At 36.8% G+C, this 72,089-nt stretch overlaps 4 protein-coding genes across 7 annotated transcripts in view; 3 read left to right on the forward strand and 1 right to left on the reverse strand.

Moving 5' to 3' along the window:
• Positions 1-282: 282 nt before the first annotated feature.
• Positions 283-15,046, reverse strand: LOC139977920 (upstream stimulatory factor-like). Of its 3 annotated transcripts, none has more exons than XM_071987645.1 (8): positions 14,889-15,046; positions 11,824-11,882; positions 11,177-11,238; positions 10,097-10,237; positions 7,668-7,827; positions 7,193-7,280; positions 5,538-5,691; positions 283-4,327 (listed from the first exon to the last, which is right to left on the reverse strand). In XM_071987645.1, the coding sequence occupies exons 1-8, from the start codon at positions 14,918-14,920 to the stop codon at positions 4,112-4,114; spliced, it is 912 nt and encodes a 303-aa protein (XP_071843746.1). In that variant the 5' UTR covers positions 14,921-15,046; the 3' UTR covers positions 283-4,111. The 3 variants fall into 3 exon arrangements, with proteins under 3 accessions (XP_071843746.1, XP_071843745.1, XP_071843747.1); XM_071987644.1 differs by having other exon boundaries at positions 283-4,354; XM_071987646.1 differs by lacking the exon at positions 14,889-15,046 and adding an exon at positions 14,694-14,882 and having other exon boundaries at positions 283-4,354.
• Positions 15,047-20,080: 5,034 nt separating this feature from the next.
• On the forward strand, positions 20,081-38,170 carry LOC139977125 (galactosylceramide sulfotransferase-like). 2 transcript variants are annotated; one of them, XM_071986226.1, is made up of 5 exons: positions 20,081-20,223; positions 29,996-30,942; positions 34,611-34,738; positions 34,861-35,330; positions 37,091-38,170. In XM_071986226.1, the coding sequence occupies exons 2-5, from the start codon at positions 30,853-30,855 to the stop codon at positions 37,861-37,863; spliced, it is 1,461 nt and encodes a 486-aa protein (XP_071842327.1). In that variant the 5' UTR covers positions 20,081-20,223; positions 29,996-30,852; the 3' UTR covers positions 37,864-38,170. The 2 variants fall into 2 exon arrangements, with proteins under 2 accessions (XP_071842327.1, XP_071842326.1); XM_071986225.1 differs by lacking the exons at positions 20,081-20,223; positions 29,996-30,942 and adding an exon at positions 23,427-23,975.
• Positions 38,171-44,742: 6,572 nt separating this feature from the next.
• LOC139977126 (galactosylceramide sulfotransferase-like) lies at positions 44,743-52,670 on the forward strand. The gene is made up of 4 exons (XM_071986227.1): positions 44,743-45,016; positions 47,036-47,166; positions 49,060-49,514; positions 50,873-52,670. The coding sequence occupies exons 2-4, from the start codon at positions 47,036-47,038 to the stop codon at positions 51,619-51,621; spliced, it is 1,335 nt and encodes a 444-aa protein (XP_071842328.1). The 5' UTR covers positions 44,743-45,016; the 3' UTR covers positions 51,622-52,670.
• A 16,534-nt stretch (positions 52,671-69,204) lies between these two features.
• LOC139977475 (solute carrier family 35 member G1-like) overlaps positions 69,205-72,089 on the forward strand; it is a 2,969-nt gene continuing 84 nt past the window's right edge. The window contains exons 1-2 of the mRNA XM_071986825.1: positions 69,205-69,248; positions 69,605-72,089. The exon at positions 69,605-72,089 is cut by the window's right edge and continues 84 nt beyond it. Coding sequence (XP_071842926.1) covers positions 69,617-70,768 — 1,152 coding nt within the window. The 5' untranslated portion in view covers positions 69,205-69,248; positions 69,605-69,616 and the 3' untranslated portion in view covers positions 70,769-72,089. The remainder of the gene's footprint in view (positions 69,249-69,604) is intronic.

Raw genomic sequence — 72,089 nt, forward strand, 5'->3', positions numbered from 1 at the left:
ATCTAATAACATGGTAAGGAATAGAAGTATACAAATTCCAGTATTTTAGACTTGATCAAGCCTCCAAGAGTATTTGAAGGATGAAGAAACTTCTCCAGTACTTTTGCTGAGTGGGTTGTAATGTTGGTCATTACAAATATCTCCATCCCAAAGTCTATTTATGATGCTTCATATTTTTAGGATGAGTGAAAAAAAAGCCCATCTCATTGAAAATAAATCGTTAGGTAATGCTTGAGATACGTCAACAGACACAGAAAAGATAGACACATAGACTGCTTCAAGTCTTAAAAACAATACAAATTTATTACAAAGATCTTTGCAAATCTTGCAGAATGGTTATAAAAATTGATATTTTTTGTGTGAATTGTTCCCCAAGGTCCACTAAGACAGATTACAGTAGCCACAGATAATGATCAAAACTATAACTGTAGAAACCAAAGAAATGACCCAACATGTTTGAAGTCCTAGATATCTCTATAAGCTGACTGACAGATATAAACAACAATTGTATTATGAACCCAATGGTGTCAATACTAGGCAGTGGCAGTGCCCCAAACACATGTTACAAGGTAACAGATACCTCGTAACTGTGTGGATGGGATGGTGATAGGGAGGGGGAAGAGGGGGGGAGAGGGGGGGGGGGAGAGGTTGCGGTTAACTCCAAGCAAGTCTGTCATAAGTGCATCTCTACTATTTAGCTTGGTCAAGTAATACTTAAACATGCATGAATGTCCAAGAAAATAATACAAGCTTGTTAAGAGGAAGGTCACAGGCCAACAAAAGATTTGAATCCAGAATAACAAAAGATAAGTTGGCTCAAAATCATGCACTCGTGAAATGAACAAAGGCCTTAGGCTTCGGCATCCTACTGGACAACCTTGAATGTGTTTGTGAAATCATACATTTATTTCATCTCCTCACACCAAAGTTTCTCTCTCCTACAATTTCAATTTGTGCATAACTGGCCCCTATTGGAGTATTAATGATACGGCTTTTGTAAAATAAAATTGTTAACTGAAAACATGCTTGCTGGTCCCCTCTTTCACAGTGCAATGAAAAGCAGCTTACAGCACCTACAAGTTAGACTTTAGGAGATATTAACCCTTGACTGGTATAGATCAAAACTACCATACTCAAGTATTGCTCCTTACTAATTTTCACTCAAAGGGAATTTCTCTTCCCAATCCCCCCACCCCCACCCCCCTCACACCATTTCCTCCAATTATTCTCATCTTCAGTCTCTCTTATTACTAGGAAATCAATAACAAACAAACAAACACAAGGCCAAATAATGAAAATACCCATAAAGTTTATCAGTTTACTGTCATTCAGGTCTTAGAACAGACCACTTGAAATGAAAATTGATGAGGATAAAATCAAAAACCCAAAATATAAACATCGCAATAATACAGTACACACTTTTCAAAGGATGCAACCATCACTTTACACGTACAGCTGTGTGCTATAAAGTTACACAACCATAAAGCACTTTACCCCTTTACCGAGCACACAGAGCCTTGTTCTGTATAACCAGGACAGGATATTCTGTCTCGCCAAAATGACAGTTAACAAGAACTGTAAGGCTTTCATCAATGATTCTTGTACAGTTATGACGTTTAAGGCCTAGCTACAAATCCGTATAAAAGCACCTTAAATGTAGACCAGGAAGTTGTAGTATGTACTTGGTAATTAATGTAAGAATGGTATATTTTGTTTGTTAGTATATTTCATTGCAAAACACAAAAAAAAGCCTGCATTACATTACATAACATTTATACAAACACCAACCCTGCCATTTGAAAGATTTGTTACTATGATCAAGTCAAACTTAGAAATTTTTTTGAGCGAACACTGGGTTAATTTTGAATGATATTAAACAGAACATGTCAATATTTATGTATTTTCACTGATTTGTAACAAGAAAAGTTTAGAAAAATCAAACTGCTTATCCTGAAAAAAAAAAATTGGAATCAAGAAAATCACAAAAGGTTGCATCAAACATGTACATGTACAATGAGTCTCGCTGGTAGGGTCCGTTCTCTGTAAGTATGGATCCAGTATGCATTTTTCTCAATCTTACAACACATGTTATTAAAAGTACCAAAACGATAGTGAATTTCAGACCTTTATAATTTGGTTACATTAATCATATCTTACAACAATAACACACCCAACCTTGTCATATTCACATTAGCAGTGAGTGTAAAAGCAGCACATATTTTCCAAGGAAACCTCACATATTAAAATAATCGTATTGAGGACAAGCCAAACCATACGGGCACAATGTAAGACGTGTTGGTCCAAGCAAGTACAAGGTCACACTCTCAATGCTATAGAGCCCATTTACTGAATGTGGATCCAAGAGGTGCAGTTTCTCAAATGGTTTTAACGACTTTCCTAAAATTATGTATCGGTTGCAACAGAGGTATTTCTTTAGCATTTTCTTCAGTGTTGAGAACAGTCCATTTTCCCTTTACTCAAACTTTGCCCCCCTCACCCCCAAGTAACAAGGGTTGGAGGAGCATGTACCTTGCAACAAACACCGTAAACAAGTGTTATACCTCCGTATCCGAATATATCTACTGCCTCAACATCAAGTGTGTTGCTCCATATTACAGCCTGCCAACCCCTACAAACATTGACATTTGAGTCAGCCATGCTTTCAACTCAATCACCCTAATCAGCTTCTCTGTTGCTTGGATGGGAAAGTGTGTTGTGAGTTTGGGGTGGGGTGGGGGGGGGTGGTGAGGGTGTCACTTGTAGTTCTGAAAGACAATTATTTCATTTCTAATATTCTAATGCCTACCCTATCTGACCGAGGCTTAATCCAATAACGTACACTAACATTACATTATATACACCTTATTGTACTGTATATATACACTGTTACGCCTCCTCGCAACTCACAGCCTACACACTGCAGTGACACCACTTCTTCTCATAAATTTACACTCTTTCCAAGGATTACAAAAAAACAAAAAAAAGTTCAAACAAGAACAAAACCATTTCTTTCTTCAAAAGGCCCATTTTTGAGAGAGAATTTTGTACAACCTGTGACTTCACCTTTCCCATTCGTTAGTGACAATTCCACAAAGTTAGGAAGTCAGCAGAGACCCTTCACAGAAGCTCTACAAGTCTTTACAATGTGATATTCCTGGGCAGTCAGGGTACATTTTATCGCTCAGATTTTAACAGCTCTAAACCCTCTCTTATAAAATACTGTGGTTCCTGTGTACAAAATGTGCTATACATATTTGCGTTTTTATCTGCAATTGCCGATTTTGCATAGCAGTTTACTATGCGATACCGGGTTGGTTATTCCCTGGCATTTGCTGATGTGCTACTTAACTAGGCAATGAAGTTTAATTTACATGGAGAACCCTATTGCAGATTCTTTTTTTCTTTTCTTTTTTGAGGGGGAGGGAGGGGGGAGGCCAGCTGCAAATCTTTTCTGGAGAAAGTTTAGAGTTACTGTATATACAACACACCTTTAGTTGTACTGTATGTAATATACAACACATGTTAAGCGTTACTGCATAGACAACACATGTTTAGTGGTAGTGTATAGACAACACATGTTTAGTGGTACTGTATACACAACACATGTTTAGTGGTACTGTATACAAAATAAACATTTAGTATCATCATTCTAGAAAGTATAGCAGCATGGCCTCCCAAGACCCTTATATATATCTACATTTCACAGATTTCCAACTTGCACATCACTGAATTTCATCCCAGGAATTAAATAGTTCGTCGACCAACGAATCATGATAGATCTGCTGGACTAATGAGTCTATCAAAGCAACCCTGTATGAAACAATCAACACATGTATATGGTAGATCACACTAATACTCAAAGTACCACCAAAAATGGACTGAAAGGTTGTCCGTCTTCAAAGTTAAATCCTCCAAATAATTCTCATAGATTTTAACGAGCATACATTCAAGACTGCAAGAACTTGTCTTCCATTTGAATGGTTCCAGAGAAACATGCCCACCGAGTGGCTTTCAACTCATCCTGGAAGCCTATGGTATACACAAATGTCATCCAATAAATACCCCCCTCCCTCCCTCCCTCCCTACCCCAACCCCCCCAACCCCTCCATGACTAACTGTTCACACTCTGCACAGGTTCCACACCGTGTTGCTGCAGCTGCGCTCTCAGGAGTGCATTCTCGTTTTTTAGTTCCTCCACCTGCTGCCGATGGATCTCCAACTCTACCGATAGTCGCTCCGTTTCTTTCAAGCTCTCTGCCATCTTGCTGTTGGCATTCTTCAGATCGTCGATGTACTCGCAGGTCTTCATGAGAATCCCACCTTTGCTCTGCAAAAAGTCCAAAGAATACTCACCCTGTAATGTCAAAGGTCATTTGATATCAATTAGCTCACCCAGTAGACACACAGCACAGTCTGATCGTGCAAAAAATAAAGCTTTGAGATTCTTATCAAAATTGGCTCTCTGACAATTTAAGAGTTACAAACAAGAAGAAAATGTTTGTCTTCACCTACATAAGTGATTTCTACATTATTTTCTCTTAATATTTTTATGATTTATCAGATGTTTAGTCCACATGCAGTGTTAACAACACTCAAGCTTGCCTAGTTATCTGTACAGCTGCTCTCAGCCTCTCATTGACAATTTCGATTCCTGCTTGACTCTGAAAAAGGCCTATCACTACCGGTAAGAAAAATTATAATTATAGGACAATTCAGGCCACTAGGATGTGTGTTAAAAGGCATCAAAGCCAGTTAAATTGTGTTTCATTTAGTTCTTCACTGGTATAAGAACCATGCTCATTCAGATAGAACCTAAAAATAAAGAAACCTTCTTAGCATTTTGTGTTTCCAGAAATCTGAGTACATTATGACTTACACGCAGTTAATATTGCTGGAAATTATGTCATCCCTACTTCATCATATGGGAACTATTTTAGGTTGCCCAACTTTACTTTACCTTTCAACGAGGGCATAAATATCCTCTCAAATTATGAAGAAAACAAACATTTTGATAAACTAAACTTGGACAAAAGATTTATTTAGTTATCGTGTTCACAAAGTTTTCTGACTGTGACCTCTGTTGGCCCCAAATGACCATTGAACTTCACAGAAAACAATAGATTTCTTGTACTCAATATGAGGGATCCACATTCCAAGTATGAAGTTAATACACCATTAATTATTGAGTTACCATGTTAACAAGTAAGTGTCACAAACATACACAGGCCATCACCATTGCTAAGAATCCTTTTGCCTCTGGCAAGGAATCACAAAAGAATATTGCAAACTAAAAACTTGGACAAAGATACTATTATTAATGACAGAGTCTGACAAATGACCTGGCCTTGTTTTGATTGGTCCAAAGAACAATCAGGAACCAGCTTGGACAATTTTACTATCCAATTATTTATTTTGTCTCTCCATCACATAGATTTCTTTCCCCCACCCCCCCCCCCCGGCAAGGAATCCAAAAACATTTTGAAAACCTAAACTTGGACAAAAGAAACTATTGTTAATGACAAAGTCTGACAAATTACCTGGCCTTGTTTTGATTGGTCCATAGAACAATCAGGAACCAGCTTGGACAATTTTACAATCCAATTATTTATTTTGTCTCTCCGCCTCCTCTCAACCTCATTGTGTGTCGCCCTCCTTCTATCATCCCTGGCTGTTCGTACTGTGTCGAGTTTCCTGAAGAAAAAAAATCAATAAGAAAATAAATCAGATGGCAATAATTGTGGTGGACCGATATGTCTCTTTAAGACAGAGGTGCTCACGAAATGTAAACCAATATGTCTCTACAGGACAGAGGTGCTCACGAAATGTGGACCTATATCTCTTTAGGATAGGGGTGCTGGACCTATATATGTCTCTTTAACGCAGAGGTGCTCACAAAATGGAACTTACTAGCCACAGTGAGTTTAGTATCCAATCCAAATGCTGCAACATCGAAGAATGTAATTACCCATGAAATCGGGATATTACAGTTTATCATCCTATAAAGTGACAGGTTTTCAAAGTAGGGGTCACTACCCTTACTAGGGCCCCCCCCCCCCAAAGAAAAAAAAAATTTGATGGGCAAAAATTTGGATGAAAAAAAATAATTCCTGATATTTTGTGGCAAACCAGAATGCAAAAATGCATTGAGGTTTCGATGATGTAACATGAGCAGTTTTCTTCATGAATCTGACAAAATGTAAAGTGAGGGTGAAAAATAATTCCTGATATTTTGTGGAAAAAGAGTGGAAATAACTTGCCAAAAGTTGCAATCTACACAACACTATTTTGCCTCTAAGCACCCTTAATCATATAAAAAAATTAACGTGTGAAAGACAAATCCACCTTGTAGACCCCATCCCCCGGCCACAACGTCCACCACTGGGGGGAGTCACTAGGATGTAGGAGATGAAAGTTGGGGTCGTCAAGCAAAAAGGTTTGAATGAGAAGGACGTAAGAAATCACAGCATGAGCAGTGTCCATCAGTAATGTTGCAACATCCTGTTGGAGGTACGCACTAGGCCTCTACACACAAACTCCTCAACGTATATGTGTATCACTACCACAAAGTTCTGCATGCTGCATTATCATAAAGGTTTTGAAAACCTTTCCAGAGGGCCGCACTCTGTCCACATGTGTTCTAAACCAATGGTGATTTATGATGTAAGTAAACAAATAATACAAAATGTGCTAATAAATTTAAAAAAAAACAGAGAAAAAAGAGCAACTAATTTACATAGATAATAATACTCTCATACACACACACACTAGTAATTACACTGTAAAGAATAATCATGTGAATAAATGAATAAATTATCATAGGGGCCAATACTAACGGTACCCTGATAGAAGAAGAAGGTCAGTGTAACGCTTTCACAATTCATGATCAATAAATAGTTTAAGACTAACTTTTGGGTTTACTTTTTTTTTTTGTATTAAAAAAGAAAAGCAAAACAGTGGTTGAAGAATTCAGGGGACTGTTAAGGGGACAGGCCCCCGCCCCCACTCTCCCCGAAATACCACTGTGAACAATGCTTTAGCTCTACAGGAAATATGGAATAGTTATTGGTACAATTGGCCTTTGTGATCTTTGGCCTTGAGCAATATCTTGGGGTGACAACATAAGAAAAGTAAATGGGGAAGGGCTTTAGGTAGGCCTTTAATACCACTATCAGGAACACCGCTACAAACTTACGGGGAAAACTGATGAGTTCTTGGTGCGATTGTCCTCTGCGAAACACCCTGTAGGACATCTTGAGGTGACATCATGACATAAAATTGTCCTGGAAAAAGAAAATACACAAATTGATAACCTTGTCCCCTCGTACAAGCTAGCCTCAGAGTCAATGCAATCTGGGCATCGATTCTGGTGGGTCAGGGTGGGGTTCTGGTTGGTCCTGGCTCGGTCCTCAGAAAGCTACTTTAATAGTGATGGGCCATTAAGTTTGCAGACCCTTGATTTAGTGTACCTTTAACCTTCAAGCTGTGTCCTGTACCCTCCTATCTGAACTATTCAGACCACTTTTTTTCTTTATGAAACCAGGGCACACATCCCAGTTGCGTTTAAAATAACAGGATGAGCATTTCAAAAGAAATTGTTGTCCTTAAATAGCTCAAGTTGGTGCATTTGGTACCGATAACGCGATAACAAGTAAAATTTTTGTTCTTACCACCAGCATTTGTGGCTGACTGGAGTGTTTGATTCTCTGCTCCTGTTGAAGCGCCATTAGTCTCTGACATTGCAGATGCTGGAAAGTATGTGAAACGAGTTTCTCCGCTTTGCCCGTCACCCGAGGAATTCTCCTCCGAGTTGAACGGGGCCTGAATTACCTACAGTATGGTACAAAAAAGGAAAACCATATATAACAGGCCTGAATTACCTACAGTATGGTACAAGAAAGGAAACCATATATAACGGGGCCTGAATTACCTACAGTATGGTACAAAAAAGGAAAACCATATATAACGGGGCCTGAATTACCTACAGTATGGTACAAGAAAGGAAACCATATATAACGGGGCCTGAATTACCTACAGTATGGTACAAAAAAGGAAAACCATATATAACAGGCCTGAATTACCTACAGTATGGTACAAGAAAGGAAACCATATATAACAGGCCTGAATTACCTACAGTATGGTACAAGAAAGGAAAACCATATATAACAGGCCTGAATTACCTACAGTATGGTACAAGAAAGGAAAACCATATATAACGGGGCCTGAATTACCTACAGTATGGTACAAGAAAGGAAACCATATATAACGGGGCCTGAATTACCTACAGTATGGTACAAGAAAGGAAAACCATACATAACGGGGCCTGAATTACCTACAGTATGGTACAAGAAAGGAAACCATATATAACGGGGCCTGAATTACCTACAGTATGGTACAAGAAAGGAAAACCATACATAACGGGGCCTGAATTACCTACAGTATGGTACAAGAAAGGGAAACCATATATAACGGGGCCTGAATTACCTACAGTATGGTACAAGAAAGGAAACCATATATAACGGGGCCTGAATTACCTACAGTATGGTACAAGAAAGGAAACCATATATAACGGGGCCTGAATTACCTACAGTATGGTACAAGAAAGGAAAACCATACATAACGGGGCCTGAATTACCTACAGTATGGTACAAGAAAGGAAAACCATACATAACGGGGCCTGAATTACCTACAGTATGGTACAAGAAAGGAAAACCATACATAACAGGGCCTGAATTACCTACAGTATGGTACAAGAAAGGAAAACCATATATAACGGGGCCTGAATTACCTACAGTATGGTACAAGAAAGGAAAACCATACATAACAGGGCCTGAATTACCTACACTATGGTACAAGAAAGGAAAACCATATGTTAACAAGCGAACAAATTATGAGAGGGGCCTGAATTACCTACAGTATGGTACAAGAAAGGAAAACCATACATAACAGGGCCTGAATTACCTACACTATGGTACAAGAAAGGAAAACCATATGTTAACAAGCGAACAAATTATGAGAGGGGCCTGAATTACCTACAGTATGGTACAAGAAAGGAAAAAACATATGTTAACCTGCAAACAAATTAGGAAATTGAATGCAAAATTGAAGTTAAGTTGACTGTACAGTAGTTCTTAGGTTCCATTTGCAGACTCCTAGACCATGAAAAGATGTTAACAAATCCCTACAAATAAGGAGTTATGCCAAATGGTCTCAGCCCCATGTTGGTCTCAGCGCCATGTTGGTCTCAGCCCTATGTTGGTTGGGGCTAAGGTCAGGAATTAGTTGCTTGTCTTTGCACAAGATTTGGCACCTACAGATTTGTTTTGATTTTCTCCAGAGTTTATTAAAATCAGCAGAATGTTGGCTTCCACAGACCATTTTTTTTTTACAGACCCTTTAAGGAAGTCTTTGACCTCAAGGACCCCAAATGTTTTCATACCTCCTAGGGTCGCTCCCAATACATACTCTAGTTTATACTGTTCATAAACCAAAGCATCTGTGGCACAATTTATATATTTAGGAAATCTTCGGTTCTATTGATGACACCTTAACACTGCCCCCACCCCCACCCTGCCCCTCCCTGCCTTAATGTAACTAGATCCTCCAGGTCCACAAAAAATTACTTTAAAGATAATTACATATTATTTGGCAAAATGTAAATTAGAAATCTTGCTCGGCTATCCTGATAGAGGAAGGATCAATTTCTTGATATTCCGGGTTACAAGACACAACCACGGATGAACTACAACCATCCATAACCATACATCCTAGAGGAAATTCCCTCTTAGTGTCTGGGTGCCTTGTGACACCCATCACATGACGTATCACCTGACAACCCTCACTGTCTAGAGAGGAAGCTCGGGAAATAAATTACTAATTGAATCTTGGTTACAGTATACATAAATAACAACAGCTTTATATACATGTGGTAGGCCAGTCTTCTCCACAGACAAATTACATTATGAACCAGGAAACACACCTACTGATTAGAGTGCAGGGTATTGTCATGTGAAAAATATTGACAGTACAAAAGTTCTCTATAGATCTCCATATATATATTTTTTTCCTAAGTTTGTAGAAATTTTGGAACTTAGTTTACCTGAGCCAGGGCTGGTTGGCCTCCGGTCTGCACCGTAGTTCTCTGACTGGTCGGAGTCTCCGCGTTGGTTTGTGGAAGAGACACCACGCGGTAAGTCACAGAGCCTACCGAGACGTTACTTGCATCTGATGGGAATTGATACTGCCAAAGGAAAAAACATGAAAATAACAGCAAAATATTACTGTATATATTCACTGTACAATGTTGAGTCTTACACATGTATGCTGGTAGTCTCTCAAATGTACTGTACTGTAAGGTGCAGTCAACCATATTTGGAGTCATGCAAGCTTCCGCATTAATTAATATCAACTCAAGGCACTGTACATACTGTACATATGTATACAGACTTATGTAACTTGTATTAATTAAGATCCATTTAAGACTTCACTTCTACCGATGACATTGCCTTTACCAAGCTTTTTACTAGTACATACATGTATGTCAGACACACAAATGTGTACTGCACTACATGGTTAACTAGTAAGTACTGTGGTCAGTCAGTTATCATATCAGTATTGTACAATGGTATGTACTTAAGACAATAACATGTCATCCATGGGTACCGGTGGGAGAGAGTAAGCGGGGTGAGGAAGCGGGTAAGGTGGGGGAGGGGGCAAAATACCCAGTGGCTAGGCAGCCACTGTAAATTTACATTCATGGGATGCTGTTGCTATGTGAACACACCTCAAAAGTTCTGTAGATCAGTATCGTGTTAACTACGGAATGTACAGTAGCTCTTACTATACTGTAGGTGCATTGTTTGATCATATCACTGTCTACACTTTTATCTTTTGTTTTTCATATTCATAATTTATCATGATTCACTGAAGCTTTTAAAGATCGAAGGTCATTCATGTTAATCATTGCAATACATTACCACATGTCATGTTCAAATTTCAGCACATCTTAACTTTTTTGATATTTTTTTTCATCCTTCAAATACAATTAATTTCTCGAGTACATCGACAGAACTTTACAAATTTATTCTAGATCTACAGATCTGGGAATTCAGTATCAATTTACAGATCGCAAACGAGACTAACAATCGACCTAGGAGACTGAAAAACTGTTAAACCTTACCAAGCTATCTGCATTAGCCAATGTATGTCCGTCTTCATCTGCTGTAACCACGGTAACTGGTTCTGAAATAATAGGGCATGTCCTTTAACAATTTCGATCAATCTCCATGGAAAAAAATTACTGTACCACTTTGTGAAAACTTCATATCCAAATTTCAATGGCAGTATTTCAATCAGGTAACAGAATGCTAAGAAAGGTAGCCATTAGTTTTATCCAACTAGATCTTATTTGCAAGAATATTACCATACGTACCAATTATGTTACATTACCCATCTATAACTTTAAGCTTGGGACTACTTCCTGGCACTGTATGTGTGATGTTTATTAAGCAGGAGATAAAAAGTGATGAATGTTAAAGCTGCCTCTCAAGACAATTATCAGCATAATATCCTAAATTACATTTTGAAAGGAGCAGAGGATGTTTTTGGATCATAATTCAAATCCATTGGCTTTAGTAGATGTGCCCAATTATCTGTGAAAATGAAGAAATGTGGAACAGCCATTCATTCCAAACTCAGGGCTTGATATAAAAACACAGGATTCACACTGACTGACTGACGGTACTAGGTCGGCTCCTGTACAATCACCAGAAATGCTTACTCGGATGTCAAACTTGCTTTAAAGGTTAAGCATACAGTACCACATACCTTCTTGGTCGTCTTTCATATCCTGCTCTCGATCTGTGTCACCTTTGACCCCTTCGTCACTGAAATATTAAACAAAGCATATATGCAATTAATTAAATTCAATATAGAACAAAAAGTGCAACTACAGCAAATCTGAAACGATTAGTCCACTGGGTGAATCACTTTTTACTTCTGAGAGATGTATTCGCGATGGAATTAAGGGAATTATGGCAGTTTTTGTGCTTTTCATCAATCTACATTTATCAGAAAAATCAATATATTGTATGTCACATTGCTTTTTTTTGTTTTTCACAGGACAAATCATGCTATTGTTTGAGTACTGTCAATACAGTATGGTTGAGGCCTCTATTAGTGTGATTTAAAAGAAAGAACCATCCCTTAACTCTCCTAAAGTAACATTTCTGAAAGTAAAATGTAAACATCTACAACTCAGACATCATGACTGTAACAGGGACAGTTTCAAGAACCCCGTCTTAAAACTGTTCCTGGAATTGTCCCCGGATTTCATCTACATTTAGTCACCGTACATTGAATATCCCTGAATTTGTAGAAAGGCCCTGAATAAATTAAAATTAGTGAACCTGACATTTGGCCTCACATTCATAGACACACCTTGAACCTAAAATGATTGTTCACACTAAAGTTCTGTAAAAATGTGGAGTTCCTTCATGGCCCACAGAATAAAGCATTCTGGATAATTCAACATGAAGCGCATAAACCACATGAATAGGATCATGTTGCACTTAGTGATGAATAATACAGTTGGTCAGTATGAAGTTTTTTGCATTAGATTTTTACCTTGGACAGAATACTGTTTTGGCCTGAAACATGTACAGCACTGAACCACCAAAACACTAAGAAACCCTCAAAATATCTTCCTATAAAGATACATACAGTGTAGGTATAACCCCTTTATGTCAAGTTGGGGCTGTGGGAAAGGGGTGTCAACATCAATAACATGTCCCAGATTTCCCAGAACACTGCTCAGAGACCCTAAATATATCTTCCTATCTAAACATACATCGTAGGTAATAATTATGTCAACTTGGGGCTGAGGAAGAGAGGTGCCAACATAAATACCATGTCCCCTGATTTCCCAGTAAAAAAGTACAGTATGTTCGACAACTTCCAATATTTAGAACTCAGTAATTAAGGGTTAAACTTCAAAACATAGCCTATGTGTAGTTCTGTTTAGAACCATGCTGTTCACATGCTGTTAACTGTCTAACTGTAAGCAGGTATAATAGGTTTACTTTACAAAGTACTATATGGGTAACAATGTCAAAAGCACCACCAATAATATTTCAGAACACCTACAGTAGCAGACATTGTTTCACCACTGTAACATGTACATGTTTACACTGCTTTGCTAATTGTTATTTTAAGAAACATACATACTAATTTGTGCCAACATCAATAAGTTTGTTATAAAACCAAAAAGCCAACAGAGCTTACTTGTCAATACTCAACTATTATTCAAATTGCCCAATCTACATCAAATTTTGCATAGAATGCTGTAAGTAGCTTCCATCTCTTTATTCAAGACTTGAACAAAGTTGACCGTGGAGCTCAGTTAATGGTAACCTACACACAGGCATATTTGTAAAAAGAGTTACCATGTCACATATATATACAGTTTACAGATGGGTAAATTAGACCAGTCTACAGGTTATAATGAAACATGGGATCCTGGCCAAGTTGGATTTTCTCAAATTTCATTTCAATAGCTTCTGATATATATACTGTACCCTGACATGACCCAAATAGAATTTGAAGTTACCAAGCTATTTAGGCCTTAGGTATGAAGACAAAGTATTTCAAGCTATCTGCGGTGATCAATTGGTCATTAATTACTTTACATAAATAGGCCTCTAGAGGCCTAAGAGTAGTTTTGTGAAACTGCCTTTAAATTGCTAGTTAAGAATATAATTTTAGTAGTTAGCCTAGGCCAGGCTACTGTCAGAAATTTGGTCTAAATTATTTCTATACTAGACCTAAAAGCAATATGAAACTAGGCCTAAGCTTCATAGTACATATATGATGAAAACCAGATAATTAATAAGCGAATTCGCAAATTGCCCAAAGCATGATGGAACGGTACGGGTGATCTTGGGATACCCCTGTCTGTAAGGTAGTTCTTTAACTCCTTCATTTTCCACCTTGAAAAATCATCATAAGTCATTTATCACCATCATTGTCATCCATGGTAACAAATGTATCAGTAAACTATCAAAATTCGAACGATATATTATAAAACTTGTGTATACCCTCGAATGAACAAACATCGATCGCCGCATATGTTGTTGTGTGTGTTGCTATGGGCCATGTCGATCGGTATATCCCTCGTGACCCCGCCCATAATGCATTGCGCACGGGAATTATCGGAATGACTTATTAAGTTTTGGCCGAAACTCATTTCTGAACAGCATTGAATCTCAACATCTCTTACTTACAAAGCCAAGTTAGGCCTAGCCTATGCATCGTACTCATAGTTCAACCATTGACACTTCTCATTGTCATACAAGTATTATTAGTATTAAGAATACAGTAATAGTACAAGGGCCTACACAAAATGGAACAGAAGATGAAATAGACTAGCCTAAGCCTACATATTTCAAAACTACAAAGTGGTGTAATTTTTCTTGAAAGTCACTAAAATACAGTCTAAATACTCTAAAGACACATTTTTGGCTCGAACTTCAACTCTTCCAGCTACAGTGTTACTAGCCAGTGTTACTGTCTTTAGCCTATACTACAGCTGTATGGCTGCCTCATTTCTAAAAATAGGTTAGCTATACGTTAGGCCTAACAATAACAGAACACCTATGCAACAGTGTGTACTAACTGCTATTACTAAAAGATTCTCATACCGAGGCAGTAAGTGTCATTTGGTCAACCGACAGTGTCCGTTACAATGTACAGCAACTCCCGCTAAATGCGCAGGTCTACAAATTCTTCGTGGTAAGTCAACATTTTGAAACAAAGCCACTCCCGGAAATATTGAGAGGTTATTTCCTTACTCACGTACCATCTACAACGAAATACAACCGTAAAAGTGGACTTACGCGTGTTCCAAAGCTTGGTCTAACACATCCATGTGCTTCGATGAGTTAGAAAGTTTGAAAACGAATCAAAATTTAGGATGAAGTCACGGGGCCAAACAAGCTGGTCATGTGAGGAAACTTTAGGACATGTGACAAAAGAGAATAACGCATTGGAGACTGACCAAATATCAACCAAACTATTTTGCTATAAGAGTCTAACATTTTCGAGGAAACAGTGTGGGCAACGTTTCGCGTTTGAGATTTCAAGGTGCAATGGCCGGAAAAACGGTTGCGGTATACTCATTCTGTGATAAAACTTGAAGGCACCAGAATTCAGAGGAGGGAGGGGAGTGTAATTTAGAACAATTAGGCTTACATATATGATTAGAACAATTAGGCTGATTGAAACTATATCAGGCCCTTTCACCCCTATCATTTTTTGTTCATCTTGACCCTTCATCGGTACACACAGTTGAACAGAGAAGCACTGAAAAGAACACATATGATAACATTATATAGCAATGCCAGATCAACTTCTAATTATATCTTAAAACCTTCACCATTAATATTGAAAAAGCGTACGTGTAATTGTGTCCCAGCGGTCAGTTCGACAGGGCTATGATGACCAACAGAGTTCAAATTTGGCATGATTGTGTTTCTTCTTCGTCTATGTCGCTAAATAGTAAATATCGACCATTATTCGAGAGGTTCTCATTGTATGAATTTTTATTTCTGAGCAGAGATTCCTTTATTTCGTTTTATAACTTGTAACAATTAACGATGAACGTGGACACTGAGTACGTGAACATCCGATTGTAACTGCTTGGAATCAACAAAGCTAGCAATTTTATCGGCTGAAATGGTTACAGCCATTCGCAAGAAAAGTCTACGCCATCGCACAGGATTTCATAAAGTAGATGGTTCAAAGCACTACTTTGCATATACAGTTTATTTTTATTTAGTTATGATACTTTGCTTTAAGTAGTCTTGAGAAACTTCCAATTGTATAGAAAAATCCGGCCTTTAAACAAACATTTCACTAAGGTTGGTTAAATATCTGTGACCCTTTTAATACATGAAAGGACGACGTTCTTTTTATTCACCAGGTAAACGTTCTCAAGAGTAAACATTGGAGGAAACTCGACGTGGCTGCCTATGCAAATTTGTAATGAAATCATTGCGCGGGAGAATATACAGGGTAATATTTCTTCCAGATAATATACAATTTACACCTAAACTGCAGGGAATAACATTTAGAACGAGGAATAAAATATTGAAAATCAGAAACCATTTCGCCAAAGAAAAGGACAAGAAATGGTCCGTCACCTGATAAATCAGGCGATCAATAGGTCACACGGATGTTAAATACGTCTGGGCGGAGCAATCTGGTTGATTGGCAGAATTGTATGTAGCAGGGAGTTGTTTTATAAAAACTCCCTGTATATAGTAAGAAACGTATTGACAAATATAACTGTGTTTACACGATCAGGGAGCGGGTTGTTGTAAATGGGAAGGGGTGGGTGGGGGGGGGGGGGGAGGTTGCGGTCGAGAGGATTCTGGGCTACATCATATCACTAATCTTGTGTAGATTGGGGAAAGAGATCAGGGGCAGCGAAAACAGAGTACAAAAACGTATTCATTTGTTTTTGGTAGTTCTCAGAAGAATAAGACCACAGGCGGCGGCGCCAGGGGACACAAACACCATAGGGGAAGTCACCCAGGGCCCTGCAAACCCCTGTGCCCCTGCAACTTGAGAGTTTTCACAGATTACCCAAGCAGTTTTGTTTATGGGAAATAGCCTACCCTTTCTCCATATTTGTAAGTCCGCCAAGTTGGAGTTCGACTACATGTAATTCAAAATATCACACCCTTCGCTATTTATTTTGTTATTGTTGTTGAAATCCTTCACATACACGTGTGTGTATAGTGGACGGAACATACAAGTCGTCAGGCAGTTTCATGGTAATATTTTGAACATACTAGCTTTGGTCTGTATGTGTGTATATGTGTGTGTAAATGTTACAGACAATAAAGGCAGTTCTTTGGCCTGCTTATAGCATGACCAGCCTTCTTCTTTGCTTTGATTCCGTCAGCAAGACGACAGGCCCTCTCTCATATCTCAGTTTTGTACTCTAGTGTAGTTTCCTCCGCCAAGAAAGTCCTAAGGGAGACATATAGATATGAAGTTATGTATACTCCCATATCTCAGTTTTGTACTCTAGTGTAGTTTCCTCCACCAAGAAAGTCCTAAGGGAGACATGCATATGAAGTTTTATACTGTGACAAAGACAAAGTCATGCTCAAAAATAATAATAATAATAATAATAATAATAATAATAATAATAATAATAATAATAATAATAATAATAATAATAATAATAATATAATAGTAATAATAATGAAAATAATGATGATGATAATAATAATAATATAATGATGATGATTATAATAATTATAATAATAATAATATTAAATAGGTAGTTCCGTTCCCAGTATATTTATTTTCTATAGGCCTATTTCTAAAATATAAGAAAAAATAATAGCAAAGGTCGGGAATTGAACAAAACTGCAATGTGCTGTCCTCATTAAGCACGCCACCGCCATAATATTGAATCAATTTAGGCAATCTTTAATATGTTGGACCATGGTCCGGTTTCCTTGACATGCACTAGTATAGAATAACAAAGAAATACCCGTGGAGTCAGCCATGGTTTCATCAAAGCCAGTCTCGTTATACAGTATCAAGCATATCAGAGATGTCCTAGCCTTCGCACTATTATGTTGAGTATAGCCTAAGTGCATAAATTGTTTAAGCATATAGTAGAACACCTTTCGTTGTAGAGCATATATGCACAAGATCCATGACATCAGAAAATGCAGTGAATGTACATTCAAGGTTTAAAGCTGAAGAAGAAGTCATGTAGTACCAAATATACTTTGTAACCACGGTATAACACAAAGAACAGTTGTATTAACTTCGTCCGATCCCTTTGTTATCATATAAAAATTGTACACTTAGACAGGGTATGTTATTGGAGGAAGCCTCTTTCCGTGCAACGTCACAAGCAGCTAATATAATTAAATTAAAAGAAGTTAGCTTTTGGTATATGAATAGAGCACAATATCATTTATTTGATAATATTATTAGAATCATTTTCTCTTCAGTCAATACATTCACAAGTCTTTTCGTGTTATTCATCAGTCATTTTGATGACGTCAGAATCGAGATGGTCATAGAACTGACAGGGTGTTAAATACCTGTAATGTCAAGTGTCAATCCATGGTAGAACATATAGGTCGATAAAGCATAACTTCCATTTCTGATGTGAATTCCTTTCTCTGGCCTTCATAGTAGACTTGACAAATAGAGGGCAGCAGCATAGTTTTGAACATACGAGTCACGTCACAAGCAGGTATTGACAAGTCGAGAAAGAGTACATTTTAAAGTACGCATGTTCCACATGATAAAATAATAATTTGTAATTTCTTTAACTATAATAAGTTAATATAACATTAATAATTTTCTTAGGTGTTATATTTCCACACATGCGCAAAACATGGAGAAAGGAGAAATTAAATTTTAAGATTAATACCTTGTAAGCTACAAATAACTGGATACGTGGACAAAGCAACACTTTCAACCCAGATGAAAATGTATTGCTATGAGGAAAATGACCATGAACATATTCTTTGTAATTATAGTCAGTTATATTCTTCGTAGTCTTGTTTGTTCACTATTTCTCGCTAAAAGTCTTTGATGTTTGTAATATGACTTTTCAGTTAACTGTAAAGCGATTGGTCAAACGAAAGCAAACAAACTAACTTCAAAAAATATTATATTTAATGTTATGACGCAATCCTAGTATCGTTGCTGATTACAATATGTTCTCCTTACCTGTTTGCAGTTGAATCACTTCTCACAACCAGTTTTTCTTCACTGTCAATAAAAATTGTTTCATAAGCGACCACCTGTAAAATTGAATACAGGTGACTTGATTGCAAAACATATTTCCAGAAGCTTATATCACGCCTTATCAACAATGTCACATTCAAACGATAAATACAACACTGGCCCTTAAATTCAAGAGAAAGTTTCTTCTCGCACCAAGGAGAATAGCTGCGGCCTTGAATTCCTTCAGATTTTGAAGTATTTTCATGGCAGCTATGATGGTATCCAAGAATCGAGCAACGTCACAAGCGGCTATGACGAGAAAATCGTGACGTTACCAAACATATTACGTCACAGAGAAAGCAATGACTTTTATATCTTGAAATAAGCCTGGACATCGACTTGAATATGATTTCTGATGGCGCTTTATTTTACGTTACAAATCTTTCTGAAAATTTGAACTAGTGGGAAAATGTTGAACATAACTGATATTCTTAACATAGGCGACGATTGATGTTTTTTCAACCTTTAATGAAGTGGATGAAAATTTGTAGGAAGTACAGAGAGTGTGTGCAAAATATGACATAATTTTCAACAACAAATGGACAGATCCCTACCATGCTTCCGCCTTCACCCCTCCTTCCCCTTCAACTACCCCCCCCCTACCCCTTCTCGCAACCCTGCAACTTCATAAGTCCTTCCACGCACCCACTGGTGACTCCGTCCTTTACATCTCAAACAATGTGAGGTATACCAATAGAAATTGCATAAGGAAGAACGCTGACACAGTGTATCGCCGTGTGTTAAAGCAATGAAGCTTTGGAAAAGTGAGGGCGCTTTGCGTTGTACGGCAAAAAGTCAGATCATTTGTACGTCTTCATTGTGCATTCGACTTTGAAATTAAATCTGATTTTACCCTTTTTTTAAGAAAGAGTAGTTGCAATTTTCACGACAGAGAAAGGGTTATGACGACCCGAGTGGTAAGTACTTTACTCTTGACTTAAGAACCAACTTTGAAAACTTTTTTTTTTCGTCACTGATGACTCGAGCAAGTGGAGTGTTTTATGCAACTTTGAATGTCTGTAAAGTGTCATTTCCGGTATCTGAGAGGCACATGGCAAACAATTTCTTGCTTGTATTATTTTAGTGCTCCATTCATGCAGATAGTGTCATATTTGTCCCTGGAAAATGCCGTGAAAAATTACACCCCCCCCCCCCGCCCTTCCAACACACCTACTTTGTGTAGTACTTCCATGTTATTGTATGCATGCAGTTCTCGGTTCTGAATGTTAATGTTGCAAAGTGAGTAGTAGTTTATGCAGGATAACAGACCACAACTTATTAAGTGAGAGTGAACAAAGTTTGATGCATGTCTATACATTCAGTCACAGTCATCAAAGCATGAGATGTTAGCATTAGTAGTGGATTGAATGTGTCGTTTTGCCTACAAAGCTTTGTCCGAACATGGTTAGTGAATTAGGCCTTAAAATCATATTTGAGTAAATTTAGGCAAGTGGCCTATAAATTAAATTTACTGTCCAGAACTTACTGGCTAGGCTGAGTAAGCTTTGGCCTACCTCATAACTCAGATTACTGGCTATATACTGCTGGTGACCTTTCGCCATATAAACAGTGTTGGGAATATGTGTGAAAAGGAGGATTTGTTTGAAAATTTGTATAATTCTAGGTATGTTAATAGACGGAAATATTCTAGGCTTAAGTTATGACCTACGCAACCTAAGTTAGACCAAGTGCAAGGCTACGTACATATGCCTAAGTTATATATGCTAAGCCTATTTTCCTTGTATTGAATTGTTAGTGATATAAGCCCAGGACATAACCGCCAAGCCATGTTATTCTGGGATGTGGATCTATCGTTAGGGATACAGTTTTAAGTAAAATGAGGTGGTGATAATTTTTTTCATAAGGCTTTAGTCATATCGCATCCGAAAGGACAGCTGTAGCCGGTCAATAGGCCTAGGCTAACTATATCCAGGGTCCAGTGAAAGGAAAGCAGCTATAGCAGACGACACTATAGTAAAGTAATTAGATTACTATGTAATTTGGTCTGGGAAAGAAGTTCAGGAAAACAAAATACAGACATTCATGTGCCTCTATGCCTAAATTAGAAATTAGAAAAGAAACAAAGGTTATTTGCCACGGAACTTAAATTCCAAACAAGAGCGGAGGGGGCGGGGGTGGGGAGTTTGAGGGGAGCCCAAAGGAAGAAGAAAACGCAAAAGAGGAAAGTTATTTTGGCAAATGTTGTCATGCGTCTATATCAAAATCTTTTAATGATAATTCCTTACAGCTTGACCTAGCCTAGGTCTGTTCCTTATCAAATATTTTATAAGAAGTATAACAAAGACAGTTTTAAATATGTCATTTTTATTTGATAACTGATTTTCAAAAGTTTAAGTTCGACGAGTTTTAGATTCGAAAATATTCCTTTATTACTTACGAAAGTACAATAGACATTCATGTGGTGACAAAAGTTTCCTTTATTACTCACGAAAGTACAACAGACGATGCATGACAAAAGAATTAACTCTATGGGCCCCATGACATATCCCAGTCACTGGCGGATCCAAGGGGGGGCCAAGGGGGGCCATGCCCCCCCCCCAAAGGTGAGCCAAAAAGTGTTTCCGAACATCCGCTAAATCATATGATTGGAAATTAAAAAAATCGAGAGGAATAGCAGTGGTAGACTAGTCTAAACCTTTTCGTTTTCTGGTTTAAAATTAAATGCAGAGCTCCCAACTGACCCGCAATTCGCGGGAATTAGACCCGCATTCTAACACCCAAACCCGCTGACCCTCACAAGCGTCCGAAAAAACCGCATTGTAATTGTCAAGTATACATAAAAAAAATTGCATCAAATCTTGACTTAGCAACCATCATTTCTTTAGCATTTAGCATAATAGAGTATAAAACCTCCTTTACAGCATTTCGTCCCCGTTTTCGCGTAGTGGCGAACGTGCACTTTTGGCGAAATTGAGTTAAATATTGTTCTTACCTACTTCGAGGGTGAAGAATCGGTTGAGCCGGGTTAGAAGTTTTAAAACTGTCTATTTTTTTCGTTTTTTTCTGACTCATTTTTGACGAATGTCCACCTAAGACCCACTCTCGTTTTTACATACTGACGAATACTTTAGTCATCATTACAACCACTCAGTAACACTATTTGTCTAAGGTCCATGCATTTTTGCATATCGACGAATATTACCCTTTGGAACAAGCCGAACATAACAACCATGCCATACTGACTTGAGAACCAACTAACTGCCATTTGAAAACACCCAGGATTATGGGAAGGTAATATCTTTATTAGTTCACCTCGTCATTTAATTGATTAATACAGTATTCATATACTACGGAAGCGTAGAAGGGACATGGTGATGAAAGAGAAACAAACTCGTCAAAATGACAAAATTCGGAAAAAGACGTTTTGCCGAGTTTAACAACTCGTCAAAACGACAAAATTATTAAATTTGCCGAGATGCAACAAGTCGTCAAAATGACAAAATTTTGAAAATTGACGTTTTGCCGAAATACAACAAGTCGTCAAAATGACAAAAATTTGAATCTCAACGTTTTGCCGAGATACAACAAGTCGTCAAACTGACAAAAATCTGAAAATTGACGTTTTGCCGAGATACAGCATGTCGTCAAAATGACAAAATATTGAAAATTGACGTTTTGCTGAGATACAACAAGTCGTCAAAATGAATAAAATCTGAATTTTAACGTTTAGCCGAAATATAACAAGTCGCCAAAATGAAAAAAATCTGAAAATTGACGTTTTGTTGAGATACGACAACTCGTCAAAATGAGAACAATCTGAATTTTAACGTTTAGCCGAAATATAACAAGTCGCCAAAATGAAAAAAAAATCTGAAAATTGACGTTTTGTTGAAATACGACAACTCGTCAAAATGAGAACAATCTGAAAATTGACGTTTTGCCGAGATACAAATCGTCAAATCGTTACAAATGTAACATCTCCCTAAAGAAGTACGGTTTCTCTTAGCTGTTGGCGGCTTTGCTCATCACGAGCATTACTCTAGCCTAACTTAAAACTACCTTTTTCTAGCTAAGTAATACCTAGTTACATAATTGAAGGTCACATACTTTTACATGAAACTTTGGAAGGTACTAGCATAGTTTATACTTAAGTAGTTACTTTGCTACAAAGGACGAGGAGGGGGGGGGGGGGGGCGTTTAGACCGAATTACTAGAAAATCTGTAAAGCAACCTTTTATACTGTCTTGCCAAATGCTTCAATTAATGAAGGATCTTTTACGATTTATCAAAGAAACATGGCTTATTCATTGGCTGACACAATTTCTTCAAGGATGGCCCAGACAAGTAAGGTTGGATAAAGGGTTATCGGAAATATTGGAAATAAAGGTTGGTGTGCCTTGGGGTGGGAGGGGGGGGTCCATTATATGCTATATTATTTACTATATATACTGATGAAATTAGGTCAAACTCACACATTTCTATAACAAAATATGCCGATGATACTGCTGTATCATGTACAATTCATAAGAGCTCTGTTGAAACTGACCAATGAAATTTTCAGTGTTCTGTAAATGACATAGTTCCAACATGTGACCGCAAGACTTTATTGCGTAACTCCCCCCCCCCCCCAAAAAAAAAATTAAAAAAAATAAGGGAAATTTGTTTTTGAAAATAAACCATAAAACATGAAGGTCTCATTCTATCAAGGTCGCAACGTATTATTATTATTATTGAGGGATCTGATGTGGCTAGAACCTCCAAAACTGAGTACTGGGAGTATACAGTGACGACAGTTTGACCTTTTCTTGCAAAGCATTAAGGTATTAAAAAAGTATATTATATAGTATCTAGTGTGGCTTACGTTGTGTCTTTCTTTAACCAAAATGCTAAGGAAAATGTTTTCAATACTATTATTCTACCCTGGCACATGTGATCTATACAGTGCCTGCCTGGTACCATTTTATATTGCAAAAAAAAGCAAAGAAAAGAAGACTGAAGTTTCTTAAATACACATCATCTATATTAATTTAGAATACAATATACTTTTAGAAAAAGTAAATGCTGCTGCAAGACCTGAGTTTACAAGAATGGCTAATAAGATTTACAGTGATCAGAATAACCCTTTGTATACTGTACTGAAAACTCTCCTGCACAAATCGAGCAGAAATCTAAGAAATCCACACAAAATACCGAACGTAAGTTTACAGCAACTCATTTATTTACCGTGCTGCTTTATACATTCCATTCGAGCACTTAGAATGTTTGTTATAGTTTGTTTGTTATATCGTTTTATGTAATAACTTTTGTATTAGTAGATGTATTTTATATGATATCCTATCATCTTGACATTTTCTCCCTTTTTATATTAGTTATTCTTGGACTGTTTGGTATCCTATCATCTTAAAAAAAAAACTTTTATATGAGTTATTCTTCTTGTTGAGGTGTTATATGACTCCTCTCTATAATTTTTATATGTATACTGGAAGGAAATAAAAAGAAGGAACAACATACTACAGTACATCTTGGAAACACTTGAACAATGGCACAGTTATTTCCTTCTTTAAATCTGAGGATTCACACGAGGTTGGGTTGGATATTATGAATGTGCCCGTGAGCGTAAGAAATTTTTTATATGTATACTGGAAGGAAATAAAAAGAAGGAACAACATACTATAGTACAACTTGGAAACACTTGAACAATTGCACAGTTGTTGGGTTGGTTATTATGAATGTGCCTGTGAGCGTAATAAAATTTCACATTCCGTTTAAGGGGATAGTATAGTGGAATAGCTTCCCAAAGCGTTTGAAGGATACTTAGAAACTATCGTCAGAGACATTTCACGTAATACACTAACTTGAAAATGAAGAATTGCACACAATTTTCCGTAGTCTGTGTGCTTTATCAGAGTTCCGACTTAACAGATTACGCCACTGGAACTATTATTTTTGCAACTGCATGTGTTCACATTTCATCATATACCTTGTCTATTTTATACTTTATAGAAAATGGTGGGGGTTCTTTAAAATAAATAGGACCAATATATAACCCTTTCAGCAGCCGGCTCTCCTTGCCCTCCCTACCTCAACATCTCTCTATCCGACACCCTACATTTCACCCAAGAAACACATACTAAAACACTTACATCCGCCCATAACCCATACAAATTCCTTGTCTATTTTATACATTGCAACAAAACGTGGGCGTTCTTTTTAAATTAATAAGACCAATATACCACCATTTCAACAGCCGGCTCTCCTTGCCCTATATACCACCTCCCCTCGTCATATCCGACTCCATCCATGTCACTCAAGAAAAACATACTAAACACGTATGTTGATACCTGCGTATAACCCATTCCTTGTCTATTTTATACATTAAAGTAAACCGTGGACATTCTTTTTAAAATTAATAAGACCAATGTACCACCCCTTCGATTATTTTCTTCTATCGTAAGGTTATTCCACCTAACCCCCCCCCCCCCTTCCTCTCCCCATGTGACAGTGAACATTCACGGTGTACCCTATGGCTACTACACACAAAAGTGACGAATACAAGTCTGTGACAGGACGAAACCTCAAAATTTAGTTCTAGCACAGTGATCAATGTGTGGCGAATGTCTAAAATTAACTGAAAATGACATGACATAACGACGAATATGTTTACACTAAAATTACTACTATGTAAGAAATTTCAGCAACAAACATGAGAACTCAAAGTTCTATTTGTTATATTTAAAATATTGACAACTTTCGGTAAAAAAAGATCCTCTTTTAGTTACGCTATACTAAAGTCAAAATATGAAAATCTTTAGAGCGCGTTTTCTCAAAACTCACATTTTGAACATTCGTCACTACGCCAGAACGGGGACGATTTGATTGGTCAATTGCTCGTCGATTGCATGCAAAATCCGCTCTATTGCACGCTATGATGATAGAACCATGCGTTATACTTTTTTGGTAGCACTTTTTTCAATGGTAAGAGAGCAGAGAAACCTGTCTGTTCAAAACAATCTGTTGCATGAGTGCATTTTACATCCAATTATATCCAAATTTGAAGGTGTTGTATAAAACAAATAATGAATGGTAATTTGTTCCATTCAACTCGGCTGCGCCTCGTTGAATGGAACATTCCATCTTTCAACTCATGAAATATTTGCACTATTGCACTGATCATAACCAATCATTATTTGTATACTATTCAATTTATTGATGTTACACACAAAAAAATGCATATATCTCAGAAAATTTTGGGTGACAAAAGCCTTTCTAAGTGCCACCATTTTACATGTAGGCATCACCAGGATTCCAAAAAAAAATTCAAAAGGGGAGGGGGACACCCCCTCCCCTTATACCCCCCCCCCCAGGACGGCGATTCGTGGCATGGACAAGCATTTGCCTTCTCAAGAGTTGGGAGCTATGTAAATGTATGAGCATGAGGATTTACAGTTTAACACCATTTTGCAGTTACAGGCTGGTTGTAAGAAATTTATAACCTATGAGAAATCAAATTTCTTGAGAAAGATGATCTCAACTTTGTTTTATAAATATTTTAGAAAATTACACCTGGGAAACATTTTTTTTAGAAGTAAATTAACATCACCATTGTACACTTTTGTCGCACCAAATTGCATATGAGGGCATTCAGAAATAGAAAATTTTCCAAAGACCCCTCCCCCATATCACTCTAATGCCACTTTGGCCCCTCCCAAACAATGGCCCTGGATCCGCCAGTGATCCCAGTTTGATCGAATACAGTACATATTAAAGAAGTTCATAACTTTCCATGCGATTAACTATCACGTACCATTATCTGGTGTCATATAAAATATAATACACGATACCATTTACAAACTAGGGCTTCTAAATAGGTGGCCCACGGGCACGGGTAACGTAATTATAGCTGCACTTTGATGAAAAGTGTATGTCCATACTTTATATCCTAGCAGTCGTTTCTAAAAATGTCTTTAGACAATAGTCAATCAGTCTTCCTTAAACTAGAGGAAAGTCTCTTAAATATGTTTTTCTTTATTATCATATTCATAATATATACAGGATGCTGAAATGGAGCATTATATTATCCTATCTATAGTGAATCCTATCTCACTTCCAATCAAGATTTAATCTATCAAACCGCTATAAGTTATATCTTCCTTCCGACCAAACTGAAATAACCTTTGTTTAAATCCTTCATGACCAAGAAAGAAATTACCTGCTGTTTCTCTCCAATTACGGTTTGTCAAACGACGGAACTTAATAAAGAGATTGTATTGCAAATAATCTCGACGAATTTGACCAGCTGGGTGTTGTTATGGCCATAACGACTCCCTGGTTTGACCTTCCATCAATACACTGCTTATATGTGCTCAAACAATAAAGAGGAAGTTAAAAACATATAGATGATTTGTTTACATTATCAACAGATGATTATTTAAAAATGTGATTAAAATTGTCCATTTCAGAAATAAAATGCTATTGACATATCCTATCCATATCGAATGGTATAGCTCGGCCCTCCCCGACTTTTGCATTTTGCCAGGAAGGCTACGGCCATAAATAAGATATTTTTTTCACCGAAACTATATTCTATTATAAAATACCATAATGATGTATAGTTCATTAATTGTTAAGTTTATATCCTTAAATGAATTTAAAAGTAAAAAACAAAGAAATTAAAAGTAGTATATATAAGATACGTTATGAATGCGGTTAATAGGCCTATTTAGCCGAAAAGTATCTGTGATCGAAAATTATTATTCAGAATTGAATACAATTCATTAAGGATTCGCTCATTAACCGTCACTTGGTGACAGAAGTAATGTGATGTACATTATTTTGATCAAGTGCTATCATATTTTGAGCGGCACTCCGTATATATAACGTTGGTAAGAGCTTTGGCTTATCGCCAGAGACAGCTTGCCTAGCATATGTAATCTACATATATAGGACGTCCCATGGCTGTATGTAATTTCCAGGTCCAGGTCTTTAACTTATAATGGTCTACGAAACGGCTGTTAGTAGCCTACAGTCGGTCCTCGACTACAACCTTTTCCAGAGCGGATCCAGGATTTTATAATGGGACATTTAACCCCCCCCCCCCTTCCAAAAAAAAAACCATAAACCAGACACACACAAACGTTTTTTTTTTTTCTTTATTCCACGTACTCCGTATCATATTCTAACCTCTGCCGCGGGGCCTAACTTGGAGTGAGGTACGGAAGCGTATACAAGCCATTATGCCACAGCGAAAACTAATTTATGAACTCATGTGTAAAGAATTGTTTACTTTGTAGACATGCCCTCGTCCAAGATGCAAGAGTTTGCTAAACGTATTACGTTTTCTTTTTCAAACTCTGGAATGCAACAAAATATCATAACATATTATATCTTTGATAACTATATCAAAAAAATAACAATAAGAAGAATAGATTGTGATGACGTGTCAAATATAAGCCCATTAGTATACGATAGACAACTTGCCGCCTAGCATCTCCAACGCTGAATATTAAAACAGAGGAAACACCTTGTAACCAGACTTGCATAGTGAGTGCGTACGAGTACTCTTATTACCATAGCGTATTTACCTGTACTCGTACTTGTGTACTCCAACTCGTCGCGTACTCGGGCTTTCTCAATAGGCCTACTATTATCGTAACTAATGCACTATTTCGTAATCGTACCCATAAACTTATAGCCTTGTAAGCCAGGGGCGTGTCCAGGATTTTCCAATAGGGGGGGGGGGGGCGCCAGGCATGAATGATCGCCGTCCTGGGGGATGGGTCTAAGGGGAGGGGTGTACAATTTTTGCTTTCGAAGAAGGGCTTAAATGCAAAATGGTGTCATATGCATGGGCGGCGATCAGTACTTCCGAGTGGGGGGGGGGGGGGGGATATGACCTTGTTGACTATCTAAGCGTAGCGCCACCATGAGTTGGCGCGAAGCGTACAAGAAAATGTTGGGATTAACAAACCCTCTAGATGGCCGGAAACGGCACTTCCCGAGGTTTCCAAGCGGCATATACCCAACTTTAAAATAGGGATGTCATGTCCGAAATATCTCATATTCAGGATCCAAAATACTTTTTTTTTAATTTCGGGTGTTATTTTGGGAAAATTGCCCCTGTCAATCTTGTTTCAGGCGCAACGTTAGAATGTTCGAGAGCTCTTTTATATTATTCGATGAAGAAAATGGCCTCATGCAGGCTATTATAGGCCTATACACATGCAATACACAATTACACATAGTTACATTCCTAGGTACCGATTGCTAGGGCATCCAGGTGAAACGTGTATTAAGCATTACCCTGGTTACATGAGATTCTCAGCTGTTCGAGGGAACATGTACGTGTGTAGGCCTACTATAGGGCCTATATGAATACTATGAGGGTGCATATATGTACTATATCAATACCGTGGGCGCAATAATACATTTTGTTGTTATAGGGCCAATGAAGCCTACAGTCAACTATTTTTGCTTTATAAAGACGCTTTATTTGAAAAGATCGCACTGCGTTTATGGTAGGCGAGAAATGAAGCTAAAAAAGAGCCGTACATTAACGAAGATGCATAAATGTAGGCATGAAAATATTCTTATCCCTGGCATTTGGTGGGGGGGGGGGATATGGTGCATTACATCCCCTCCACCCATTTTCATGGGGGGATATATCCCCCCTCCACCCATTTTCATGGGGGGATATATCCCCCCTCCACCCAGGATCGCCGCCCATGGCCATATGTGATCCATTTTTCGACCTTAATAATAAGCAACATTTCCAGTAAATATGGACACAAAATGCACAATTTAGTATGGCTGGCATGTCACTTAGTGTTTATAGTGATAATACAAACACAATTACCATCTATGTTTCTAAAACTATTATGCCGCCGAACTTCGCCAGAACCTTTTTTTGGCAAACAAAAAATAAAGTATACGGGAGGGGGGGGGGGGGGTTGAGCGATCACCGACATCTCACATAAAGGTCGTCATCAATTTTTTTTTTTTTTTTTTGCTAAACTTTTTTTTTTTTGGTGACGGCCAATAGGGGGGGGGCGCGCCTGTTGCGCCCCCCCTGGATACGCCCCTGTAAGCTATTCGGCTCACACCAAGTGAAATTCTACTTGTACTGGTTCACGTTCTCCAAGTTGTACTCAGTCCTTCCCCAGTGTGTTTGTAACCGATATAGTTTCTTACGTTGCTTTACTAACGTGTTTGTTTGCAGAGATGGCACGTTTTATCAGATGGACTGCCACAACAATAGAAAATCGATCACCATGCCGAAGAAGCGAATCAGAGAGAGAGAGGAGGAGATAGTGCAGTCTTTTGTGTTCACATCTCCACAAAGCATCTCAGCAATGGACAAAAATCGATATTAGTATGCATGGGAAGACGTCGGAGTATTGTAAAATAACTATTTAGAGAAAGAGGATGTTACGTTGCATTCGAGAAGGTTGTGAATTCAAAATGTATTTTTCTAGTTTCCTGGTACACAAATCAGGTGTTAGCTTAGAAGTAGGAAAAGCCTCGCCATGATCCGGTCAGTCGCTGTAACATATATACCTACATACCTGGCATGTAGTAAGACATTATATTTGCATATACATTGCCTACATGCAGTTAAGAGGAAGTGTTAAAGGTAAAGTTGTAGCCTATACTTCCGAAGCAGATTTCTTCTTGGAACCATGGAATTCGAAATAACATTTTCTTGATCATAGTTAATAATAAACAAATTATTTATTACCATTATTTATTGCTATTGTTTGATATCACCGTTATCAAGGGGAAAAACTGCATCAACTAGGCCTAATAACATCGCTATAGCTTTCAAGATCGTACACCGTCGCTTCTTTGATGGGCGTATACCACTGAGGAACACGAATATAGCAGTGATATTGATGTAACGGTTACATTGATACTAATCTGCACTTTGAAACATATATACAAACACAGTGCATAGGCCATAAGTGTATTTAGTCACATGAATTAATTATTACCACAACAGTTGAGAGAGACGTTCGTTCATCTATGTTTGCAGAAAGAGCATAGATTGATAAGATAGAAATGTGATTGCAAAACTACATGTCTAACGAGTGTACATACAGGCTACTAGTGAATTGGAAGACTATACGGTTTATTTATGCGGACAACAACATCTCTCTAGCTTCTAAGGTAAGTCTTATCAAGTTATATATATCTTTGCGTTGCATTTGATAAATTCGCATACGAATTCAAAATTATGATCACTTACTCTCAAATTTGAAGGGGCATTGTCCTACCTTCCTCAGTAAGTTTAAGCTCACTGACACAATGAAATTTCAAAAATATTTTTTGTATAGGCCTATATCTCTAGGAATAATTTCTACAGTCCGAACCTTCGGGTGATTATTACTGTCAAATTTGGAGCCATTACTGATGGCCTCTCAGGTTTATGGAGATGTATATATAATACTGTGTGTATGTTCTTCTTTTTATAATGGGGACGAGTGAGGGGGAGGGGGGGTGGGGTATGATTTGTGGAAATCATAAACCAAGCACGAAATCATGCCCTATGTCTATCTGGGTAAATTAAATAAGTGACAACCAGCATCTATAAGGCAAGAAGGTTAATTTCATATAAACGGGGATTTGGCTTGGATATACTGTTTATATAGTGACCCAAAATCGTCAACAAATAAAATAATAAAAATAAAATAATTAATTAAGCCGCTCATTCGCCATCTCAAAGACCAGTTTGAGCGATACCGGTAATCATCATCGTAGGATAATATATATGTTTACGTGTTCCCATTAACGATGGTGCAATGGTATGATGTATTATTCAGTACATAAAACGAGCTATCTAATACAAAGTAAACATGATATATAAATGCTTGCTAGACTGAAAGTATGTCTTACAAAATAGCTATAACTTTGAGCCTACAGTCATGGCATTTCAACGTAAGCCTATTTATACCGTGCGCCTACAATACTTTATTATGCTGTACTGTATACCGTACGTTTGTTGTAGTACGGTATAACGGCCTTGGAAACCCGCATGTACAGGTATAGTTACCGTTGCGCTAACGTTTATACATCGATTCTAATTAGAAACTGCAATTTGATACTAAAAGGAACTCAAAGCCAAAGTGGCAACGAGATGTTAAAGCTTATATTAAGTCCATCAATGAAAGTAATATACATTATAACTATTAACCAACATAACCGAATGTGTCTCCATCCCAACTATTGTATACACCCGAGCTGAGGCACCCCCCCCCTCTCCAGGCTTTCCTGACAATTAATCCCCTTTCAAACCCCTCTCCCTCCCTCTCCTCGCCTCCCCCCTCTCTGTCATTCTTTCCGCCTGTACTTAGTTTCTCTTCCTTGTGAAGTTGATCGTTTCCGACATTTTTACAAGTTAACTGTTAAATATACAGAGAACGCAATACGTGCCACTCCCCCCCCCCCCGAAGTTACCCCTTCTAGGGATCGAACTGAGTCACACCTACTGTATATTCGTATTTTTATTTTTCGTATTACCAGTGGCATGATTTCGCGGCCCCGGTGAAGTGTGAGGGGTCGGGGGTGAGGAGGGGAGGTTCAACCTATTTGGGTACGGTATATGTACTGTATGTGTATAAGACGGGTACCGTATTGTAACACTACATATTGAAGCAAACAAGGAGAAGCAGTTTGTAATCGGTTAACCGTGGCTAAAGCCAACAACAGTAAGCTCCATTGTATCCAGTGTGGCAGCCATTAACAATGACACTAGTGTATAGCCGGTCGTCTCTGCTTTCCTATAGAGCTATCTGTTTATAGCTACATGGCTTTCCTTAGACTACTTTTAGAGCCTTTCAGAAAAAGCTTAGCAAATTACTCAACCGTGGCAATAGCTCGCAGAGCAACTTAAAATCAGCCGTTCTCGAGATGTGCCACGCACAGGAGAGCACAAATGCGGGTTGAAAATTAAAGGATTGGTTCAGGTGTCTGACATGAAAGAGCTTAAAAAGACAAACAGAATAGTGAAGAAACTACCATGATAGCATTCTCTGTTAATATCACACTTTGAAGATTTCAAAATTTCTTTGCAAATGACTGGTGTAGAAAGACTAACTGTGAGAGTGTGATGTCACATCCTCACTTCCTTAACACGTGTCAATATATTTCATTCAAAAATAATTCCATTTTTTTTCTCACAAATCTAAAAAAATATAATCAAACATTCTTCAGATGTTAAATCTCAAATACTTCCCTTGACACATATGAGATCTCCTGACGTATCTTTTGATTGTAAGTCATAAAATCTTACAAAATATTTTAATAAAATAACAAAGACTGTTCAGGAATGTGAGGATATGACGTCACAGCTAGTCTGATTTCAGCAGTTTCTACACAATCAGATAGAACTTTAAACTTGAATGTCTCCTAAACGGAAACAGATATTTGAATAATTTCTTCACTATTGGGTTTCTTTTATTGTCCTCTTTCATATAAGTTAAACATTTGTGACACCTGAACTAATCCTTTAATACGGACAATCTCATCCATTGTCACTAGTGACCGCCACAAAGCAATCTCCGTATCTATGCAGAGTGGTGTAAATAATAACAATCTGATCCAACGGATCTCTGATCGGGGCAAACCTACATATATCGCCAATACTGCTAATACTACTAAATTCTGCACTTTCATACCACGCTTTCAAAGCACTCGAGCTGACAGTTTGAGCAGTATGTTTACCCTGTTTCAATCAGATAAAGGTTCGGAACTGTGAATACTGCCAGTACGAGTGCTTTGAAGCGTTGTATGACAGGACAATACAACAGGACAATACATGTTGTTGCATGGTTGTGCAAATCGGCGACTGTTGTAACTTTTCTTTTTAATGTGACCGTGCTGGTCTTACTGTGGATGAACAATTTACAATAAGCGAAATCAAACAATAATATAGTGTTAGAGAAGTTATCGATGATTGTTATGTTGTCCAATTTACTGCGTTCTATATATATAGGCCCAAGGGCGTAGGAACCGGGGACTGGGGGGGGGGGCGCCAGCCCCCCAGTGAAAAATGTGGAGGGCGGAAGTATCATTCCGCCCCCGGTTCGCAAGTCAGTAAAACCCTTTTTCATTTCCAAATGAGAAAAAAATCTCATTTGGAGCACCAAATTGCATCTAAGGCCAGGGGAAAATACAAAATTAAGTTTACAAAATGGAGTGGGTGTTGAAGTGTGCTATATTGCACCAAATTGCATCTGAGGCCACCTGGAAATGCAAAAAAATCCAAAAGGGAGGGGGACACCCCTCCCCTTACACCCCTCCCCCAGGCCGGCCATCAGTCTTCAGCCCCCACTCAAAAGTACCTTCTACGCCACTGTATAGGCCTATCATGTATGCGAACTCTTAAAAGTAGTTTGGGATTATGGCATCTGTCCCCTTCGGTATATTTTTATTGGTTATTGTATCCCTTCTATATGACATGCCTTTTATAGCTGATATCCCACCTTTCATTTCATTGCAGTTACTTGTTGATATCCCTATCATTTGATTAAACTTGAGTCAATTTGAAAATTGTAAGATTTAACTTTTTGCGTCTTTCTGCAGTTCTATATATGTTAGACAAACAAGCTGTATTGGGATATGAAAAAAAGAACACTTATAAATATTTTAATAAAATTGTTCAGACGATCTAATTTAATTTTTTTTAAATTAATTCTTTTATCATTTACGGCATGTCTTACTTACACCTGTCTCCTCACAGGTACTGCCCTCTCAATCTAAGCACTCTCATAATCTAAATCTCTTAATTAACTCTCTTAATTAAATGCAGTGCATGTCTGTGTTGTTACTCTCTCCAGATGGCTGGAGACCTCCGCCAGTTGTTGACAACACTTATCATGGGTGCTATAGCCTCCATGCTGCTTGTGTGCGTCTTTCTGACTAAAACGAATCCCACTTATATGAGAAGGTCACTCAAATATTACAGGTATGAAATCATTATATGTTTGAAAACATTTTCTTCAATGCCATCATACCCATCATATACATGATTAACAGTATATAGATAACCAATAATATTTTTTAAAAATTTTGTTTTTTGTTTTGCAGAATTCCAAAAACGTATGAAGAAAACGTTCGAATGGATGGAAACAAGATGTACGTTAGAAGTGGAGGAAACCGTTCCTCTTCAAAAGATAAAAGTTTACCTAAGGAAGAGCAACGGTCAAACAATACAGCATCTTTATACACAAATACCACAAAACTCGTCCAATTCAACGCAACTCTTTTAAATATTGATCAAAATCATACGTCACCGCTTCATCAATCAACGGAATCTTTTGCGATGTGTTCACCAAAGAAAAATATCGTTTTATTAAAAACCCACAAAACGGGAAGTTCAACTATCCAAAATATTTTATATCGTTTTGGTGACTTTCATGACCTGACATTTGCTCTTCCTGTTGGTAAAAGTAATTATTTTTGTGGTAATAACGATTTCAACATCAAGTGCGTAGCTTCATTACCAAAGGGTTATCAATACAACGTATTAGCCAACCATGCTAGGTGGGTGAAGACAGGTAAGTTAACCTTTTCTCTTTACCCGCTAATAATTATTAGGAATAGTTTGCATGTATAGGGAATAGTTTGTATGAATAAGGAATATTTTGTATGTGTAAGGAATATTTTGTATGTATAAGGAATATTTTGTATGTATAGGGAATAGTTTGTATGTATAAGGAATATTTTGTATGTATAAGGAATATTTGTATGTATAAGGAATATTTTGTATGTATTGCTATTTGCAATCAATCACAAATGGACGATCGTATATAATATACCGTGAGTTCGATTGTGTTTATATTATGTAGCATTTCGTAGCACAGGAAATGAGTGTCATAAAGAAATCAAAAACTAATACTTTTGCTGGTATAATATATTCCTTGTAAACACAGACCGCATGGATTCTTGGGTGTGGTCTCGAATAGATTCATTACCCAAATAACGTCACTTTAAATCATACGGCGGCTCTGAAGTGCCATTACGCCTTTTGTATTTTGTATGTGGACTACTTCGATTCGATGGTTTGACGTTTCTTGAAGTTCGTTATCTTACGGTATAGAGTTCATGTTCAGCACTTGTTAAAATCGGTAGTAAGATAGTTGCAAATTTTATAGTGTATACATGAAAGGTGCGGTTAAGCAATATAAATATGGTGTCCAGTAACGGGTACACAGAAAGAACTCCTATATGCACAAAACTGGCTACAAATCGTACTTGTGATCCAATTGTGGGGTTTGTGGTAAATGCGGAATCGTTTTTTTTTCTAGAGAGAATTTAATGAAACTTCTTAATAATATACTTAATCTGAATCTACTACAGCATAGAGATGAATCTTTACAGTTAGTTTATAATCGGACATGAGATTAAACATTGAACAGTAACAATGTGAAGGTCGTTGGTTCGAGAACGTGCTAAGCTGTTAAACATCAAGCCATATGTTCTATTATTATTTGTCGACCAAAGAGTATGGGTTTGTTTCCTATATTAGCGTCTTTAAAATTCAGAAAATTAGTGTCGCACAAAATTAATCTACATATATTTCATTGCTTCAATTGCAAAATAAATCAGTCAATTAAGTCATATATATATATATATGTAAAGGGGTCACAGACGCGACCGTCTTTAATGACAGAGATACGTGTGCAGAAAATCCGCCCCTCCCCCACCCCCCGCCCCCCAAAAAAAGAGCTAAGAAATACCTTACTCCGATTGTGAGATATCCTAGATTAAACGTCATTTCTAGGGGCTATCATTTTGTTAACCAGTGATATCAAAGTGCCACCATAGAACCTGAAACCTGTTGTTCTCTCTTTCTTTTCATATTTGCATGTTTTACAATTTTAACAGTGCAAATTTAACAATGAAACCAACTGCCTTCGCTGTAGGTCATAAAACAAGTTTCAGTCAATTACATATCCGCAGCAGTTGCATAACTCATTACAGCGAATAAACGTGCTAGTATCTAGATCAAGAAAAACATAAACTCGAGGCACAAGTCTCCAGCCCTTGTGTTTGAAGGAACATGAATTGTGTGATATCTCCAAAATGAAATCAAATGTTTTTTAGCGGCTTGTGGAAGGTGTTAATGACGTTTATCTCTATCACATAGATGTATGTTTGATGATCAATGTTATTCATTTCTTCCTGGCTCGATGTAGGTACATCATTCTTTTGGTGTTGTTTTCTGTATAATATAGATATCATTGTGTCCGTGTCTTTTCTGTAATGTTCAAGTGGGTAAATATCACCAAAAGATTTTTCCCTTCTCATTTTGCAGAATTCTCCGCTGCCATGCCACCGGATACAACTTACATTACCATATTACGTCATCCATCCACTCAATATGAAAGTCTATATAATTACTACAAATGGAAAAATGTATTCCACGTGACTTTCCAGGACTTTGTTAAAAATCCAAAGATGTATTACCTGAAGAAGAATAGACAAACCAGCTCTGCGCCACGTCACAGCTTCCGGAATCCTTCTCTTTATGATCTCGGTTTAACTACTCCAATAGAAGGCTTGAAAGAAGACGAAATTTACGAAAAAGTTAAGTCTTTGGATGAAGAATTTCATCTAGTTTTAATTATGGAGTATATTGAAGAGTCCATAATCTTATTGAAAGATCTGATGTGTTGGAGTTGGGATGACGTTTTGTATTTTCAAACGAACTCGAGGGCAACAAATGAAGTTCAAGGAATGACGCAAGAGGTCATACAAAGACTGATAGAATGGAACGAAGGTGATTGGATCCTATATCGACATTTTAATGAAACATTATGGACTAAAGTAGAACATTACGGAAAAGAGCGGATGAAAGAAGATATTGCTACCTTAAGGCGAAAGATCAACGAAAAGACGACAAAATGTATAGCTGGAACAAAGCACGTCACAGAACTAAAACAGATCACAATTAAACGATTCCAGCTGACACCAGCAGGTTCCAAAAGTAGCGAATGCCAGCGTATGGTGAGGCCTGCGTTGAAGTACTTATCAACATTGAATGCCAAAATGTCAGGAAAGTCGAAAAGATCGATATCGTTAAACTAACCTTTCGAATTGATGGTAGGCAAAGAGCTGATAATTTCGCGCAACTGGTTTATCCGGTGCCAAAAGGCGCATTTTCATGATATGAGGGAGGCATCACTCTGCCCTACTACACCAACTTGCCATTATTCGTCGACTGGGACACTAGGACAGCAACGTTCCTTTGTCAGGTCTTTCCAGCGAATATGATCAAACCAGAGAACAGCCTTCATAGCTAGGCCTATATGAAAGAGATAACGTTATGTACATGCATATTGCACCACGGTGTATGGATTTCATTCCGTTGAATAATGATAGCATTGAAACTTAACATTAATTTGTATATTTATATTTAATTCCATGTGTCGGGTTTTTTTTGGGGGGGGGTGGGGTGGTTGGCAACCACGTATACCACTGGGGGACATTAGCCTCTTTCTTTAAACATATTTACAACTACAGATCTTGCAATGAATGCTAACGAATACAGCAAAATTACAAAATGAGCATTAAATATGTTAAACATCAAGCCATATGTTCTATTATTATTTGTCGACCAAAGAGTATGGGTTTGTTTCCTATATTAGCGTCTTTAAAATTCAGAAAATTAGTGTCGCACAAAATTAATCTACATATATTTCATTGCTTCAATTGCAAAATAAATCAGTCAATTAAGTCATATATATATATATATGTAAAGGGGTCACAGACGCGACCGTCTTTAATGACAGAGATACGTGTGCATATATATGTTGGAGTTGGGATGACGTTTTGTATTTTCAAACGAACTCGAGGGCAACAAATGAAGTTCAAGGAATGACGCAAGAGGTCATACAAAGACTGATAGAATGGAACGAAGGTGATTGGATCCTATATCGACATTTTAATGAAACATTATGGACTAAAGTAGAACATTACGGAAAAGAGCGGATGAAAGAAGATATTGCTACCTTAAGGCGAAAGATCAACGAAAAGACGACAAAATGTATAGCTGGAACAAAGCACGTCACAGAACTAAAACAGATCACAATTAAACGATTCCAGCTGACACCAGCAGGTTCCAAAAGTAGCGAATGCCAGCGTATGGTGAGGCCTGCGTTGAAGTACTTATCAACATTGAATGCCAAAATGTCAGGAAAGTCGAAAAGATCGATATCGTTAAACTAACCTTTCGAATTGATGGTAGGCAAAGAGCTGATAATTTCGCGCAACTGGTTTATCCGGTGCCAAAAGGCGCATTTTCATGATATGAGGGAGGCATCACTCTGCCCTACTACACCAACTTGCCATTATTCGTCGACTGGGACACTAGGACAGCAACGTTCCTTTGTCAGGTCTTTCCAGCGAATATGATCAAACCAGAGAACAGCCTTCATAGCTAGGCCTATATGAAAGAGATAACGTTATGTACATGCATATTGCACCACGGTGTATGGATTTCATTCCGTTGAATAATGATAGCATTGAAACTTAACATTAATTTGTATATTTATATTTAATTCCATGTGTCGGGGTTTTTTTGGGGGGGGGGTGGGGTGGTTGGCAACCACGTATACCACTGGGGGACATTAGCCTCTTTCTTTAAACATATTTACAACTACAGATCTTGCAATGAATGCTAACGAATACAGCAAAATTACAAAATGAGCATTAAATATGTTACGTTGCACCTCCTACAATCTTCGACACGGCTCTCATTAAAGGCTCTATGCATTTTCCTCTTTGAGGTAAGTATTGCAACGCCTGCCACCAGAATATCCCTTTAACGTTTGGAAAATATCATTTACAATGCATTTTCAATTTCTGCAAACGAAGGGTATATATTTCTTTATATAAATAGTAGGCCACCACTGCTTGGGCAATGAACTTATAATAAATTGTCAGAAACGATCTTTACCAGGTACTTGACAGCCACGGGAAATTTGCCCCTACCAACTATTTGTCTGTCCCCCAAAATGGTCAGAATTGTTTGACTTATTGGAAAGAGAAAATGCTAGCTCTTGATAACAAAGCGTTAACGTTGCGTTTTAGGTCTGCATTGAAGCGGTGACATCATCGTAAATTCACTCTTCAAGAAGCATGTTTCACGGATGCGATTCTTTTTTATTCTTGAAATATGACACACTGGTAGAAAGACCAAATGTTTGCCTTAAGTCAACCTTTGAAAGGAAAGTGCGAAACTTGTACTTTACTCAGCTGTTTCTTTACTAACCAAAGTGGAGACATGAACGATAACAAATTAATTTGATTTTTAATTTTTTATATTTTTCTAGATTAAAATAGTCGAAAGTGGTTCTTGAATTATGGACAACCAAATATTCTGTAGGGCAATCGGATGTCAAAAGTGAGGCTGTCAAGTGAAGATGATCCGTATTATATGTATTTCTTTGATGCACCTGGTTCGAATCAGACATGGTTTGCGCAGGCAACGTAAAATACACTGACTTGAAACAATTAGTTGATGCCATATTTATGTTTTCAGTCGAGCTTATTTCAACATAACAACAACAACAACAAAAGCCAAACAGACTTTCTGTTTCACGTTAAGTTACGAGAACTAATCTGTGTAGGCAAAACTTCGTCGTGAACTATAACTAAAGAAGAAGAAAACAGTATGTTCCATTTCAAATACCACTTTATCATTATCTATTTAGGAAGATGAAAAATAGTGCACATTTGGCGTTCCATACTGCTTTTCACCTCCGTGGCAACCTTCTGATTGAATTGAGGATGTTTCGCGGACATGTGATATAGTGTGCAGTATTTGGGTGCCAAAATCGTCAAAAATGTTGCAGTTAACTGCAGTTTCACAGATAATTCTTAGGAAGCGTTAGAAGAAGCAATTTACATAGGAATATAATAACTTCACTAGTGTCGTCTGCTTAGCTGCTGTATTGTTATTCACTGGCCTCTGGATATAGTTAGCCTAGGCCCCTAAACCGGCTACTGAAAACAATTATCACCTGCACCTCATTTTACTTAAAACCGGTGGCGTAGGAAGGTACTTTTGAGTGGGGGCTGAAGACTGATGGCCGGCCTGAGGGAGGGGTCTAAGGGGAGGGGGTGTCCCCCTTTTTTTTTTTGCATTTCCAGGTGGCCTCAGATGCAATTTGGTGCAATATAGCACACCTCAACCCACCCACGCCATTTTGTATATAATTTTGCATTTTCACCTGGCCTTAAATGCAATTTGGTGCTCCAAATGATATTTTTTTCTCATTTGGACATGAAAAAGGGGTTTTCTGACTTGCAAAGCGGGGTGGGGGCAGGCGGAATGATACTTCCGCCCCTCCATATTTTTCACTGGGGGGGGGGGCTGGCGCCCCAGCCCCCCGGTTCCTACGCCCTTGCTTAAAACTGTATGCTAACGGTAGATCCACATGCCAGAATGACATGGAATGACTGTTATGTTGTCCTGGGCTTATCACTAACAATTCAATACTATGTACATATCGATCCTTGCCCTTGGTCTAACTTAGGTTAGCCTAGGTAATTAATTTAAATCTAGAATATTTCAGTCTGTTAACATATCTAGAATTGTAAAAATATTCAAACACATCCTCCATTTGCGATATATTTGTCAACACTGTAACTTTAGCAAAAGGGCATTAGCAGTATAGGCCTAGCCAGTAATCTGAGTTTTGAGGTAGGCCAAATCCTACCGAGCCTAGCTAAGTGTGTTGTGGACGATAACTTCAAAGGTTATTTGCCTAAATTGACTCATGTATGCTTAAGGCTAATGATATTCACTAACCATGTTCGGACAAAGCTTTGTAGGCAAAACGACACACTCAATCCACTACTCGTGCTAACATCCCATCCTTTGATGACTGTGACTGAATGTAGACATGAATCAAACTTTCTCTACTCTCACCTTTTACGGTGGGATCTGTTATCCCGCATAAACTACTACCCACTTTGCAACATCAACATTAAACTGAGAACTGCATGCACAGACTAATATCGAACTATTACAAAAAGTAGGTGTGTGTGGGAAGGGGGTGGGGTTGCTTTTTCACAGCATTTTGGGGGATAAATATGACACTATCTGAGAGGAGCACTGAAATAACACAAGTAAAAAAAATGTTTGCCATGTTCTTCTCAGATATCGATACCGTAAATGACACTTCACAGATAATAAAAGTGGCATAAAACACTACACTCGCCTGAGTCATTATAGAGGCGAAAAAATACAGTTTTCAAAGATGATGATGAAGGCAGGAGTATAGTACTACTTATACCACTGTGGTCGCCATAACATGTTTCTGGTGTGAAAACTGCACATACTCTTTTGAAAAAATGGATAAAATAAAATTCACTTTAAAAGTTGAAAGCTCACTGCCATGTATGAAGACGTACAAATGATCTGACTTTTTGCCGTTCGACGCAGAGCGCCCTCACTTTTTTAAGGCTTCACTGCTTAAACACAAGGCGATAAACAGTAAGCGTTCTTTCTAGGTCAATTTCTATGGTTGTGTGTTATGAGGCCTGAGGAAGCTGTCACTAGAAGTACATGTTCCGTTTTACCTCCATGATGTTCCTACTGCAGGTGCGTATCCAGGGGGGCGTTGGGGGCGCGCGCCCCCCGGGTAAGAAAAAGAGGAGAGAAAAAAAAGAGAAGAAAAAAGGAAAAAAGAGGGGAAAAGAGGAGGAGGGGGAGAGGAAGGAAGGGAAAAGAAAAAGAAGAAAGAGAGAAGAAGGAGAAAAGGAGGGAGTAAAAGAAAAACGCGAAGACACCGGGAAGAGAAAGAGGAACAGTGACATCATTACAGCGCTGAAGGGTAGCCAGTGACGGATCAATGATTTCGTAAAAGTGTGCCTCACCCTACCCCTTACACCGACAACTCCATTTTTTTGACGTTTCCATTTTCCTCTCTCACTAATGATCTATATATATACTATATATGGTCTATCATAACGCGTGTGTAGAATTGTGCTATGAAACCAACTGTGGCTGGTCTCGAACTCGACCGTGTCGTCGGGGAACATGACGCATTTTGGGATGGGGCGACCGCCCCCCCCCCCATTCAGCATTTTTTTAAATGATATCGCTAAGTAATTTCAAAATAGAAAGTGCTTAGATGCAACTTACAAGGCCTGGGAAGTGTCATTTCCAGCGATCTGGGAGACATTTTCGGCCAAAATTTGCTTGTACGCTTCGCGCTAACAAATGGTCCTGGGTAGTGCCATTTCCAGCGATCTGGGAGGCATTTTCGGCCAAAATTTTCTTGTACGCTTCGCGCCAACCTATGGTGGCGCTACGCTTAGATAATTTGCCTACAGGCTTCGCCCCTCCCTTGGCAATCATATCAGCAAGCATCGGTTATTACATCGCATGCCATCATGTACCGTACGCAGGGGCGTAGCGAGCGGGGGGTGTGGGGGGTGTCGCACCCCCCAATAATTTGGTCGCTGTCGGCGAATTTGGGGTCTGTCGGCAAAAGGAGAAAAGGTGAAGAGAGCGGAAGGGGAAGAAAGAAGGAAAGCTGAATAGAGAAAAGGAGAACGGGAGCTTCTTCCGTGCCAAATTTGACTTAAAATATGCACCAGATTGCATCTAAGGACGTTTCAAAACTAAAAATTTTCCAAAGGGGAGGGGGACACCCCCTCCCCTTAAACCCCTCCCCCATTTCAGTCATCACTTCCAGATCCGTCGGCAAATCAAATCCTCCACACCCCCCCAACAACAACAAACCCTTCGCTACGCCCCTGACCGTACGGTCCGTTAAAATTGCGCAGTATACCGCGGGATGCTAATGTAAACAACGACATGTCTCATGTAGATGTATAAAAAGCATGGAGGTCCAATTATGTCAAAAGTTTCTTTTACATTAGTAATGGCGAATTAGGGACTGCACCCCCGCCGCGCAGTGGCGGAGTGTCCATACGGTCAGGGGCGGATGCGCCCCCTGACGGACTCAAATGGACTGCTGGCGCCTTTTTCAGCTCTTTACCACTTTTTACTTATTCTAGATTATTGACTTTTTTATTGCGCTCTCATCTACTTATTGACATTCGTCACATTTTGTTGGTGGAATTTGGCGATGACACCCTATTCTTCGTTTATCTGCAAATTAGCCAGGCCCTGAAAGGGTCATTTCCGGCGATCTAGGGAGTATCTTTTCTCAAAATTTGTCTGTGCGCTACGCGCCAACCAGTGGTGGCGCTCCGCAAAGATAGTGTCGAAAGCGCCCCTACAGACCATTCTCGCCCCTCCTGACCAATACCCCTAGCTCCGCCACTGCCGCCGCGCCTCCTAAGCCTATGTGTGTAGTGTTCGGTTTCGGAAATATCTGCTATTTTTTTCATTTCCTTCAACCAAGTTTAATAATAGCCATTATAAGAGGTTTAATATTTCTACACCAATAAATTAACTGTGTCTGAATTTTCCAAAATTTCTGACCAACATTCTGCATCACACTTCCCTCTACTCGTGCAATTTTGACCGGTCTGTTAGGGGTTGAAGGTAGATTTTCTATATTGGTTGTCCATAGATGAAATTTTGTACAACATTATGGGTGTGTTTTGAAGTGAGTTTATTCACGAGAAATGTGAATTTTCAAATTCTGAACAAATTTAGGGCTTAAAACCTTGAAAAGTGGGGCTGACGGGTATTGTGGGCCGCGACGTAGAATCACCTACAAAAGCAAAGACCCACAGGACATGCGATCAGGTCGAACATGACGTGTGCCGGGTTGACAATCTTCAAAAAGGTTATGGATGGAAAAAAAAAACTATTAGGAAATACTTGGTTCTCAGGCCAAAAGTGTACATCTGGTTGGTCATTTCAAGCCCGAGAAGTGCCGTTTCCGGTGATCTGGGGGGGGGGGGGGTATCAAACCAGAAATTTTCTCGTACGCTGCGCGCCAACCGATGGTGGCGCTCCGCTTAGATAGTAATTCACGCCCCCCGGGTTAGAAAATCCTGGATACGCGCCTGTACTGTGACCACTCCACACACCGAGAGTACCGAAATCGGTTATTTAGAATGCGGACTCAGTCGTAACAATATTCGCTATGTGTCTTGAGTGATGGAGGAAAGTCAGGAATTGGATTATCTCTCAATCCTCAATGAAGACCGGATCGGGTGTCAGTTGGAACAAAATTAAAAACATATAGGCCTATTCTATAGCGTTGGATAAGTGATAGCATATATAAGCTGGCTATATAATCCCATCAAGGTACGTTTGAAAACAGTTTTTTTACGTTGATTTAATATCCTTGAATATTAAAAGCAAATAATCATAGGAAGCTATATATGCTATTATTATTATCCCAGTTAACATGATTTTTTTGTTGTTTCCATAGTAAATGACAAATTGTAATTATTGATGGGTCTAATTAATTACAGCGCTTTAGCCTATAGTCTTCGTAATTCGGAGGTAAATTATCCCATTCTAGTCAAAGCTGCCTATGTGTGTAGGCTCTGTCTAAATGTGTTTATAATTACAATGCTCCAGGCATGACTGTTGCAGTTCTGTCTTTAATTCTTTCCCCCTTCAAGTGATTAAAACTTCTATTAAAAAAAAAGAAAAAAAAAGTAGTTTCGAGGGATTGAACTGAATAATTAAATCTTTAGTAGGCATGCATTACTTTCAGTTAGTGATGAAACCTACGAGGCATTCTTAAAGCCCTATTTTTTATTCACATTTATAAACACGAACTCACCAATCCCCTAACTCTACAGTTACATATCGCATGTGTAGTAATAATCACACAATCTGGAAGATATACCTTTCTCCCCAAAATCACGGCAAGAATGCATCATTGGTAAATATGTACCTCGACATGAGTGTGTAATTATTTACTACACACAAGTGCACAAAAAATAACATTTAGACAGTCAATCAAATGGATGATGGGACGTAAATAATTTGTAGGAATTGCAACCTAACCTATCACAAAGTGAGTCAAAACATCACTCATGGTTAAACCTGGTTATACATTGGAACTACCATCTTTGTTCAGTGTCGTATATTCACAAGGAATGTGACATTGTGACCCTAAGAGGTTCCATATTACTTGGGAGCAACGTCAAGGTGTCGGGTATCACAGAATTTTGTGTATGACGAAATCGTCTGCACTGATAACCCAGGTTAGATGAAGCAGCCTAATGCATTATGCTCGTGTATTTCTGTTGTGGTATTTTGAATTGTTCTTGTTGTTGTTATACAGCCTGGGGAGAAATAGATTCAACACAAAACGTTTTAAGAAACGCTACATTTGTATGTATGTATGTGTGTATGTGTGTATGTATGTATGTATATTAGATCCTCCTGCAAGAAGGCACTCGCGATTTGGGAGACATAGTAACTATATGCTTTCAACAATGGCTTATGGTGTAACTTGAGAGTAGTTCTGATAGTAGTTCTGATATTCATTGTGACATGGAATTGCTAACTCGGTTTGCTTTATGGTCACGGCTGTAACAATTCTATCTCGTATTCAATAGCTTGATTCCAGTGGCGTAGCCTCGTAGGCCTACATATAGCACGTTCCTAAAGTCCCGTATGGGTATGGACCTTGATGATGCTATATCCAGAACGATGAAACCTCCAGGAGAGCAAATGAGTGTTTTCTGCCTCAATTTAGCAATTTTTACCATAATTAGTCTCTGCTTCTTCCTGTGATACCCCAGTATATGGATAAATGAAAATTAACTCGATAGAAAATGTGCAGGGTTGTTCTTTTGAACACAGCTGTGCTGAAGTATGTTGGAAGTGTGATTAAATTACTGAAATACATTGTTTTCGATGCTTGTGTGGGCCCTTTCGTTTAACATATATTTCAATTAAAGGCCATAGTTAATACCCCCCCCCCCACCCTCATCTTATATATTCGCGGGAGCGCTTTGGCAAGCGATGAGGCAAGAAACGTTTCACTGAGGGGGCTTCTCCTCGATCCATCTACCCTCCCCTTTCATCCTCGGGGTTACCCCAATCATTGTTTCTATAATTAACTAATGATATATTAACTGATGAATGAACTGACTGATGAGTTAATTAACTAACTATTTAATTTAATATCTTCTAATCTTCACATTTAGCCTTTGAAGAAGATCCTGCTAGGATCGAAACGTCAGGCCAACTTACTTTTACATATATAATTTAATAACTGATTATTTTAATATCATGAACATTTTAATTAAATAACTGATAATAATTAACTGATACAATTAAATGATAATCTACTTTTTTCAGATGACAGACAAGCTAATTCATCAATTTTTGACATTACTTCTCCTGGGAACCATAAGCATTATGCTCCTCGCGGTTTTCTGTTGTGATAATGTCAGTCCCACCCACATGCGTAATTCATCCAAGTATAACAGGTATGTTATAATTCGTCATTAGATACCCCACCAAAGGTGTGGAGGGTGGGGAGGGTGGGGGGGGGGGGCTTCTTGAAGTCTTCACTTTTTCAATAAGTATATATATTTGTTAATGAGAATAAAATAATAACTATCTCATATATCCCCTTGTCCCCTAATAGATTCTATGCCCCAGGGCTGTCCCCAAGCCTCTCGTCAGGCCTTCGGTAGAATAGTCTATATATATGGTTTAATTAAAGAATTAGTCAATTAATTAACCACCTTCGTTAAATTACTTAACAACAGTTTTTTCAAATATCCTCCAAAAAGTTATATTCTAGGACTATCATAGACAAAACGGTCGAAAACGATTTCGTTCCTCGAATTAATCTGTAAGTTGCGATGGGTATGTGAATTCGACCAAACCCTGTTTAAATATTGATATATACTTGGCTACCCTTAAATTGACCTATGACATATATTTGTTTTATAGGCGCGATTCCTTGGTAGTGTTTGGGTGGTGTTTGGGGTGTATATCCCTTATTCAACCCCCCCCCCCCAAAAAAAATAAATAAAAGTTGTTAGCAAAACCTTGCGTGTAGACCTAATAATGCCTCAGAATTCACACTACACGTCTAATATTTCAATTTTTCTGGGACAGGACCCCCAGATAACCCAACACAAGAGTCCGCTTTAATGATCACAGGGCCTTCCCCCTCCTTTATGAAAATCTGGCATTCGCCCCTGGCTAATACCTTTATATTACGAGTTATTAAATAGTTCCTCCAATAAATATAGTTCCTAGCTTGTAATACTTCATTGACGTAATTAGGCTACCAATTGGTATAATTTTCCGTACAGAAAAAAAAAGTTAGAAGGATCTCATCTCAAATAGTGTCGTCAGTCGACAACATTTCTTACCTCCTGGTGACGGCAACACTTACCGCCCATAATCGTATATGCTAAATAGGTTGTGCATATGTACATTAACTGCATGAATGCAAAAGTGTTAACTGTGGGCGTACAGGCAAATACATGGACGTGTAAGAAGGAAAGTGTTTTAAAACATAATCAACTTTATTTGGTTATTAGAAAGTGTTTTGTATCACTATAGCCAACTCGTAGTTCGTTTACAAAAGCATGAGTATGAGTGCAATCATGAATTCCCGATGTTATGAGTACAAGTAAGAATATAAGGCCCTACGATCGAGTACGAATACTGAACCTATACTATGACACGCATATGATTGGACAATGATTATCACATGAGTAGGGGAAATACCCTTTACGTAATTATCGCTGAGGTTTTGACATCACTATACGACAGTATACTAATCGTCCATACTGCATCTTCAAAATGTGCCGAGTAACGAATATACATCCACGCTTCTCGGCCTTTTGGCTAAGATCATGTGTAGCATCTGCAGGGAGTTGTTATGGCAACTCCCTGGTATCTGTTCTCTTTCGAGGGGAATGGTGATACCAGGGAGTTGTTTCCATAACAACTCCCTGGTGATACACATCTGACGATGATCACACAGTCACAGTCTCAATGCAAGGGGACTTGGGTTGAGAGCGGATCAGTCTACTCGTTCGGTAGTTTGGTTTTCGTGCCCAGGTTCTTTCCTCGGTGACCAGTATATACGAGTACAAGTGACTATGATAGAATGTGTGTACGACGAACACGAACTCACTAAAAGTCTGATTACTATAACTGCGTACACAGTTTCTTGTAAGGTTTTGCTACCCGGGTCTAACAAAAGCCTGAAAGGGGAAGAGGGTTGCAGACCCGGGCTCGACCGGGCTCTAGACGCCACTGTTGGTTGTTGGTATCATGAACTCACCTTACTACGTTACTATAATCTTCGACGTCTCGTATAATTGATCTATTTTTGTATTTTTTTTTTTTTACAGAAATCAGACAACCCACCGAAAGGAGGTTTCAATCGTTGAGAGTCAGGTGTACATTAAAAGTGAAGGAAGTTATTTACCGAAGGAGGAAGACCTACAAACCGTGGATTTGGCTTTCCGCAATAAAAACGTCACAAAATTGGTCCCTATCAGCGTAACTCATTTCACCAGAGATCAAAATCGAACGTCACCCCTTGACCAAGTGGAAGAATCCAGTATTACGTCGTGTTCTCCGAAGAAAAATATTGTTTTATTGAAAACTCACAAAACTGGAAGTTCGACTCTCCAAAATATCTTATATCGTTTTGGAGATTCTCATGATCTCAATTTTGCTCTTCCTTTAGCTAGAAATAATTATTTTTGTTTTAACGAAAACTTTTCTCGTACCTGTGTTGCTCCGTTACCGAGAGGATATCAATACAACGTTTTAGCAAATCATGCTCGGTGGGTGAATAGTGGTGAGTAACTAACTATTATGTTCGGGGAGCTCCTCCTATACTGGCTCTCTGCTGTGTTCCACAAGTTGAGTTACGTGGCATCACTAACCTTAAAGGGATGTTCCGGTGCCAGAAGCTGATTGCGAGCTGATTCCTTAGCACAATCAATTCTCTGCATCTTTCAGTTCCAAACCACTTCCTCAAAGAATTTTGCTCGGCAAAGATGAAACTGTTCATATTTAGTAGTATTTTTATGAATGTATCATCTGACAAGTGAATACAACTGCAGTGAATGATGTCATCATGAGAATTGAATTTAAAAATAAAATGTGCTGTGGGCAGACGATTCTCTTTAAAATATTTTTCATCATTTTCCCACAGAAAGTGAGAATGATATTCTAAAAGACTGTTACATTTAGTTGAAACACTTAATACATGGAATAAGCCTATTGACAGCTTAGCAAATATTTTAAATGTATCACATTTCAAGGATAAATCAGAAACAAGCTCACAATTGGAAAGAAAAACTTCTGAACAACCTCTGTCCTGATGACGTCACATACTGAAATATAATATCTAAAAAGGTTCATGATTGAAGGAAATTCGAAGTAAAGAGCACACGGACAAAACGTTTCAAAGGTGTACCATAATTATCTCAAGGATACATGACCAACAGGGTTGTGATAGAGAGCAAAGTACACATTTTGATGACATCACATACCATAAAATGTGATCCACTTCCTAGAGTAACGCCGAAAGGTTTAGCCAATCAAACAAAGGTTACATTTCATAATAATAAACATTATAATGATTGAGTTATCTGTCGTTATTCATACTGAGCTGAACAAAATTCGCCAGATTTTTTAGCGAGTCAGTAGATTCTACAAAATTGACTCAAAATTTGCAAGCCCCGCCTAACAGATCATGCGCCAATCAAATCCCTCTGTTTGTTTACGACCGTTAGGCATAGGACTTACGACTGGACGATACAAGTATATATAGGTTACATCTTGTGTAATGACCATCCTGATATGGGCGGTCGCAGTGATTTTATGGTAAGTGTCAGAGTGTATAATCCAGTGTATGTCTTCGAACTTCCAAGCGATGGTCATTATTGGTCCTGACTTAACGAGCAATCTGATTGGGTGAAAATTCTGTAAATGCAAACCAGTTTGGGAAACAATTATTCGCGGGCCGGATGTGGAGTTAATATTCCAAATTAACGCCATATGGTGTATTAATATTGTGATGCATTCCCATGTAGTTGAGTCGAATGCGAAGTACTCACGACAACATTGAAATTATATAGACTAATATGTTTTAGGTGAATGCAATTACAATTAAATTACATTTTTTTAATTATTTCTTCTATTTAATAGAATTTCACGCTGTCATGCCATCAGATACCACCTACATTACCGTATTACGTCATCCGTCCACTCAATATGAAAGTTTATATAATTACTACAACTGGAAAGATGTATTCCGCGTGACTTTTCAGGACTTTGTTAAAAATCCGTTGGCTTATTACTTGAGAAATAAGGAAGTTACACATTCTCGTTTTCATCACAGCCTCAGAAACCCGTCACTTTATGATCTCGGTTTAACAACACCCTTACAAGGCCTGAAGGAAGATGATATTTATGAAAAAGTTAAGTCTTTGGATGAAGAATTTCATCTAGTTTTAATTATGGAGTATATTGAAGAGTCCATAATCTTATTGAAAGATCTGATGTGTTGGAGTTGGGATGACGTTTTGTATTTTCAAACGAACTCGAGGGCAACAAATGAAGTTCAAGGAATGACGGAAGAGGTCATACAAAGACTGATAAAATGGAACGAAGGTGATTGGATCCTATATCGACATTTTAATGAAACATTATGGACTAAAGTAGAACATTACGGAAAAGAGCGGATGAAAGAAGATATTGCTACCTTAAGGCGAAAGATCAACGAAAAGACAACAAAATGTATAGCTGGAACAAAGCACGTCACAGAACTAAAACAGATCACAATTAATCGATTCCAGCTGACACCAGCAGGTTCCAAAAGTAGCGAATGCCAGCGTATGGTGAGGCCTGCGTTGACTTATTTGTACGAGTTGAATAGTAAAATGTCAACCCTTTGAGAAAGACGTAGTTTATCTCCATTGATGACAAGTGTCTCTCAAGTAAGATAAGTTTCTACATTGATGGTTTTGTCTCAAGTGCAATTTAGATAAAATCAATACGGAGGACCCCATCACTCACTCTGAAACCGGGGTCCTGATACCCTACATAGGCCGCTGCTAATAACGCCTCAAAAAATCATCAAAATTGACATTTGGCATTCCATAAAGGTTGCGTAAAGCTTTCAAAAGTATACTTTCTGAATATATTTTTTAAAAATAGAAGAAAAGAAAAGAAAAAATAACTGCTTATCTACTGCTGCAATGAACCTGGCAATATGTAGATTAACGTATACCACTAATTCTGCAATCCCATCTTAGTATAGTGATTGGCTGATATGGCATCACGTGACCATTCCTGGTCATCTGTTATTTTCATTCTTTGTATAGTGATTGGCTGATATGGCATCACGTGGCCATTCATGGTCATCTGTTATTTTCATTCTTTGTATAGTGATTGGCTGATATGGCATCACGTTGCCATCCTTGGCTCTCTGTTTCGTTTTTTATTCTTGGTATAATGATTGGCTGTTATGGCATCACGTGGCCATTCCTGGTCATCTGTTATTTTTATTCTTGGTATAGTGATTGGCTGATACGGCATCACGTGGCCATTCCTGGTCATCTGTTATTTTTATTCTTGGTTTTGTGATTGGCTGATATTGAATCACGTGGCCATTCCTGGCCATCTGTTATATTTCCAATAACGGATATAGCTACCTTTCATTAGCATGCACAAGACCCAAGAAACACAACCTTTGCGGGGGGTATAGAGATGGTCGTTGGTTGCTAGGCACCGTGGTGCAGAGTCAGTTTCAAGAATCCAGACAAAGCACATCGTTTATTTTGCCTCTCCACAAGAATTTGCAATAAACCAAAATTAATTAAGATAAATACACACATAGTTGTGACAGAAGTTCTCCAGGAACCCGCTGTGCTTATGAAGTAGAACATTCCAATGCAATAATATAGAAAAGATACATTGTAAATAAAAATAAAATAAAAATCAAGCACAGTTTTATAATTTCATATTTATACTTGTTCAAGTCTTCAGCCTTGTATGTGACCCCCCTCCCCCATTTAATCTGTGATATCTCCGAAATGAAATAACAGTTTCTTTAGCTGTTTGAGGAAGTTATAGCTCTGATAATGGTTGGATTTGTGACTCCTTGAAATATCTCTTTAAGACAATTAAAGAAATCTCATGAGGCATTGTAACATAATCTCTGATACCTGTAAAGATGTGTTTAGTCAAATCAACATATCCTTAATATTGAAACATTTTTATTTTGAAATCAAACTTCAAATGGCTTCAGTCCCATACAACAGTTTGTAGGGTCCCCATGCATCAGTGACTATATCGGGCCTAATATTTCACCGCTGCAGTTATTCGTTGTTCCTATACAGGCCTCGAACTATTACTTGATCGGCATTAAATTTTGGAGTTGCGAGAAACAGTAAAAGTGTTTTGAACGGAAGTGATGTCACTCCGTTTTGAACGGAAGTGATGTCACTTCGTTTTGAACGGAAGTGATGCCTCCCCTTCTCGTTAACTACTATATATATATACGCTGAAGCTACATCAACCGGTCAGTCGATAGGCTCATAACTGGTACAGCAACTACTGTTCATGCCCCAGAACCCTGCATCAGTAATTACTACTATGTGTTCGTAACACGGTAACATGTGTTACAGAACACGAACAGTAGTTACTGTAGGCTACCAGCTATAGGTAATCAGGTGAAATATCAAGCTTGATTTCCACGACCTCTGGCAGAGACGTAAATTTAGGGGCGCTCGTCCTGAATAGTTCAATGGCTATGTCAAGAATAACGAACGATCTGCTTTGTCGACGACTCCCACGAAAAAAGCCGCAGCTGTGGCTAATGTTCGTGTTGGAAATAAAGAAACTTGCAAATATTGTACAAAATGTAGGTATTTCACTCGCCCTGAAGTGAGGTGGTTATACCGTGCTAAAATGTTATATACAATGGGTTCCAGAAAATGAGTAGGCATAATGAAGCGTTGCGCGTTTATATTTGTTAACTGTGTGTAATTAAGCTCAATTAAAAAATGCATTTCACTAGCAAAGACATAGGAAAAGCTACAGTATTAAAAAAAAAAAAACAGCGAAGAGCATCAGCTTTGTGTTATATCTATGATTCATATTTCTATATGAAAAAGGTTTAGAATTGAAGTGAAGCAGTGCAAATTGGCTTTACTAATTAACGTTTGGCTATACACTGTCAGTTGTTTTGCTCCATCCGTGGAATGTACCAGAGAGGCCAGCAAAACGTAATTAAAATAGTTTACAGCAATAGAAAGACTGCTTTTACGACTATTTGATGCCAGAGTAATAATCTGTAACAACGTTTTTATTTTGGAATGCTTAAGGTGACACCGAGATACATATTAAAAGTGACACAAACCCAAGAATCATCTTTAGCTTATATGACATAATATTTCATACATGCAGCTAAAAACTCTTGCTCCATGTAGGCGATAGCCTTGCTTAACATTGTCTGCGAGCTGTCATTATGTAAATATGTGATAATCATAATGCCACAGGAATCTGAAACCGTTCATTTTCTCTTTGTTTACTTTTCCATATTTTGAATGCAGAATTTTAACAGTGTTGAAACTAAAACCAATGCCAGCATTATAAGTTATGTTAAGAGATGGGTTTTTGGATATACTGAATCTAATGAATTGAATCTCTTTGCGTGACCTAATGAAGACATTAACACTGTTAACATTTTTAACTTGGAAATATGACAGGGAAACAAAGAGAATAAAAATAGTTTTCAGATCCTTTTAGTGGAACTTTATAGCATCACAGATTTAACAAAATGACAGCTCCAACACACTTTAAAATATGAACATAATTTATCTCCCAAACGTTACTAGATTTTTCTTTACTGTTTGGGGAATATTCTTTATAAAGATCATATAAACTGACAATATGCATGGCTGGGTTTGTGTGTCCTTTACTGAAAATGATGTAACCATTTTAAGAAAACAAAGTGTGAAATAGATACTTAATTTTAGACCATTGCAATGTTTAATGTGATCATACGATCTTATAACTGAAGTTCCATTTCACTGATTACACTTCCACGTTGCAAAATATCAAGAAATGACTAAATTATCACATATCTAATACATGATTTAGGTAGGATATATAACAAATTGCAAGTCTTAAAATTTCAATCTTTGATAATTTCTTATCCGGTGGTAGTGTCGGTAACAACTTCCTTAGTTCGCCAAAAGCTGCATTAAACGCCTCCACACGAATTCGTTCCCTCGTTGCATGTGCCGTGCGATATTTCGCTGTCGCCCGGCGCCGACGCCGCCTCTCTTCTCGGGTTAAGTGCGTGTCAGATTTTTCAGAACGACTGGTAGCAGAGGCTACGTGACCTTTGTCCTGTGAACATACTGTCGTAGATGTATAGCTAACGTCGAATCCCTTTGCACCACAAGATGACGTCATCGATAATTTAGTGTTACTCTTCATTTTTCTACTCGTTTCTCTTTTCACAACAAGTTTTGTAGAATAACTCAGTCAATATGTCCAATTAACCGTTGATTCGTAAATAATAAACACATCCAAGCAGTTTATCGTTCGTTCAAAAGTTAAGTCGAGATAAAATATTGAATTACTCCAAGAAAATCAACTCTCATGGGTACTCAATCTCATCACATTGTTTAGAAAAGTATATTCGCATAAAACTTCATGAGTAATGTATGAATGACTCCAAAAGTTATTTCACAATTTTTCTCATCGTACTGAAACTAACAATTACACATTCCCTTCCCAATTGGTGATCGAATGCTGACCTTCGAAATATTAACAATTTATCCAGTAACAATATGAAAAGAACAGATTTTGATTCGTGAGGTTTTAATTGCAACAATCAGCACGTATCAACTCACGCGACTTAAGTTCAACTTGATATTATATGACAATAAAAGTCAGTCATTCTTTATCAATGTGAGTCAACTCTTTCAAGCTAAAATAACACTAATAATAAGTTTTTCTCTCCTTTCTTGGTAAACTTTGTTCTCATCACAGGTACTTTCTTAAAATTGTCTCCTTTATCCACATTAGACATATCTTCTTCATTGTACCTGAAAGGACCAAAAGAAGAAGAAGAAACGTTTATGTATGTATGATAAGAAAGAGGACTAATCATTTCTTTGATACAAAATCTACGGTTTCTACTGGCATAAAATAATATACTTGTTTCTTTGTTCGTTTGTTTTATAATTTATTTCCAGATACTTGTCATACCCACTGAAGAAAATCAAGTGACAGTTCTGTTCCGTTCTGTTTTCATATATAATAAATTAACCATGAACATTTACATTTACATGTTAATAACCATATTGATATATAGATATATATATATAATTATATATATATATATGTATATATATATATATATATATATATATATATATATATATATATATATACACACACACATATATATATACACACACATATATATACACACATATATATATATATAAAAATATATATACATATACTTACAGTGTATCATATAGTATCGTTTATTTGTATGTATGTGTACCATATGTAGTTTCGTTTTGTTTATTTGTAAGTATGCGTATCGTATATAGTTTCATTTCGTTTATTTGTTTTTCTACAAGATTAAATAGTACAAGGGCACAAAATAACAAGGATAATATGAACAGCAATGAAGCAGAGGGAGGTAAAATTAAGAAATCCTGTGGGACTTGTTAAAGAGTTTGACTCTCTTAAAAACCGAAAAAGTCAATCAGAAATATACAGAAAAAAAATGAACAGAGAAGAATTAGAAAGAAATAACCGAAGCAAAACAAAACTTATTAAATAATACGAATCCTGACTTCAAGACCCCACCAACCCTCACAAACTCCTACCCACGAACTATCCGCCCACCCCCTCATCTATCATATATTTTACGTCTTTTTACCTTATTTTGTGCATTTTACAAAGTTAAGGTAAGGGTTGAAAAGAAAGTAGCCAAGTCAAGAAACGTTGAAAAGGGATATTTTATTTTCGCCAAGGATTATAAAACTTTAACGTTTCTTAATTGTTTTCTTTCGTAAAGGACATTAATATGAATACGAGAACAAAGCAACGCAAGATATTGTTACTTACGTTTATTTTTATAACTTCCAAGCAAGAAGCACAATTGTACTATGGTTACAGTTTGTGTGAAATGTTCTAACGTATTTTAATAATTATCATAAGTCATCACTCTGTATTTATAATCAGTTGCAAAACTATAAATTTATCAAAAAGGAACACTTCATACCGACATTCACACACATAAGAATAGACAAATCGAAAACAACACAAATTATAGCAAAATTACTCCAACTTTCAAAGGTCATTGCTCAACAAACAAAGGAAGACAAAAAACACAGATATAAACAGTAAGAAAATTATCTTTATCAAGAACTTAAAACCCTCTTCTTTAAAAACAGAAAAATTCGCAAGCCGTTCGTAGTACTTTGTACTTTAATTGTTTCTCACATTTTGCCCCCTTCTACCCAACTAGACTCCTAATAGCTTTCACACACTAACAAATTGTCCCATCTACAAAGCATAATAGGAAACAAATCCCCGGTCGCCCATTTTCCTGATTGAACCATTTAATTCTCGTTTTTAACCTAATGAGCCTTGCTGCATTTTTTCTCGGGTGTTGATTTCCTTCCGACGTGTCATTATTCAAACGACGTCTCAGGGAAATAAAGTATATATAAAAAAAAAAAATAAAAAAAAATGGAGGGCATTTTTGAAAACTCCGTTAGGAGGTGTTAACTTGTGGCGTAGGTGTGCATGGAAGGCAGAAAATTCAAAACTTGTCGAAAGAAAAGTCAAAAGTGTGAACTCATTTTGAAGGTAAAGAACTAAAGAGCAATGCACGTGGGTTAAATTGTGCTGTGCATGTGATTGATGAGATGAAGTTAGGATCATCATTGCGGGTAAAATTATGGTCGTTTCGGGTCTAGCTTTAGGAGAGTGTAAACTTTAATATATTCACTATAGACTTAGTTAAGTCGGAGTTATTTCTGAAAGTTCATATCGTGGACTTTTTTTTATGGCTAAATATAGTAAAAAATTCCCAACTGCGAAAACAAGTCTTTATGTTTAATATTTTGAAAGGAAATTCTTTCTGAAATCCATTTCAGAGAGAATCATTCACGTGGTTAACGATAAAGTAGATCAGATATACGGTGGAAAAAAATTGTCGCCTTAATTATTAACAATATCTATACAATGTCCATATATAGTTATTGACAATATCTATACATTGTCCATATATAATCATTAACAATATCTATACATTGTCCATAAATAGTTATTAACAATATCTATACATTGTCCATATATAATCATTAACAATATCTTTACATTGTCCATATATACTTGTTAACAATATCTATACATTGTCCATATATACTTATTAACAATATCTACACATTGTCCATATATAATTATTAACAATATCTTTACATTGTCCATATATAATTATTAACAATATCTATACATTGTCCATATATAAATATTAACAATATCTATACATTGTCCATATATAATTATTAACAATATCTTTACATTGTCCATATATACTTGTTAACAATATCTATACATTGTCCATATATACTTATTAACAATATCTATACATTGTCCATATATAATTATTAACAATATCTTTACATTGTCCATATATAATTATTAAAAATATCTATACATTGTCCATATATAATTATCAACATATCTATACATTGTCCATATATAAATATTAACAATATCTATACATTGTCCATGTATAATTACTAACAATATCTATACATTGTCCATATATAATTATTTTGTTTCATATACAGGAGTTGGAGCTTAAAGACATTATTTCTTTAAGTGTTAACTTAATTGTCTTTTCATTAAAAATGACATTTCCAGTTAGATGTTGAATATTTGCAAGGAAAACAGTGGTGTGACGTATGAGCTCTTCATGTAGTTCTTTATATACTTTCATCATTACTATGTAAAATATGTTGTATCACTGTTTAATGCTGAATAAAATGTGTTCAGTTGTAAGAATACCCGATAATATTCAATGTATATATATATATATATATATATATATATATATATATATATATATATATATATATTTATATATATATATCTATATATATATATATCTATATATATATATATATATATATATATATATATATCTATCTATATATATATATATATATATATATATATATATATATATATATATATATATATATATATATATATAATAATGTGAATAAATAAAGCGGTTGCTCCGGCTGCTTCCTTCTCCTTTACAAAATGCTCTCATCACAGGAAGTGTTCCACGGGACTACTTTACGAGGATCACTTCGAAACAGTGCTATTTAAACATTTTGAAGAAATCATTTTAAAGTAAATTACACAGCATTTGTTAAAAATAAGTTTACCTTAATTCCTCCAAACCTTAACAAACAAACAATTTTTGTAATTGATATTTCAATGCAACATGATCGCTCATGATATAGCAATCCACCGTACCAAACACCCATGTTTTTTTCTCCCTTAAAAGTATAAAATACTATCCAAAAAACGAAAGGCCAATCTCAACATTAACAATATAAAAAGTATAAAACTACGATTTTGTTCTTGTTGCTTTCATACACCAGACTTAAAGTTTCTTTTCTGCAATACAAGCTAGGTTTGACTTTGTCGTGCAAAATGAACAGTTTTTATTTCTCATATAATTTTTCAAATTAACTGTCCTTTTACGGCGCGACTACAATCTTTTGAAGCATCATTCTATTGTTCTTCGTGTTTCAATTTCTACATTTGATTACTCAAGCTGAAATCTGTTCTTCTTAGTCGTATAGTGTATTTTATTCATATTAATTTTGTCCTAAACAGCCTCCCACATTTTCTTTTATCAAGCTTTGATCCCGACATGCAAGAACCCTCACAACTGATATAATATAGATAATCAGACGACAGATGGAGCCATTATACTTAAAGAAGCCAATCGTTTGTTTCCGTTGTCTTTTAGCATGTACAGTTATTACTCTGATGGTTTAATGACGATGGTAAAGATACGTTTGTTATAACCTCTAGTTAGTAAGTCACTCTATTTTTTTAATTTATTTTTATGAAGTAGCCAACACGAAACAATCAAATTACAAAATCAAGGCCAATTGAATCTACAACACGTTGTGATAGAAAACATAGAGAATGGTCGAAATTGATGATTGGCCTTTTTATTGTTTTTGCTTGTTTTTCTTATCAGATTAAAGCGACCTTCAGAATTTGATTCCTACCGATTTGATGTCTAATGGTAGGCCTATAAGTATTTCTGACAGACGTTTATCGTAATTAAAAAAAAAATCATTCTTTTTTTCGGTTTCTCAAAAAGGTCTTATTAAGTTATAAATATGAGGTTTATTTTGTTTTCTGCAAGCCTTTAACAAAATCCTAGTATGCAATATTATTTTCTCCTAGATTTTTCATTTATTAGCAAGGTGTCTATAACTGGAGTAGACCTCAAGAATAAAGTTCCTGGTTAATTTACTAGAGTTCAAGTTTGCAGTTCCCTTTAAAGTTCTATTTCTTAACTTGCTAATTTGAACATACATTTTCTTATTGAGTTTGTCTCTGTATGAAGTATGTGTGCATATGTGATAGGAGGTATTCAGGGAAATGACGATAAACATACTAGGCTAAATGTACAGAAATAGTGTACACAACTATACTGCTTCATAAACGATATTTGCAATTTGTATTAAAAATATGTATATTTTGAAGGTTAACATATGCCTATTTTGTCTCTCTGATAATTACAATTATTGAAGTTCAGTATCCTTAGAAAACATTGTCTTTGACGACTCTCTATAGGATTACCTTAATGCATTATTAATGAATTATTAATACATTCAAGACAGCGGTATCAAATTAACAGTTGTCAGACGGCATATAAGTGTACACAATAGGAACGACTCTTCATTTTTTATTCAGCTAATTTATTCCACGCATTAATATAAAATGAAAGAATAAAACATTTTGTGTTTAATACAGAACAAGAGGTGATTTACTTGACAAGCAGATAGTGTGTCTTATTAATGCGTGATATAGTCACTTGAGTTTTCTCGTATTTTAATTTATTATTAATATCTGTTTCGTGTTTTACACCAGATTTGGTATCACATTTTATATCCAAAAAGAGTTAAGAAAAAAAAAAGAATAATTAAAAACACGACATATGGTCAATAGCTTAAATTTTTCAATTCTACATTTCACACTGAAGGTTACAACTAATTATAATATTAATGATTTTGATCCTTTCAGAGAATTTTTAATTTTTTTAATATGACATCATTTGTAACAATGTATACTTTAGTGGCAAAACTGTCGAGAAGCAATCATGTAAGTTAGTCCGAATTCCAACTTTCTCAAAATTTTAGTAGCAAAATAATATGCAACAGAGTCCACAGTTATGTGGAACCAATTTTAATTCAGATAGCTAAACATCTATTTGTCTAAATATGGTAAATTGAAGGTACTATGAACGGCCAACGTGTCAGCTATCCCGTTGGATGTTAGCTTAGAGACCATATCACTTAGCCGATTTAGTGTGTAAGTCATAGGGAGATTTATATGGAGCAGGCTAGCTTAAGAAACGTATTTGGTTACAACCATTTAGACTATATTTAGAGAGTTGGTTAGTTTTTAATACAGACAATTTGTGTCCCACACATTTATCGTAGTAAACCTTGATATGTTATGCGTTTCTAAGGAATTTGTGGTGGACTAAATTCAAAGTTATGTTTCAAGAATACCGTTATCACTCCTTTATAACGACTAATGTATTGCCATTACGACAGAGGGAATTCGACGAGAAATGTTTCAGATTTGATTTAACATATGGAAAAACTATAGGTAATGAATGTAAATCCTCGTCATTTAATAGCGCATTTAACTTTTCAGTCTGTGTGTTAACTTAGAGATGGTTAACACAAACTAACATGGTGTCATTGGTATGATACTTATTGCTTCAAAAGAAATTTAATTTATTTCGAATGATAAAGTAGTATCGATATGACATTTGTTGATTTAATTGGTTGAAAGATTAGTGGTACAAAGGCGAACCCTATTTACAATAAACTTAGTGAAAGATAAAACGATAAATGCAAAATACTGCTGCTGACTGGAGAAATAAAGCGTCTTTATATGAAACTGGCAGCAAACAATTTGTATATTAATAAAACAGGAGCAAAATGGATATCAAACTGCAATATATACAGCAAAAAGTATGTTGCATTATTATTGCATAAATATGTAGAGTGCTAGTGGTAGTATTCCTATAGGCTAGGAAGACCTAGAACTAAAACAGGAAACACAAAGGAAACAGACGGCTCACACAGATAAGATCCTGGTGGATCGAAACTTCAGGCAATCTCAAATTTACACATAATTAGCTTTTATCAATATTAATTACAAAATGATAACTGTTTGATTTTCAAAATCACCTGGCGCAGTGTTACATATCTTTATTTAACACACGCACAGAAAGGGTAAAATAAAACTCTTTCTTTATATTTAACTTAATGAACTTTATGATGAAATATAATACCACCAACCCCTCTATCTATGAAATAACAGACAGAAAGACAGACAATCAAACTTAACGAGAAAACCAAAAGCCAACCCCCCCCCCCCCAAACAAACAAACAGAGAAAAAAACGAGAACTAAAACAAGCAATCAATATTCTGCAGTACAGTGCTATAACTATTTACGAAACAACATACTCGTTTTTTTAAAAATTTTTATCTTATAAGGGAAAAAATCCCCCCTAAAATGTTATTTACTTTATTACCACATCGCCTTAGTTAACGTCAACATCGTATTATAGATAAATTTATAGATATATATATAGATATTTATAGATAAATGGTTTACCGGTAAACCGTTTAGCTAGTAGTAAAGCCACAGTGACCATATACAAAATGCTATACGTGCTCATTCTTACCTTCAAAAAGTTTTCTCCAAAATAGACCGGTTACTTCTTCCGCATGATAAATGATTTCATCAGATGAATGGTAAACCTCTTGCCATTTAATATATACCGGTACATCAAATCCTCAGAATGGGTATCTATACCAGACTCATTATTTCTTCAAAACGACCAACAAAATTGAAGAACGACAAAGAATTGATATTAAATTTGTCCAACGCAGCTAAAAAGTCAGATTGTGATTTTGACGTGCATGACGTCATATACGACTCGTGAGATTCTTGTACGAGAGTGATGGCTATTGGATGAGCGGATAAATTTGAATACTTCGTCGCCGGAGAATACTGTTTTGTTCATTATACAGCACTGGCGGGAAAAAAATATTACAATATATAAGTAGATTTCTTTGTTTTATTATTATATTTTCCGCCTTTCTCGATGCATGAAACAAAGAGAAGAACCAAAGCCATGGGGTGCTAAAGACGACATGCGACGCAAAAATACAACTGAGTGTATGTGTAGGTCTCGTGCTTAAAATGTAAAAGAGAATCATATACATTTTGCATTTGAAAGGAATCAGGAATTGGGATGAAGAAGGAACTTCAATCAATTTTCCCCTCTTAAAACGGAAATCCTTAGCCTAAAAAGAAGAACGAATATAATGATAAAATAAAATAAAATTTCCATTTACGCATTAATCGTAATATTTATCGTAATTTTGGTTGAATGCACTGTAAAGTCAAGAAAAGTCCGTTGTCATAGAACATTGAATGATGTACGAATTTTAAATCTCAGCTTGGTCCATATGCTTTAGTTATATGATCATACATCATAATATATTATATCAATGCTGCCAAAACTCACCCCGTAAACTCACACCCCATCCATCTCACAACAGTCTGTAAAAGATAACAAGTGTTCCACATCGAAGACGAAGAGAAAAGAGATTTCTTATATATAGATCATCCGATAACAGTATTAGATGTTGTCGCCCTCTATAATGGGCATCAGTTTCGAATTGGTTGTGCAATACCACTACCTGAAAATACAAACTTTCTTGTGGTCAGAATAATCATATTCAATGTCCTTTCAAATTGACAAATCTACCCAAACATTTCGAAATGAATTATATTTTTCAAGTATAAATTAACGAGACACTTGTAGTAGGAAAGTGAAGCTTTAGAAGAGCAATCGTTGTGATGACATCACAGACCACCCACCTCTTTGATCAATTAAGTGGAATAATGTATGGAAGTTTCAACTATATTTACTATATTAATTCAAAAAATGTATCTCGAGTAAGGGACACTGTCAATAATTGAAGGAGCAACTTATTTAAATGTGTGGAATATTTCTCTCGGTCCCAAGTTAAATGCTAAATTATCTGACGACGGTATATCCCTTTAAATATGCGAGCTTCACAATACCATCAGCATTGGACAATGGAATTAAATTGTTATGGTCGTTATATTTCCACACATCTAAAGTGTTATCATATAGGTAGTTATTCAGTATCATAATGGAACTTTTGATATCTACTCCAAAACAGACACACTGGCTATATGAACATGCGATACAGAAACTAGTTATAATTACGCACACCAACTGCATAGGCGTACGAGGCGGGGGAGGGGGGCAGGGGGGAAGGGGGGGGGCAGACTGCCCCCAAATTTCCAGAGGACAAGAAATTCGGGCGAAAGTCCTGAAAAAGTCGGGCAGCCTAAGAGGAGAAAAAATATATAAATATATATGCAGTAGCTTGCCCGAATCTTTTTCAAATTTTTGCCCGACAATTCCACGATTTTCTTTATTTAGCATCATGATGCCAGAATATTTCCGTGTAACACCACCGTAAGCGCAGTTCATCTGGGCTACCACGCTTTTTGCACGATCAATTTTTTTTCTAACTAGTCAATTGTATACCTGGAACAAGGGCGGCGGAACCGGAGGGGGGGCACAGGGGGCAGGTTAAAAATGTGCCTTTTTTTCTACATAAAAATTGAGGTGTCTGAAGTTTGCAAGAGGCCAGGGAACCAGAATGAACACTCGGGAAGGGCTGTTTCCGGCCATCTGAGGGGTTTGTAAAACCAAAAATTTCTGTGGGTCAAACTCAAAGCTTTTTCGAATGGAAAAAATTTGTTAAGATATTAACAAGAAAAAAACTCTCATTCGGAAGATTCCTACATTAGCAACTAGCATGATTTCACCTCATTTTGTCTCAAAAGAAAACTTGTTCCTTGTTTCCCAATTTGCGCATTGGATATTGCAGTGCTAGTATGCATAATTTCCTTGAGGGGGGGGGGGGGGCGTTGATAGTGATGTGTATACACAAATAAGATAATACAATAAGAGTTATAAAGGGTACTAAATATAAGGCTGCATCAGTCCAATCGAATTTCTGCAAAGTGCCCTTTGATGTCGGTGCCCCCCAGATTAAAAGTGCTTCCGCCGCCCTTGACCTGGACATCCCAGACATGAGTGTATATAAGAAACATTTTCTTTTTCATGGATGGTGGGGGGGGGGGTGCCTACAAACCTAAAAGTACAGGTTTATCGTATTCTTTGTTATATTTTATACTTTTTCGTGAGACAAATTGTAGTCTCATCCGACACAGCGACATTATCCCGCCTACGTGTCGTTGAACAATGTATGTTTTTCTGGAGGTAGCCGAGTACTGTGTTAAAATAATAAATAAGGTAACTAAATAGGAGCTTAAAAAATATACTGTCCTATTTTTCCCCTTCAAAGTGATGTTACCATTTTTTCTTCTTCTAATTTACCAAATTTTTGGGGAAGTGTAAATTTCTAAAACGTGAGATTATAAAATAAAGAATGTTTAGATGCAACTTGCAAGGCCTCAGAAGTGCCGTTTCCGGCAATCTGAGAGGCATTGTGTGCCCAAAAATTTTCTTGTACGCTACGCGCCAACTGATGGTGGCGCTCCGCTTAGATAGTGTCACGGGAACTTTCGGGCACAAAAAGTTCTGCCCCCCCCCCAAACTGAAATGGTCCCGTACGCCTATGACCAACTGTCATTCAAAAAAAGATACTAAAATACACACTTTAAAAGTATGATTGAAATGAAAATGGAAGAAAATAGACCTTATTGGTATTTAGCTTACAAAGCTAAAATGCTAAGCTAAATACCAATAAGGTGTAGTTTCTTTCATTTTCATTAGTGCAACTGAAGAAGAGCCGTGTTAACGCTCGAAATATTTTGGAACCCATTTAACGTTCTAAGTAATATAGTTGGAAATGAAAGTATCATTTTTTCCATGTTTTTTTTTGTGGATATATATATATATATATTTATATATATATATATATATATATATATATATATATATATATATATATATATATATATATATGTATATATATATATATGTATATGTATATATATATATAAATATATATATATACGAAATATTTAATTGTTACGAAGTCTCACTAATCATGGTTTGGGAAACGAACACAATAAAGTAGATAAGAGAGGTACCGTATTGTTTTTAAAATGAATCTAATCCGTGTCTCTTGGTAAAAAAAACATATAACTTAGCATAAATACATTACATACCTTAATACTTTAACTTAACGCGCATATATATATATATATATATATATATATATATATATATATATATATATATATATATATATATATATATCTAAGTCTTCTTTACTTGTGTCCTCATACATTACTTACTTGAGTGAACACAACCAAATGTCCACTTGTCTATAAGCTATGCACTATATAAAGACCCATATTTGACTTTCATGAAACGGATATCAATGAATGTCACTCAGGTCGTAAAAGCCTTACGAAACTGCGTCGACGTTAGGGAACGTCTTATATACAGTTTCCTTATAAGTATTCATACAATTTCTTTTGCACGCTATGTTAGTCTACAGCGAAGTAGATTATTTATAGTGGTAGTCTGGTGGTAGCCTTCTGTGCCGCTCGTCAGGCCTGTGTATATGGGGTCGTTCTTATTATAAGCAACACACTATCCCGCACATGTCTGATATAGTACTACTGTGCAACCCTGATTGCGAAATGCTCAATCAATTTTAATATGATCTAGACCGAAAGCTAATTAAGACGTACGTTCGTAAGTAAACACATGCGATACTTTTTGCATCACTGTAAATCTGACCACAGATTAGTGGCGTTCTACCGCATTTCTTCCTTTCTTTGTTTATGGTAATAATTAAGTTAATTCTCCATTATTAACTATCTTTGGAAAGTTTGGATATCTTCAATTGCCTTATACTAGCTACGACCGCGCGTCATACCAGTTTTGCGAAATGGTATCTACACTTATGTGCTGTGTGATATTATTAGTATACTGTGCATGCATTACAGTATGAGCTGGACTAATATACACTGTAGTTGATGTATTTCAGAGTCAACTTGCAACCGACCCCTTTTCGAGTGTAATTTTAATCTGGATAAGCCTAACCTCAACAAAATGTGGCTAAATATTATAGACTCAGCACAGGCCTACAGTGAATGAATGAAATATCAAGTTTGTAACCAAGGAAATATTGCTAACTATATAATTAATTTCTGCAAGCCCCCATCAATGTGGCTGAATGAGAGTCTAACATTGGCCACCCTTGATTCAAAAACATTCAACTACTACTATCAAAGCATTCTTCTTATTGGGAATATCCTATTTAATGTGGCACTCTTCAATATATCTAATAATAATTTAGATTGGGTCCATTAATATTCTAGTACTGTAGGGCTAGAGAGACAGATTGGTTGGAGCAAAGTGCCCAGAGAATAGAATTGGCTAAACCTAGCATATCCTAGATTGACCTACTGTGCACTATATGGGCATTTTCCCCAAGTAGTGTGATATAGTTTGCCATATGTTTTAGGGGACCTTATTGAAATCATTCGCAGCTGCCAATTGGGAGCAATTTGTGTGTGACAATGAGAAAAACCATGAAAATTCTTTTCCAAACAATTTAATTTGTTTTAACATGCTACAGTTGGGGAGCTTCAAGGTTCATTCATATAATTTTGGTTTCCTTTTTTGCTCCATCATAGTATACATGTCTAAATGACATAACATTATGGATCTTACAACTTAGCTAAATTTAGAACACTGTCAATGAATTTTGAACAGGCAAATATTGTATACATAAATATTGTATGCTTGGAACACCATGAAATAAGGATACATTTTGAAAATTTCAGTTGCATTGATTCCTTTGTACTTCATTTACAACCTCATAAATTAATATTGAGAAAAGCTAGAACCTAGAAATTTGGTAAATTGTAAGACCTTTATACCGATAATTAATAAGATAACATCACAGCCCTCACATTGTTAATTTGGTAAGAACTGGCATCAAAACCCCTTGCTCCTGCTGAATTGCAGCTTTAAATAGCAACTTTTGAGCTGCACAACTTGCACTATATATTACAAGAAAGCATTGTAATCATTATCTTGTATTATTTGGACTAGAAATGATAACAGGTCTATGAAAGAGTCAAGTATTCTGAAGCAATAGTTCAGGAGCAGTTTATCACTTAAACTAGCACATTGTTTAGAGGAAATACCAAAATTGAATATGTTGGCATTTTTAAGTTGACCCAACAGCACAAGACACCCTTTTAAACTCTATTTTGGATTTTCCATTTCAATGGGATAGAGGCCATATGCTTCTGTTATCGAAAGGTAGTACAGTAGGATGTTTAATTGCTGAGAAATCAGACCTCAAAAATCAAGAAAATGTCAAAATGTAACTGTGGTGAAAAAGTGTGCAATTTCAATTTTCAAATTGTGATAAATCGACCAGTTTTGAAGAATGCAACTGAAATTTTCAGAATATGCTTTTTACCTGACCTGTTCCAATCGTAAAATAAATGTGATAAATTGTGGAGAGGGTCCAGCCACAGCCATTCGTGATTTGAAAGTCTGCTGTAATTTTGTCAATTTGTAATTTTAAAATGGTGCATATACATTAAAAATAAGAGGCGATTTGGTTTCCTACTAGTTAAGCCAAATGAACTTTCTTTTTTTTTCAAACCTGGATTACAGTACAGTATGTCTCTATTCAAAGAGGACACTCAAATTTCAATGTCATACCTTAGATGTTTATTATGCTCAGTAAATGTGTGAAATACATTGGATGTCGTGAAAGAGGGTACATACTCCACGTCAGTTAAACTTCATGATGGAAATATAAAGTAAGTTCATCAAAGTAAGAGCTGAAAAAGAGACGAGAAAGAAAGCGTAAGAAAGAAGAAGAAAAATAAATGCAAAAGCAAACACAAAACAAAACAATCAGTAGAGGCCAGGCATTGTTTGAGATCAGCTGTGGTCAAACAAACACCTTGAAACAAATGATTTATATACTTAGAAGTAAGAGTCTGTTTAAAGGTCAAGTACTTGGAGCTGTATGGAATTTAAATGCACAGTACATCTTTAGTGCAAAAGCCCTATTGCTTTTTCTTTATGCAGCAGGATACAGAAGAACCCTTCTCAGTCTTGCATCTGGCTCTGTACAGGTAAATTTCCATTTAAAAGTACACCCCCACCCCAACCCCCAACCCCCTCGAAGCTTACACAGGATTCTCAAGATCATGGAATTGAGAATTTGTAGGCTTATCTATTTATGTGTTTTTTTGGAAGGTTTAACCTCACTGCCAGTTGGTCCTACATATTCACACTCGCATATACAATGTATTTAATTTATGTACATAAAGTGCGAATGAATACTGTAATTGCTAATCTTAAAACAGATGCGACGGTTTCTGATTATGTGTTGTTGGTATATTGCCCATGTTAGGTTTTTCATAGCCAAGTTAACCAATTAAGAAAGAAGCAAGTTAAAGTGTGCCTAATTCTTTATGTTTTGATTCAGTCTCGCATCAAGATGGATATCCACGTAGAAGCAGTTACCTGCGTACCATTATTACCAACTGGCCAGCCTGATCAGAGCAGCAAAGTTGAAACTGACATCAATAATCCTCTCCAGAGAAAAGAGCTCAGTTTAGGAGAAGTAGTTTCCAAAGAGAATGCAGAAGAAGTTGTTGGCCGTGAGAAGGTTGATGATACAACGAGAGAAGAATCGAGGGAGGAGTGTTCACCAGAGGGTTTTGTAAATCTACTGAAGAAACGTTATGGAATAGTTTTGACTTTTATCACAGCCTTGTGTTTTGCCATCCTTAGCGTCCTAATCAGACTAGTTTTAGAAACGATTCAACCTTTCCAGGCAATTTTAATGTTTATGCCTGTAATGACATTCGGGTCAATCTTCCTTGGAATATGCCAGCGAATCTCAATTCCTGAAAAATATCAGTGCTACATCTGGCTTACCCTCAGCGGAAGCTGCTTGTCACTAAATACTGTGTTTTTCGTTGTTTCTATAACGTACATCGACGTCGCTGACGCTACGACAATCCTGTACACTTCACTTATTTTTGTTGGTATATTCAGTTGGATTTTCCTAAGAGAGCCGCTTCGTCCGTTTGACTTTCTTTTTGCTTTATTAGCGTTCGTTGGTGTTACGTTTGTTGCTCGACCCTCATTTATCTTTGGTTCGGACGGATTGGAGGCAACATCTAACAGTAATCCCATTGTTGGTATCGCCTTTGCCCTTGGCGCCGCTTTTTCAATAACGTTGTTGTATGTGTTTATACGAAAACAGTCAGCCCTCGAAATACACACGTTTTTCTCAATGTTTTTTAACTCAACAGTAGTAGTGATCGTTTCTTTGGTGGCTGCCATTGTCGTTGGTAACTGGACGAAACCGACTCCCGAGAGCTGGATGTACTCTTTATTGGCTGGTGTCATCAATCTCTTTGGTCAAACTGCACTTTATTTTGCATTGAAAGTAGAGTCCGCAACCATTGTGACAGTTATGTTAACTATAGAAATCGTCTTTTCGTTTATATTTCAATTCTTAATACTTCAAATATCTGCTGTTTGGACTTCTTATGTTGGCGCTACATTGGTCATAGTTGCGTGTATCGGAATTACTTTAAAGAACAGACCACCGACGAAGACCACTGATCTTGAAAACTGACAGGGAAGATGTTGAGGACACATCAAACCTTCCATTTTGTTTTAGCAACTGTTATGTTAGATAGCATAGTTCCTGTTTTACCGAAATATTTTCCAATAAAAACATTTCGATCGAATTTAAGGAAAAAATTGGCATGCAAATCATAAATATTATTGATGAGAAGTTAACATTAATTAACCAAGTAGAATGACGATATTGCACTTAGTATATAAAGCTCTTTGAGAAGTATATATGCACAGAATAGTTTTCCTACCAGGAAATGGTATCAATGGATGGCTTGTTGATTAAAATCATACATTCTTTTTCATATTCATTTTAATTGTTATGCCATTTTCTTACAGAGTAACTTATCGTTTCAAGAAATTACCAGTTACAGGTACATACAGGTTACCATTCTTTTGGAAAATTCACTTGTATTACAAATTTACAAGTCAGTTCAGTTCAGTTGATTATTACGAAATTTGTTAATCTGGAATAATACAAAACGAGAGATTATTCCAACACGAATTGGTCGATCATTAAAGTCGAAATCATGATATTAAGAGGAAAAGAATTATCCACAGACTTTCTTGTTAGGTCAACAATGAGGAGTATCGTACGTTGTTCAAAATAATAAACAAGTATGGAGTGAATGTATTAATTACGATAATCAAACAGATGTAATATGATAAATGGATGTTATGAACTGAACTTAAAAACAGTCGAGTATTAATAAGAACTATATTAACTTCTTTGTCGCGAAACATCTACGTAGTGAAATATGTCACTTTCTGGATAAACGGTATTTAAAATTCGTCTTTAGGCCGCAAGGATGAACTAATCTGGAACAATATTTTAAAGCTGAAGTAATCTGAAATATACTTTTCTTTACCAGATTTATATTTGTCTTACTTTTTGGAATCATTTACATTTACTGTCCATGTGATAGTATCTGCTTCTGTATTTAAAGGCGTAGCTAATTTGTTTTCATATTAATGAGGTAATCTCAAGTTTAAACAATTAATTCATCAAGTTTGAAAATGTTACCGTTTTGAAATTTGTATGTGAAAAAATATACTAATATGAAATATATCTGGTTGTTGTTGGCGAAACAATCGAACTCATTATAATAATTTTCTGGTTACTGAGGTTACTAAAGATTTTTTTCTGCTTCTTTAGGTCAAAACCACAACCTCATAGCATCAATATAAATCCTACATTATTTCCCACCAGAATATCCTTTTAATTATTCGACCATTATGCATCGTAGGAGGAAGAAAAACTATTACCCTTTTGTCTTAATTTGATAAATTTTTATCTTGACTTTAGACATAATCGGTTT

Source organism: Apostichopus japonicus, chromosome 12 (genome assembly GCF_037975245.1).
Source record: "Apostichopus japonicus isolate 1M-3 chromosome 12, ASM3797524v1, whole genome shotgun sequence".
Taxonomy (NCBI): domain Eukaryota; kingdom Metazoa; phylum Echinodermata; class Holothuroidea; order Aspidochirotida; family Stichopodidae; genus Apostichopus; species Apostichopus japonicus.

Excerpts from the sequence above, each read along its gene's own strand:
- LOC139977125 (XM_071986225.1), top strand. The coding sequence starts at position 23,868 with ATGGCTAATAAGATTTACAGTGATCAGAATAACCCTTTGTATACTGTA. Across the intron at positions 23,976-34,610 it reads ATCCACACAAAATACCGAAC|ATGGCTGGAGACCTCCGCCA; the intron begins GTAAGTTTACAG and ends TACTCTCTCCAG. Across the intron at positions 35,331-37,090 it reads TGCTAGGTGGGTGAAGACAG|AATTCTCCGCTGCCATGCCA; the intron begins GTAAGTTAACCT and ends CTCATTTTGCAG.
- LOC139977126 (XM_071986227.1), top strand. The coding sequence starts at position 47,036 with ATGACAGACAAGCTAATTCATCAATTTTTGACATTACTTCTCCTGGGA. Across the intron at positions 47,167-49,059 it reads AATTCATCCAAGTATAACAG|AAATCAGACAACCCACCGAA; the intron begins GTATGTTATAAT and ends TTTTTTTTACAG. Across the intron at positions 49,515-50,872 it reads TGCTCGGTGGGTGAATAGTG|AATTTCACGCTGTCATGCCA; the intron begins GTGAGTAACTAA and ends TCTATTTAATAG.
- LOC139977920 (XM_071987644.1), bottom strand. The coding sequence starts at position 14,920 with ATGGATGTGTTAGACCAAGCTTTGGAACACGC. Across the intron at positions 10,238-11,176 it reads TGGCTAATGCAGATAGCTTG|TATCAATTCCCATCAGATGC; the intron begins GTAAGGTTTAAC and ends TTCCTTTGGCAG. Across the intron at positions 7,828-10,096 it reads GCCAACCAGCCCTGGCTCAG|GTAATTCAGGCCCCGTTCAA; the intron begins GTAAACTAAGTT and ends ACCATACTGTAG.